Source organism: Hypanus sabinus, chromosome 14, assembly GCF_030144855.1.
Source record: "Hypanus sabinus isolate sHypSab1 chromosome 14, sHypSab1.hap1, whole genome shotgun sequence".
Taxonomy (NCBI): domain Eukaryota; kingdom Metazoa; phylum Chordata; class Chondrichthyes; order Myliobatiformes; family Dasyatidae; genus Hypanus; species Hypanus sabinus.
The window spans coordinates 86,267,550-86,339,638 of NC_082719.1; the positions used below are offsets into that span (position 1 = coordinate 86,267,550).

A 72,089-nucleotide genomic window follows, 5' to 3' on the forward strand; every position below is an offset into this window, starting at 1 on the left:
TCTGAGTGCGTCCCTTCTCTATCACCTGCCTATCCTCCCTTTCACACTGTCTCCAAGCTTTCTCTATTTGTGAGCCAACATCCCTTTCCTCAGTTACTTCAGTTCAGTTCCCACCCCCCCAACAACTTTAGTTTAAATTCTCCCCAAGAGCCTTTGCAAACCTCCCCGTCAGGATATTGGTTCAAGTGCAACCTGTCCTTTTTGTGTAGGACACTCCTGCCTCAAAAGAGGTCTCAATGATCCAGAAATCTCAAACCCTGCACCCTGCTCCAATCCCTCAGCCAAGCATTCATCCTCCACCTCACTCGATTCCTATACTCACTGTTGCGTGGCACAGGCAGTAATCCTGAGATTACTTTTGAGGTCCTGCTTCTCAACTTCCTTCCTAACTCCCTGTAGTCTGATTTCAGGACCTCCTCCCTTTTACTATCTATGTCATTAGTAACAATACAGTATGTGCCATAACCTCTGGCTGTTCTTCTTCCCACTTCAAGATATCGTGAACAGTTATTTCCTTTATGATCCTTCAGCTCCTCCCCATTTTGTAAAGAAACTCGGCTTTTCTAGTTGGCTATGGAATCTTCCATGCTGTCGTCCATCCAAGACTACACAGTTGTTTGTTCGTCTAGGTACCACATCTGATGTGGACATTGGTGATCATGGTTTTCCATGCAGATCTATTCTTTGTTCTTTAGATGACTTCCATTTCTTCGATGTGAAGCCATCTGGCTAGGCTTTTGACTTAGATAAGCTGAAGTCTTCCTGTAGGTTTGCTCCCCTTGATCTTTCCAGAGAGTATGTGTTTTTCTAGTTGATCTTTCCATGTGATGTGTCCTAGGAATCTGAGTTGTCTTTCTCTTATTGTTGGTGTGAGTGATCTAACTGCTTGGGATCTTGTGAGAACTTCTTCATTTGATGTCTGTGTGGTCCATGATATTTTTAATATTCTTCTGTAGAACCATAATTCAGCTGCTTCTAGTCTCTTTTCCATTGCAGGGGAAATGATCCAGTATTCACTTCCATAAGTCAGGATAGAATAAATGTAGCACTGCAGTATTCTCTTTTTAATGTACATGCTCATCTTTCTGTCTGGTCTTCATTTTCTGGAAAGCTTCTTTCGTCATTGCTATTCTGAATTTGATATCTGTGTTGCACCTGTCATCACTTGTTATTTGGCTGCCAAGATATCTGAATTTGTTGACTTGTTTGATGTTTGTATTTCTGATCTTGATCACATATTGTGGGATGTTTCTTTTTCTGGAGAAGATCATGCTTTCTGTCTTCTTGGTGTTGATAGAGTGGCCCTTTCGATTACTTTCTGCTGCCGCTATAGTGAGTTATAGTTCTTGAAATTTTGTTTCTGAGTCAGCTATTAGTACAATGTCATCAGCATATCTGATGTTATTTATATTATGGCCTCCAATTGTGAGTCCTTTAATGTCTTTGATACTTCTCAAGATATTTTCACTATACAGGTTGAATAATTCGGGTGAAAAGACACAGCCCTGCCTGACTCCTCTCATGATATTCACATACTCACTCACTTCTCCTTCTATTCTGATGGATGCTGTCTGGTCCCTGTATACATTTCTTAAGAAACATACATCTTTCCCATCTATGTCAAGATCTTGAAGTATTTCCAGGAGATCTTGGTGTCTGACAGTGTCAAAAGCTTTTGTGCAGTCGATGAAACATAGGTATACAGTTAGACAGTCTATATAATCTGCATCCTGCATCCTTCACAATCTCACACCGGCACCTGACTTTGGCCTATTTAGAGGAAATCCCATTATAAGCAATAAACATTGTAAATTAAAGGAAATACATCAAATTATTAAGATGAGAAATTCAACACACACAAAGCAACTTACACAAAATGCTGGAGAAGCTGTTGATGTTTTGACCCAAAACTTTTCTTTAGGACTGCAAAGGAGGGGGGGGGGGAGATGCTAGAATAAAAAGGTGGTGGGGGAAGGGGAAGAGACTAGTTGGAAGGTGATAGGTGAAGCCAGGTGGATGGGAAGGGTAAAGGGTTAGAGTAGAAGGAATCTGATAGGAGAAGAGACTGGACCATAGGAGAACAAGAAGGAGGAGAGAATGCAGGGGGAAGTTATCGGTGGGTGAGAGGAGGTAAAAGTTAGAGAGTGGAATAATGGGGGGGGGGATATTTGTTTACTGGTAGGAGAAATCGATATTCATGTCATCAGTTACCCAGACAGAATATAAGGTTTTGCTTCTTCATCCTGATAGTGGGCACATCTTGGCACAAGAGGAGACTATAGATTGACATGTCATAATGGTAATGGGAATTGGAGATAAAATGTTTGGTCACTGGGAAGTCCTGCTTTAGATGAATGGTGCAGAGGTGCTCAGTGAAGAGGTCTCTCTGTTTCATCTGGAGAGACTGCTTAAGGTCTTGAATAGCGGGAGGGGAGGACTTCAAAGTTAAGATACATCTAATTTCACTTAATCTCCCCTAACTTTTGTCTTGTCATGGACATCAAATTTTCTACTCTCCTCCTCTTCCCACTTTCTTTCTGATCAATTAATTTTTTCCAACTTATTTCATTTCAGCAAAATGTTCTTGGGATTGGATTGAATGGGTAGAAAGACACAAACTCTGATTATCTACTTAGAACTACAAAACTTTATTTATCGGGACAGAACAGAGTAAGCATTTAAATACTTATCTAGGTCCGTGTGGGGCCATCTCACTGCAGCTCTCTGTTCATTCATGACCAGGCCATCAGTGAGGCCCCAAAGAATTAACCCCAATACTCTTATGAAACCTTCCACTGATGCTGCAGAAAGTGGATCAATACAATACCACCAGCTCAAACTACCAAACCAGAACCAACACTGGTTACCACTCTTCATGAGTTCCAGACCAAGCATTCACCGAACTTTCATGTTGCCGCGGTTATTCCCACAGCATTACATCCTCATGGCTGTATTCCCATAAGAGACATCAAATCTCCTGCAGCCATTTAACCATATAACAATCACAACACAGAAACAGGCCATCTTGGCCCTCCTAGTCCGTGAACATCCAAGGCCACAAAGGTGTTGATACATTCGACAAGCATGAAGGTGAATGGCTAACAATACATAACTCTAATAAAAATGATGAACTTTGAAAGTTTAGTGTTTCCCTTTGTACTGTTGTGATATTTTACCTTGCCCTTTATTTCCACTATTTTCCATTTGATATACCTATGTAATTTCCTTTGTCTGACGAATCATTGCTGGTGCAGATTTAGGACAACAAAGACAAATGAGCACCCAAAAATTCTGGTCCAAGAATGGAGAATATTCAAAATCAGAATCAAATTTATTACTACTGACATGCATATGTCATGAAATGGTGTTGTTTTAATGCAGCAGGAGGTGTGGAGACAGGCTAACCCCTGTGGACATCAATGGATCAGCGGCTGAGAGGGTGAGCAGCTTCAAGTTCCTTGGCATAAACATCACCGATGATCACACATGGTCTGTACATACTGCCTGTGTGGAGAAAAAGGCACAACAGTGCCCCCTTTCACCTCAGATGATTGAAGAAGTTTGGTCCACCAAATTCTAAGAACTTTCTAGAGGGGCATGATTGAGAGCATCCTGACTGGCTGCGTCACTGCACAGTAAGGGAAACATACTTCCTTCAATCACAGGATTCTGCAGAGTTGTGTGGATAGCCCTGCACATCTGTAGATGTGAACTTCCCACTATTCAGGACATTTACAGAGGCAGGTGTGTAAAAAGGGCCCGAAGTATCACTGGAGTCCCGAGTCATCCCAACTACAAACTGTTCCAGCTGCTGTCATCTGGGAAACGGTACTGCAGCATAAAAGCCAGGACCAACAGGTTCTGGGACAACTTCTTCCACCAGGCCATCAGACTGCTTAATTCATACCGTCATAACTGTATTTCTATGTGATATTGACTGTCCTGTTGTACATAACATTTATTATAAATAACTATAAATTGCACATTGCACATTTGAATGGATTCATAATGTAAAGATTTTTACTCTTGTATATGAAGGATGTAAGTAATAAAGTCAATTCAATTCAATAGACAAAAAACTAGCATAAATATAAAATATAACTAAGTGGTGCAAAGAGCCAAATCATGAGGCAGTCTTCATGAGTTCATGGATCTTTTAGAAGTATAGTGGTGGAGCGGAAGAAGCAGTTTATAAAATTTTAAGTGTCTGTCTCATACAGACAGACAGACATACTTTATTGATCCCGAGGGAAACTGGGTTTTGCTACAGTTGCACCAACCAAGAATAGTGTAGACAATATAGCAATATAAAACCATAAATAATTAAATAATAGTAGGTAAATTATGCCAAGTGGAAATAAGTCCAGGACCAGTCTATTGGCTCAGGGTGTCTGACACTCCGAGGGAGGAGTTGTAAAGTTTGATGGCCACAGGCAGGAATGACTTCCTATGACGCTCAGCATTGCAATGACTTCCTATGATGCTCCAGACTCCTTTCCCTCTTACATGATGGCAGTAATGAGAAGAAGGCATGTATCCAGGATAGCTCTTCAGGGAACTTGACACCCAGGAGCTCAAAGTTATTTACCCTCTCCACTGTTGATCCCTTAACGAGGACTGTTATGTATCCCCCTGACTTTCCCTTCTTGAAGTTTACAGTCAATTCCTTGACCTTGCTGACATTGAGTGCAAAGTTACTGTTGAGATACCAGTCAACCAGCCAATCTATTTCACCCATGTACACCTCCTCACCACCATTTGAGATTCTGCCCTCAGCAGTTATGTCATTGGCAAGTTTATAGGTGGTGATTGAGCTGTGCCTAGCCACACAGTCATGAAGGTGGAGAGTAGAGCATTGGCTAAGCATGGATCCTTGAGTTGGTTGTCAATGAGGAGCAGATGTAATTTCTGACCCAGCCTGACTGTGATCTCCCAATGAGGAAGTCAAGGACCCAGTTGCAGAGGGATGTACAGAGGAAAAGGATTTGTAGCTTATTGATTTGTACTTATGGGATGATAATGTTGAACACTGGGTTGTAATCAATAAGCAGCAGCCTGACATAGGTATTGCTGATGCTCAGGTGGTCCAAGGTTGAGTACAGATCTAATGAAATTGTACCCAGTTTAGACTTATTGTGGTGGTTGACAAAATGCAGAGGTTCCAGGTTTTTATTATTTGCAGAATCTGTTTATGTAATTTTTTGTAATTTGTTTTTTTTATTGAAGTTCATCAAACAAACATTTCCAAAAGATGTATTTCAGACATTGTACATATATATCACAAAATCTCCACAAAGTATTTATCTGAGGTATACACTTACAGAAAAGAGTGGAAAAGAAAAACAAGCAAAAGGAAAGAACTATGTACAAGTAGGGAGTGATTTTTTTTTATAATAGGTTCATTGATTTGTGAGAATAAAATCAGGCCTATGAGGCATTATGTTGTTAAACCATTTTTCCCAGTATGAATCAAATTGTTCCAGCTTATGATTAACAGATGCTGTTAGCTTCTCCATTTTGTAAATGCCCATTGTAATTTCCATCCATGTATTTAAAGTTGGGCTCTCCTGTGATAACCATTTCCTAGTAAGAGTCTTTTTACCAGCCACCAACAGTATATTCATTAAATATTTATCTCTTTTCAACTATTCTTGAGGTATATATCCAAAATATATGGTCCTACTCTCCAAGGGTATTTCACATTTAAAGAAATCTTGTAGGACATTGTATATCCCCCTCCAATAGTTTATAGTTTATATTCTTATTTGTATAATCTTGAATGCACGTGGGTCAAGATTGTTAGATGGGAGCAGTCATGGCTTACAGAATGCAATTGTTGCTGTAATTGGGTCAGCCTCCTTGCCTTTTGTCCCTGGACTATTTCATGCAGTGAACCCCCATGCACGTTTCCTCAAGGAGACAATGAACTTGTCCAGACATCCACTGAAGATAATAAATTTCCACCAAAGGAGATGCAAATGCAATAGGATCATAGAGCATCTTTATATTACTGGCTTCTGAACTATCAATGCAGTTATCTGCCATAAATATTCCTTTAACTAGGAGAGAATGTAATTAAGTGTACATATCATCTAAGAAGAGGTTCATGGGGTGAACACAGAACTGTGATAAAAGAATTCTGATTAGTATCCATTATCATTGAAACATAAAAGGTGATACAGAATTGTTATTGACCTTCACAAAATAGATGCAAGGACAATATTTCCTCTGGCTCAATTGTTCAGAACTAATGATGACCATCTTAAAATAAGGAGTTGGCAATTCAAAGCTGCAACCAAAAGGAGTTTCTTTTAAATTTTGTCCAGAGTGTCTCTTTGAAGCTTTCTATCCCCATGTTGTATAAAGACTTATACATATAAAATGCTGGAGGAACTCAACTTGCCAGGCAGCATCGATGGAGAGGAATGAAGAGTCAACCTTTCAGGCCAAGCCCCTTTCTGATGAAGGATCTCGACCTGAAACTTTGACTGTTTGTTCCTCTCCATAGATGCTGTCTGACCTGTTGAGTTCCTCCAGCATATTGTGTGTGTTACTCTGGATTTTCAGCATCTGCAGAATCTCTTGTATGTATGACGACTTAGTTGCTCAGTATATTGAAGACAGAGATCAAAAGGTTTTTGGATACTGAAAGAGTGACTGGCTATAGGGCTAGTGCAGGGGAAGTCAGCGATGATCGTATAAAGGCTGGACCAGGTAAAAAGCTCAAAAGTGCAATGCTTTTTCTGATTCTTCAGTTCTGTCATCCCTTTGCAAATGATTTTTGTAATTTTGCATTTCCTTAGCTTGTTTACATCCGGTCTGACGTGGATGATGCTATTATTTTATGCAAAACTTTAAAAATCATTCCCTTTGATGGGGTTGTCATGGAGATGGGGTTGCCTGTGGGCAAGATGCGACTGGTGTACGTATGTGTGGAGCATGGTTGGGATTGGTGGAGAGGAACCTAGAACAAATGATATCAAAATTAGAGCTATACCATTCAATAGCAATTCTTGAAGATAAATAAGATCGACTGGAAGTCAGAAATTTGAAGCCCATTGGCTGAAACCTGGAGACTGGAGGCCCGGATGCCTGTCCATGGAGGGGGGACTGTCTGTGTGTGTTGGTGGGAGGGAGAAAGGAATGTAGTTTTCTTTGCTGTTCTTGTTGCTTGTTGTGTCGTGTAATCATCTGCCGAGCATTGTGCACATACTATGTTGGCACAGGAATGTGTGGTGACACTTGCAGACCCCAAAGTCCACAGCACATCTTCTGTGTGTTGGTTGTTAACACAAATGATGCATTTCACTGTATGTTTTTATGCATATTTGATAAATTATTCCAAATTTGAATATGGAGAAAACTTCAGAAATGGGTTGGATTGACGTTGGGATTGATAAGTTAAAGCGGTTGTGATCAAACTGAATGATTGAACTGAATTGCCTTCTCTTGATCCTCTGTTAAATAGAATTGTTGAATTAATAAGTACAAGTCTGCTATTTATCCATATTTATAGAATTTACTGCCCGTATATTTTTGGCACTTTCGAAAAGCATTTGCTCCAAACGTCATTTGGGACTGTTCATATTACATATATCACAATTCTCCTGCTAACATTTCACTAAAAGTTGGGAAACATATCTCCAAGATATGAGAATTTTGGGGCCCTGTGAAATAATGTGAACAATGTCTGCATTAAGTAAGATGCTGAGCTTGCCAAGACAAACTGACTTTTCGTTATTGCTGAAATTGCATTAGTGGGAAAAATATTAACTTTAGAAAGGTTAATGGCTTTCAGACATTAAAGCCTGAGAGTTACAGTAATGTAGCAGAGCTGGGAATAGGCCTTTTGCTAGACACTACCACTGACTCGAACTTCCCAATCAAACCAAACCAGTGGTCGGCAGGAAGTGTCTGCTCTTCACATCAGGCGTCAGGAGATCATTACAGGAACCTCATAATTACTGGTCCAAGGTAAATGCTGACAGAAAGGAGTTATTTTGAAGGGAACTGAGGCACATGCATTGAAACTCAATTAGAGTATATCTGTTTGTAAACATCATTCTAGCTGCTCATAGTGTGCTGTATGTGATTTTAGGCAGGTATCCCAGTATTTGAATACATTTCCTGGGGTAAAACCATCCATTAGGAAATTAGTTTGGGCACATGCTAGCGAAACTTTCTCTCTTGGCAATGCATTTTCCTGTTGTATTTTGCATATGTAATTATCTTATTGATATGGGCAGTGCATTTTATTTGTTGGATAGAGAACTTGGGCTAAAAAATAGAGCTAACAGAATCAGATTAAATATCATCGGCATATGTCATGAAATGTGTTAATTTAGCAGCAACGGTACAATGCAGTACATGATAATATACCGAAATTAAAAAGTAAGTAAATCATTTACTGTTAGTATATATAAATGTAAATTAAATAGTTAAATTAAAAATAGTGCAAAAACAGAAATAATAAAAAAAGTGAGGTAATGTTCTTAGGTTCAATGTCCCATGAATCGGATGGCAGAGGGGAAGAACTGTTCCTGCTGAATGAGTGCCTTTAGGCTTCTGTACCTCCTTCCTGATGGTAGCAATGAGAAAAGGGCATGTTCTGGGTGGTGGGGGTCCTTAATGATGGATGCCACTTTTCTGAGGCACTGCTCCTGAAGATCTTTGGATACTACAGAGGCCTGCACCCAATGATGGGGCTGATTAGTTTTACAACTTTGTGCTATATCCTGTGTTGTTATTACATACTTATTTCAGCGAGAAGCTTCTGGAAGCATTGTTGTTAGTCAAGAGGGTAATAAGGGTGGTGATCTTCAGCTATAAGACATTATAAATAATTTGATAGTGGACAAAGCAATAGCCAATAGGATTTAATAATAAAAGTGTGAGATAATGTCTTTTGGGAGTACTAATAAGGATAGGACATGTAAAATGCTGAGGAAGTGCTGAGGAATATAGCAACCTTGATGCACTGGTTCAAGGATGCTTTGAGGCAGCACTATGGATACATAAAGTATTAGGGTTACTTGCCTTCATTAACTAGAACATAAGAATGGAGAGCTTACGGGACAACTAAAATTTAGGTTGGGCCACATCTGGAGAACATGATAAGAATGACGTAATTACACTGGACCATGATGTGACGGAATATTTCACAATATGGGTTGGGTTTGTTTCACTTCTGAAACAAAATTAATTATTAGGGCCATTGACAAGCTAAATGGTAAGAAAAATGTTCCCTTTGCAGAGCTCAAATGAAAAAGTAGAAGAGTTGCTGGGAGTTTGAGGAAGAATGCTTTCATTCAGTGGGTGAAAATCAGGAAGGCATTGCCTAGAGACGTGGAGGCAAGTACTTTCACTACATTTAAGAAATACTTAAATAAGATTATTCACTGTTACTGTTCACTGCAAAATCACTTCCATTGCTCTACTTTTGAGTCAAGCCTCCTCTACTTTTCCTGATACCATGGCTCTCTGACCTTGCTAAAACCTTCATGATTTCAAGCAATATTGATGGGGCATTGTTAATACATTTGCCATAGCAGTCACTGTTTCAATTAAGCTTTATTGTCATATAATAGATTCAAATCCATTTACTTATCACAAGTACGTTGAAACACACAGTGAAATGTGTAAACTATGTTAACAACCAACACAACTTAAGGATGCACTAGGGGCAGCCCACAAGTGTCACCACACATTCCACCATCTCTGGCACAGAACAGATTCTTGTGACCAAAATCCAACCAATGTCAGACTACCCCAGTCTCTCAGTATGTTTCCCACTCATTCCCATATTGGCTGATTATTGCACCTTGTTCCCTTTTCCTATTTGCAACTTTTCCATAACAGAGCTGTGTGCACAGCTGAAATCCCACGTCATTCATATATTTGTTGTCAGGGTGAAGTTCAGCACTGATTAAACATGTCAAAAATCCCGTTTCTAGGCAATGGTGTTTTACTTTTGGATTTAGAGTAGCCTAAAATATCAAGACCTTGATACTTCGTGAAATGCATCATTTATGCCAAATCAAATTAGCAAGGATTGTGCAGGGGGCAGTCCTCAACTGTCGCCATGTTTCTGGTGCAAAAATAGCACCCCACAACTTACTCTCTCTCTTTACTGCCCTTTATGATGCTGGGGTTTAGGGCAGCAATGAAAATCCTCCATCTCTGGTGGTGTTCAGAACTTCCTTCATCACGGCAGTGGCTTGGTTTTCACTATTGTCAGTCATGCAAGTCCCGGGTGGAGACTCAGGAGTAGTGTTGCACTCAGATGTAGAATGATTCTTCTTTGCTCTTTCCGCAAGTTTTGTTTTACAAGTCAGGGTTGGGTTATTAGCACTGAGCTGAACCCCAAAACCTGGAGGACCAGTAGAGCACTCTTAGCCTGGCCTCTACCCTTTGACCTGTTCAGCATGGGTGACCCTACCAAGAGCCAAAGCATAAAGCCCTGATTTTAGCCAACATAGTTCTCCAGGTCATTGAAATAATTAAGCCTCTAAACTTTACAACAAGGTTGTGGTTCTCTTGGAGGCCACAGCCTACTATCCTGAACCATATGTCCATGGAATGTGAAAGGAAACCGAAGCATCTAGGAAAAATGTATAAACTCCTCACAGACAACAACGGGAATCAAAGCAAGGTCGCTGATCGCTGGCACAATTAGGCAAAAGTTCATCCTATTGAACTTCTTCAGGCACTGTTTCTAGAGTGTTAGGTATGGCATGGGAAGGAAATCTCTCTTCCTGTGCTTGGGCCTTGAGTTCAAACAGTGATGCACCTCTCAAAGCCCCAAAAGCGAATGGAGTCAGATAACAGGGGCAAGGATGTGGAGCTGCAGGGGAAACAAAAAATGATGACATGTTTGTTGCAATTCCTTTCTCAAGGTATTAACACTACCTGTAGATTGAAAATGTGTCTTGCTGACATGGTTAAATTCCATTATCTTGTATGTTTAATTACTCATAAAAATTCTGCAGACTGGGAATAGACTGAGAGAGATAAAGGAAATAAACATGATAATCCTTATATTTTTGGGAACATTTAAAAGGAATTGATTATTAGCAATACTAGTCTTTTGGCAAGTCTGATTATTTGAAGATTTTAAAAAGCAGATTTATCTATCTAATTTGAGAAAAGGCTTAATAGACTCCTCAATGATCCTGTGGAGTTTTATAATTTAATGGGATAATTTCTGACATTAATATCATTGCACAATTATTTTTTCTTAATTTAATTTATTATTAATCATTTTGTCAATTAAAGGACTTGTATTTAGCCTACAGATTTTATGGACTTGCTTTTATGCAAATGCAAATTCCAAGGGACGATTGCAAAATTGTTAACACAATAAGTAGCTATTGGCTTATATGTGGTTTTCAGGGAAGATGTATAGATGTTCCTTCCAGATTGTGCAATGAAGATTCACAAGGTTGAGGACTTCTGAGGTGAAGGAGTTCTAAGAGGGAAGATTGAATACATTGAGGATATACAGTCAGGAATTTGGAAAGAATCCAATATGATCTCATTGAAGGTTAAAACATTCTGATGTGTCTTGACAGAATAGATGTTGTGTAGATGTTTCCTGCAATAGGAATAAGCCAGGAAAACGAAAATGAAGAGCACTTGCCCCATCACTCAGTTGTTCCTATAGCTATGGGCCCACTCATATTCTTGATATTCATTGCTTATTTATTTATTATTATTATTATTATTATTATTATTTTAGTATTTTGCACAGTTTGTTTGCTTTTATACATTAGTTGTTCATCCGCTCTGTTGGATCTAGTCTTTCATTGATTGGTTTTATTATGGTTCTTGGATTGACTGAGAATGTACTTTGATAATAAATTTACTTTGAACTTTGGACTTTCAACTTTGAAATGAGGCCAATAGCCAGGTCAGACAGTCAAAATAGTATCCAATAGTGAAGTAGCTTTGGGATTTGAATGGCCTACCTTGGCTTCTGTTCTTGGCCTACATTATCCATCTCTTTTGAGTTTAGTTGCCAAGTTTTCATTTAGAACACAGTGCTGACTTTTGCCTCCTCTCTTCCATCAGGCAGCAGATAAAAAAAGATTGAAAATGTGCATCACCAGGCTCAAGGACAGTTTTAATGCAACCTCCCCTCTATGAACTCTGTCTATACTCCTCAGTGATTCAGTGATCAGCCAGCATAATCAAAGACCACACCCATCCCAAACATCCTCTCTCCTGCCTTTCCCCTTTTGTATAAGATACAAAAGGCAGAAAGCACGTACCACCAAGCTTAAGCACAGCTTCTATCCCTTGGTTATCAGACTTTTGAATGGATGTTTTGTGCAACAAGATGTAATTCTGACTTCTCAAACTACTTTGTTATGATCTTCAACTTAATTATTTATCTGCACTGCATGTTCTCTCTAGATTTTAAACTTCATTCGGCATTGTTCTACCTCAATGCACTGTGTAATGATTTAATTCAATTAATGCATTTGTAATTATTGGTTGCCAGTATTTTTGCACGATCTCTGTTTACTATTTGAATTTTGTATTTAAATTCATTCCTGTTATTTTTGGATTTTCTGTGGTGGTGTTCTTTCTGTATTTGTAATAAGCTTCCCTTTTTGACCTATCTTCTCTAAAATGGTACTCGATGGTCATAGGATCTTGATTTGGTATTCGCTCAATCTTTTTTTCCAGTGTGCAGACATTTTGCTCTGGATCTTCTTAATGCCCCAAGTCCTGATTTGTTTGTGAACCCTCTAAGTGACTCAGACCCAGAAATCAGAAAAGGAGATCACCTTCAGCATAGAAGGTTGTACAAAACGTAAATAAATCTCCCATTAAATTAATTTGTCAGTGCTAATAAACGGGAACTTGCCATGGATGACCCCAAGCCCAGATGCAAAAAGAGTTGGGCATAGGTCTAGCAACCCATCCCATTATAACCCAGTGCTACAGAAATACTAGTAGAAACTCCAAAGTCTGTGTGGAATGAGCTTCCTGTAGAAGTAGTAGAGGTCAGTTCAGTTGAGTCATTTAAGGTAAAATTGGATAGGTATATGGACAGGAAAGGAGTGGAGGGTTATGGGCTGAGTGCGGGTAGGTGGGACTAGGTGAGATTAAGAGTTCGGCACGGACTAGGAGGGCCGAGATGGCCTGTTTCCGTGTTGTGATTGTTATATGGCTATATGGTTATATGGTTAATGTCTGTGGGAGGAAAGATTTTTGAGGATGGCCTACAATTAGGAACAACTTGAAAGACTGGCCCAGGATAGAGCACTCTGGTGGGCTGCTGTCTGTGACCTTTATCTGTATTGTAAAAGGTAATTTTCACGCTTGTGCTTGTCAAATGTCTTCATCACAATTGAGGTCTTGGACATATGTGAACTGGGTGCCAGAAGTTTGATACAATACAACTATGACAAAGCAAGACTATGGAAATACAGCCATGGGAACATGAAAGTCAGGTGAACACAAGGGCTGGACTCGTGAATAGTGGTGACAAGTGAAGATTGCTTCTGGTTTGAGGTGGAGCTCATATAATTGAGTCAATTACTGCAGCATTTTATATCGGTGGAAGCAGGATTAAAATAGAATGATTGGGGGGGGGGGCTTGAGGGCATTCTTTGAGGCCTCATTGTTGGGCTGGTTGTGAAATGCAACGTGGATTGGGCAGAATGGGATGTGTGCTGCAGTGAGAGGGGCCTGTGCATACTTAGATATGTATTTAAATGCTTGCTGCTCTGTCGTAATAAGCAACGTTTTTTTTAGTTCTAAGTAAATAATTGACATCTGTGCTTCTGCCTAACTGAGCTGGAAGTGTGAACATTTTGTTGTAATGTAACAATGGCCCAGTCGAGGTCAAGGCTTAAGTTAATAAATAGTGATGTCAGTAACTTACTTTTAACAAGCCAAAGTTAGTTTGTAAATGTCTGTATCAAAGGACACTCAGGGACCACTTTATTAGGTACACCAGTGCACTGCTCATTAATGCAAATATCTCATTAGCTAATCATATGCAGCAACTCAATGCATAAAAGCATGCAGCAATGGTCAAGAGGTTCAGTTGTTGTTCAAACCAAACATCAGAATGAGGAAGAAAGGTAATCTATGTGAAATGATTGTTGGTGCCAGTCGGGTTTGAGTATATCAGAAAGTGCCGATCTCCTGAGATTTTCACACACAACAGTCTCTGGAGTTCACAGGGAATGGTGCACCTTCTGGACTGTGCTACCGAAGTACGAGTTGTGAAATACAGTCTCCTTTTGGTGGAAAATGAAAACACATCTTTTTCTTTCATGGCATTCTGACAAGTTGCTTCCAATTTATTATTTAAACTGCTGTGCATAGCAATCTGCTCCCGAGTACATGCATGGTGAAGTTATTCTGCATTAACAAGTAAAGTTCTGAGACAATGGATATATTTTTTTGTTTTCCAATTCCTTCTATTTTTTCCAGTGAGAACTTTGTTCAATATAACTATCCAAGGCTTTCCCTAAGTCTGCAGCAGATCAGTCCGATGTTTCACTTAATTTGAAAGTTTGAACAGACCTAGTCCCCAAAGAGAAATGCCCGAGCCACTCATCTCATAACCTCCTCCAGCTGAAGTAATACTCAAGAGAATTGGAACTGAAAGGGGACACAGCTCTGGACATTAACTAACCAAGGAACAAGAAAACAGATTGTTCACTTTGATACATATAAATGCGCAACTTTTTTGACTTATAACAAAGAATATCAGAATCAGAATCATCTTTATAATCACTACAGTATGTCATGAAATATGTTGTTGTAGAGCTGTACAGTGCAATGTATTAAAATACAAGGAAAACAAGAAGAATATGTTAAAAATGAATAAATAGTGCAAAGAGAGAGCAAGATAGTGAGATAGCTTTCATGGGTCATGGACCATTCAGAAATCTGTTGGCAAAGGGGAAGAAACTGTTCTTAGAACATTGAGTGAGCATCTTCAGGCTCCTATATTCCTTATTGATGGTAGTAATGAGAAAAGGGCATGTCCCGAGTGGTGAGGATCCCCAAAGATGGATATCATCTTCTGGAGACATTGGCTTGGAGAGTAGTTTAGTATTAAGTGATAAATCCTTGTCTGAGTGATTTTAAGAAATCTTATGCTCTTGCATAACAGGAGCAAAGAGTCTGATAATAGGTCTACTTGTAGGCGAATCAGCAGCTGGGAAATTGCCCTGCTCCTCTTCCTTAGCCTGGAACAAGTGCTTGGTTGCCTACTCCCTATGCTGGCCTAGTGTCATGTCTACTTCTTTCAACTACATTGCTCTTCAAGTATAAAATCATATTGCAGGTGACCCACTGAGAAAATAATGTGAAACTGATCGCCACTGATACATAGTTCAACACTGTGTATTATGTTCTTGTAAAATATTACATACCTTCTCTATTGTGATTCAGGCCATAGTTTTAAAGATTAGCTTAATTTGTCACATGGTCATCGAAACATACAATGAATTGCATTATTTGCTTCAAATCAAATCAGTGAGGATTGTGCTGTGTAGACCACAAGTAGAATCAGAATCAGAATATGTTGTGAAATTTGTTTAACTTTGCAGTACAATGCAATGCATGATAATATAGGAAAAAAACTAAGTAAATCAATCACAGTAAATGTACAAAAAAACATTTTGTACTTTGTTTTTACAGTAAATGTATATATGTGTATTAAATTGTTAAGTTAAAAGTAATGGAAAATCAGAAATAATAAATGTGAAGTAGTGTTCATGGGTTCAGTGTCCACTTAGGAATTGAATGGCAGAGGGGAAGAACCTGTTCCTGAATCCTGAAGCTGGAAAAATGGGCTGAAAAATGGCAGATGGAGTCTAATACAGACAAGCGTGAGGTATTGCACTTTGGAAGGACAAACCAAGGTAGAACATACAAGGTAAATGGTAGGGCACGGAGGAGTGCAGTAGAACAGAGGGATGTGGGAATACAGATACAAAATTCCCTAAAAATGGTGTCACAGGTAGATAGAGTCGTAAAAAGAGTTTTTGGTACATTGGCCTTTATAAATCAAAGTATTGAGTATAAGAGTTGGAATGTTATAGTGAGGTTGTGTAAGGCATTGGTGAGGCCGAATTTGGAGTATTATGTGCAGTTTTGGTCACCAAATTACAGGAAAGATATTAATAAGTTTGAAAGACGAAGGGTCTCAGCTCGAAACGTCGACAGTGCTTCTCCTTATAGATGTTGCCTGGCCTGCTGTGTTCCACCAGCATTTTGTGTGTGTTGCTTGAATTTCCAGCATCTGCAGATTACCTCATGTTTGCACAGAGAAAGTTTTGAATAGGTTAGGACTTTATTTGCTGGAGTGTAGAATAATGAGGGGAGATTTGATAGAGGTATATAAAATTATGACGGGTATAGATAGAGTGAATGCAAGCAGGCTTTTTCCACTGAGGCTAGGGGAGAAAAAAACCATAGGACATGGGTTAAGGGTGAAGGGGGAAAAGTTTAAAGGGAATATTGCGGGGGTTTCCTCACAGAGAGTGGTGGAGTGTGGAATGAGCTGCCAGATGAAGTGGTAAACGTGGGCTCACTTTTAAGATTGAAGAAAAACTTGGACAGGTACATGGATGAGAGGTGTATGGAGGGATATGGTCCAGGTGCAGGTCAGTGGGACTAGGCAGAAAAATGGTTTGGCACAGCCAAGAAGGGCCAAAAGGCCTATTTCTGTGCTGTAATGTTCTATGGTTCTATGGTTTTATGGAATCACATTGTTATCCTGATGATAGCAATGATAGAGGACATGTCCTGGGTGCTGGAGTCTTTACTGATGGACACCACCTTTCTGAGACACTGCTCCTTGAAGATGCCTTGGATACTGAGGAGGCTAGTACCCAAGATGGAACTATCTTTTCAAATTTCTGTAGCTTCTTTTGTTCCTGTGCAGTAGCACCCCACCCTCCCAATACCAGACAGTGATGCAACTTGTTAGAATGCTCTCCTTTCTATATTTGTAGAGGTTTTCGAGTGTCTTAGGTGACAATCCAAATCTCCTCAAACTTCTAATGAAATATATCTGCATTGATATGTTGGGACCACTTTAGATCCTCAGAGATCTTGACACCCAGGAACTTGAAATTGCACACTCTCTCCACTTCTGATCCCTCTATGAGATTTTGTTCGTGGTCCCTCGACTTATCCTTTCTGAATTCATCAATCAGCTCTTTTGTCTTACTGACATTGAGTACAAGGTTGTTGCTGCTACACCACTCAACTAGCTGGTATATCTCGCTCCTGTATGCCCTCTCATCTCCATCTGAGACTCCGCCAACAATGGTTGTATCATCAGTAAATTTATAGATGGCATTTGAACTATACCTAGCCACACAGTCATGGCATAGAGAGAGTAGAGCAGTGGGCTGAGCACATATCCCCGTGGTGCACTAGTGTTGATCATCAGCACAGATTGTGGTCTTCTGGCTAGGAATTCAAGGATCCAATTGCAGAAGAAAGTACAGAGACCCAGGTTCCATAGCTTACCTATCAGGACTGTAGGAATGATGGTGTTAATCACTGAGCTATAGTCAATGACAGCAACCTGACATTGGTGTTTGCATTGTTCAGGTGATCTAAGGCTGAGTGAAGAGCCATTGAGATTGCATCTGCTGTAGACCTATTTTGGCGATAGGCAAACTGCAATGAGTCCAGGTCCGTGCTGAGGCAGGAACTGATTCTGGCCATGATCAACCTCTCAATGGATTTCATCACTGTAGATCTGAGTGCTACTTGACGATAGTCATTAAGGCAGCTCACACTCCTCTTCTAGGGTACTAGTATAATTGCTGCCTTTTTGAAGCCGGTGGGATCTTCTGACTGTAGCAATGAGCGATTGAGAATGCCCTTGGATATATCTGCCAGTCGGTTGGCACAAGGTTTAGGAGCATTACCAGGTTCTCTGTTGGGGCCTGCTGCCTTACGAAGGTTCACCCTCCTGAAAGACAGCCTGACATTGGCTTCCAAGGCAGAGGTCACATGGTCACCAGGCGCAGCAGGGGTCTGCTGTATACTCCCTTTCAAAGTGAGCATAAAAAGCATTGAGCTCATCTGGTAGTGAAACATCGCTGCCATTTATGCTATTGGGTTCCGCATTGTAGGACACAATGTTCTGCAAACCCTGCCAGTGTTGATGTGCATCCAATGTCACCTCCTACCTCACCCAGAATTGTTTCTTCACTCTTGAAATAGTCCTCCACAAATTATTACTGGTTTTCTTGTAAAGGCACAGGTCGCCAGACTTAAATGCCACGGATCTAGCACTCTGCAGAAGATGAACCTCCTGGTTCATCTATGGCTTTTGATTTGGGAAAGCTCAGCAAGCTTTCATAGGCACACATTCATTCACACAGGTTTTAATGAAGTCAGTAACAACTGCAGCATACTCAATCAGATTTGATGATGAAACCCTGAATACAGTCCAGTCCCCCAATTCAAAGTTATCCTGTAAGTACATCTGCGTCTCTCTTGTCCATACCTTCTTAGTCTTGACTACCGGTGCTGCAGGTTTCAGTCTCTGCCTATCATTATCGTCAGGTGTCATGCCCAGTTTGAGCTTTGACTGCCATGGCCCACTGTTACATGGCCACAGTTTGATCACGCGACAGTGGGATGATGTAATGGTCTTGTGAGTGGGATGATGTAATTGTCTCCTGACCGTGGGGTGATGTAATGTCACGTGATGGCATGTTCCAAACGGTATTTTAACAAAGCCCGCAATCTGTGACGCAGTTCTCATTTTTATTTTTGTGCAACGTTGTTGTTCCTGGTCAGAGGTGTGGAGACTCCACCGGTTTTGTTTGTTGCATGTTTATTTTTCCCTCATGGTCCAGTATCGGAGAGTGAAGGCATCACCAGCGTTATCTGAATTCAAAGGATTGGGTAAAATTAATGTCGTTCAGCTTCTTGGGAATGATCGACCTTTTTGAATCTTTGCTCGGGAATTGTGGCATGCACTTTGACTTAAACCCCTGTAAGGTCAGTAAGGTTTGTGCAGTGACCACCCTCCAGTCAAAAGGTCAGTTCCTTTATTTCTTCATGATTTCTTTGGACAAGGCATCTCTTGGCTGTGATTGTCAGATTTGACATTACTTTGAGGGAATTGTTGATTCAGGGAAGTCTCTCCTTAATGACTGTATAAATCACATGGATTTTTGAATTTACCACTTTAAGTCTGTGCTTGGAAGAGATCTCGTTAAGAACAGTTTCCAAGTTTGACTGTTCGTTAGATATTGCCGTCTAACTGTTAACTTCCAGTTAAGTTAGTTGTTTGTTTACTTTTCGATGTTTTTGAGCAGAGTTTCATAACTCTGGTGGTTTGTCTCAGTTTCATACCTATTGCTGCTGGTTCACAACACCCACACTCTCCTGTTTCAGGTCAAGTGGATCAATTCATCAGTATTCATTTCCAGTTCTCTGGCTGCTGTCTCCATCATCATTTGCCTTTGCCTTCCTCTTGCTTTCTTCCCTTCAGTCTTTCCTATAATTACCGTGCATTCAAACTCCTCTTTCCTAATCACATGTCCAATGAAATTACAATGCCTTTTCACAATCTCATATATATGTTCGAAGACATATGCGTTCAAATGCCATTCAAAGACCTCAGTTCAGCATTCAACACAATCATCCCTCAGAAATTGATTGGAAAGCTGAGCCTACTGGGCCTGAACACCTCCCTCTGCAACTGGATCCTAGACTTCCTGACTGGGAGACCTCAGTCAGTCCGGATCTGGAGCAGCATCTCCAACACCATCACACTGAGCATGGGGCCCCCCAGGGTTGCGTGCTCAGTCCAGTGCTGTTCACTCTGCTGACCCACGACTGTGCTGCAACTCACAGCTTGTACCATATCATCAAGTTCACCGATTACGTGGTGTGTCTCATCAGCAAGAATGATGAGTCAGCTTACAGAGCGGAGGTGCAGCGGCTAATGGACTGGTGCAGAGCCAACAACCTGTCTCTTAATGTGAACAAGACAAAAGAGGTGATTGTTGACTTCAGGAGGGCATGGAGCGACAATTCTCCGATGAACATCGATGGCTCCTCGTTAGAGATCGTTAAGAGCACCAAATTTCTTGGTGTTCACCTGGTGGAGAATCTCACCTGGTCCCTCAAAACCAGCCCCATAGCAAAGAAAGCCCAGCAGTATCTCTACTTTCCGCGAAGGCTGAGGAAAGTCCATCTCCCACCAACCCCCCTGATGCACCATCAATAATTCACTCTGAGACGTGAAGGCAAGATATTGGCTTTTATCGACTGGAAGAAGGAACAAGCAGTGAGTGACCACCATGCTACATCCTGGAGACTGAGAGGCCAGGCTCAGGCCTTGATCGGCTTTATACAGGGGTCTATGGGAGGAGCCACAGGAGCAGTCAGCAGGTGGCGTATCCAGACAGGTATATGTAGTTCATCACATTCACCCCCCCTTTGTTTTAAAAAGAGTCCCCATGTGGCAAAGTTTCTTACAGGTTAAGTCTATCAGGTGGTCGAATCTGTCGTAGTGATCTACGTAGCACCAGCTGTGATTGCACAGATGCCGGTGGAGGTGATTCCACAGGTGCCGGTGGTGCTTGCACAGGAGACAGAGGTTGTGCTGGTTCCAGCCTAACTGGAGGTGTCAGCCCACGAGGCATCATTGATCCCTCACGCATGTGCGAGGCACCTGGTATATACGTGTACGAAACGCCTGGTATATGAGTGTCGTGAGGAGTCTGTGTAGGGCCTGGTGTGCGCAGTGTCACCTCGGGTACAGGGTTCATAGTTACTGGAGAGCCTTCAGGGTAGTGGTCTGCTGCTCCTGCGGATGCCAGGTCGCGGATGGAGGCCGTGTCCTCCCACCCATCAGGTAAGACCACGTAAGCATACTGGGGGTTCGCATGTAGAAGGTGAACCCTCTCGACCAGCGGGGAGTATTTAGTACTCCTCACATGTCTCCGGAGCAGCACTGGCCCTGGGGACGTCAACCAAACTGGTAGGGTGGTCCCAGTGACAGACGTCCTGGGAACAGAGAATAGGCGTTTGTGAGGGGTGGCATTGATGGACGTACATAACAGGGAGTGGATAGAGTGGAGTGCCTCAGGGAGGACCTCCTGCCATCGAGGGACCAGCAACCCTTTTGACTTAAGGGTTAAAAGTGTGGCCTTTCACACTGTGGCATTCTCCCTCTCCACCTGTCCATTACCCCGGGGATTATAACTCGTGGTCCAACTAGTAGCAATGCCCCTAGCTAGCAGGTACTGGCGCAGCTCGTCACTCATAAAGGAGGACCCTCTATCACTGTGGATATAGCAGGGATATGCGAACAGAGTGAAGAGCTGGCGCAGGGCTTTTATGATGGTCATGGTAGTGGTGTCGGGGCAGGGAATGGCAAAGGGGAACCGCGAGTACTCGTCGATAATGTTGAGAAAATAGACATTGCAGTCGGTGGAGGGAAGGGGGTCCTTAAAGTCAAAACTCAGTCGCTCAAAAGGGCGGGTGGCCTTGACAAGTTGCACCGTTTCAGGACTGTAGAAGTGCGGTTTGTATTCAGCGCAGACTTGGCAGTCCCTGGTCATCGTCCTGATGTCCTCCAGGGAGTACGGTAGGTTCCGGGCTTTCACGAAATGGTAAAATCGGGTGAACCCCGGATGGCAAAGTTGTGCATGAAGGGTGTATAGCTGGTCGAGCTGTGCACTAGCACACGTTCCCCAGGATAGGGCATCAGGGGGCTCATTGAGTCTGCCAGGCCGGTACAGGATATCATAGTTGTAGGTGGAGAGTTCTATTCTAATCTTATCATTTTTGATTTTGCCTCGCTGTTGGTTGCTGAACATGAACACAACTGAGCGCTGGTCGGTCAGCAAGGTGAACCTTTTGCCGGCGAGATAGTGCCTCCAGTGCCTCATAGCTTCCACTATGGCCTGGTCTTCTTTCTCCACCACGGAGTGCCGAAGTTCAGAGCCTTGAAGGGTACGAGAAAAGAATGCTCCTGGCCTGCCTGCCTGATTGAGGGTAGCAGTCAGTGCGAAATCGGAGGTGTCACTCTCTACTTGGAAGGGAATGGTTTCGTCCACCGCATGCATCGTTGCTTTGGCAATGTCCCCTTTAATGCAGCTGAAGGCCGCACAGGCCTCAGCAGAGAGGGGAAAAGTGGTAGACTTGACCAGGGGGCGGGCCTTGTCTGCGTAATGGGGGACCCATTGGGCATAATAGGAAAAAAAACCCAGGCACCGTCTGAGGGCTTTGAAAGTGGTGGGAAGAGGGAGTTCTAACAGGGGGCGCAGACGGTCGGGACCCCGGGGTCAGGGCCAATGACCCCGTTTTCCATGACATACCCAAGGATAGCGAGTCGGGTGGTTCCGAACACACACTTGTCCCTGTTATAAATAAGGTTCAGAGTTTTGGCCACTTGGAAAAATCATTGGAGGTTGGCGTTGTGATCCGGCCAGTCGTGACCGCAGATGGTGATGTTATCCAGATAGGGAAATGTGGCCGTCAGTTGGCACTGGTCCACCATCCGGTCCATTTCCCTCTGAAAGACAGACACCATTTGTGACACCAAAGGGGACACGCAGGAAGTGATAGAGCCTGCCGCCCGCCTCGAAGGCGGTGTAGGGGCGGTCCTCTGGGCGGATGGGGAGCTGGTGATAAGTGGATTTCAGATCTATTGTCGAGTACACCTTGTACTGAGCTATCTGGTTGACCATATCCGCAATGCAGGGTAGGGGGTACGCGTCAAGCTGTGTGAACCTATTGATGGGTTGGCTATAGTCCACCACCATCCTATCTTTCTGCCCAGTCCGAACAACAACCACCTGGGCCCTCCAAGGACTTGTGCTTGGCTCAATGATCCCCTCCCTGAGCAGCCGCTGCACCTCAAACTGAATGAAGGCCCTGTCTCCCACGCTGTACCTCCTGCTTTTGGTTGCCACAGGTTTACAGTCGGGGGTCAGGTTGGAGAACAGCGATGGGGGAGGGACCTTGAGGGTGGAGAGACTGCAAGTGGTGTCGGTAGCGCAGCTGTTGGCATGGTGCTGGGTGGGACGTGTGGTTCGGTGTGTGTGCGCTGTCAGTAACAGGGTATATGGCGAAGTCCCAGCAAACTGAGGATTCCTGACAGTGAGTGGTGGGAGGGGACTATCATATGCCATAGTCACACTTTTGAGGTGGCTCTGGAAGTCCAGCCCCAATAGCACAGGCGCGCACAGTTGAGTCATGACCAGTAGCGCAAAGTTCCGATATTCTGTGCCCTGTACCACCAATGTCGCTACACAACCCACCCGGATGTCTGTGGAATGCGACCCAGAAGCCAAAGTGATCCGCTGACTTACCGGCCGTGTCACGAGTCCGCAGCGTTGCACTGTGTCCGGGTCAATAAAACTCTCAGTGCTGCCTGTGTCAAACAGGCAGCTAGTCCTGTGCCCCTCCACCAGGATGTCCATCATCGACCTTGCAAGCTGGCGTGGGATGCTTTGGTCGAGGGTTACAGTTGCCAGAGTTGAGCCGTCTTGGTGCCCGGTAAACACCGGCAGGTCGGGGGCAGGGCATGCTGACGCCGACAAAGATGGCCGCCCACATTTGGGTATGCAAGATGGCGGCCCCCATGTCTCACCCGCAGCACTGCATGCCGCTCGTAGTTTAGACTTACATACCTTGGCGAAATGGCCCCGCTTTCCGAAGCTGGAGCAGGTCACTTCTCACGCCGGGCAGCTTTTTCGGGGGTGCTTTACGACTCTGCAGAAACAACACAGTTCGGGATTTTGACAGACCGCTGCCGTGGTCGGGTTCGGGGAGTTTGTGGCATCGCGACTGGCAGCGGCGTTGGCGAATTCCCTCGCGGGAACCGGCGGGGAATTGCGCGACTGGACAGTGTCAGCGTTGTGCAGCGCAGCTTCCAGTGTGTCTGCTGTCTCGATCACCAAGCGTAAGGTAAGATCAGCTTTTCCCAGCAACCTCTGACGCACATACACTGACCTCAGTCCTGTAACAAAGGCATCTCTTACCAGGAGCTCCACATGCTGTTCCACCATGAGCGTTTTGCAGTCACAAGTTCGGACGAGCGTCTGTAGGGCTCAGAGAAACTCGGCGCTTGACTCTGCAGGCCGCTGTCGTCGCATAGCTAAGTGATGTCTTGCATAGACGGTGTTCACCGGCCGTAGGTACTGTCTTTTGAGGGCGTCCAGTGCCCCTTCATAGGTCAACAGGTCCCTGATAAATGAATACATTTTTGGGTTGACCCTCGAGAGGAGAATTCTGTGCATAACGGCGGGGTCAGTCGCTCGAACCTCCTCCAAGTATGATTGGAAGCATGCAAGCCAGAGTTCAAAGGCAAGAGCTGCTTCAGGGTCTTGGGGGTCCAAATCCAATCTTTCCGGATGTAAAATGCTTTCCATGTTTTAAAACTTCCAGTCAATAAAATTGATGCACCATCAATAACTCACTCTGAGATGTAAAGGCGAAATATCGGCTTTTATTGACTGGAAGAAGGAACAAGCAGTGAGTGACCACCATACTACATCCTGGAGACTGAGAGGCCGGGCTCAGGCCTTGATCGCCTTTATACAGGGGTCTGTGGGAGAAGCCACAGGAGCAGTCAGCAGGGGGCGTGTCCAGACTGGTGTATGTAGTTCACCACACCCCCATCCTCAACACATTCTACAGGGGTTGTATTAAGAGCATCCTGGGCAGCTGCATCACTGCCTGATTCGGGAACTGCACCATCTCAGATCGCAAGACCCTGCAGCGGATAGTGAAGTCAGCTGAGAAGATCATTGGGGTCTCTTCCGGCCATTACAGACAATTACACCACATGCTACATCCGCAAAGCAAACAGCATTATGAAGGACCCCACTTACTCCTCATACAAACTCTTCTCCCTCCTGCTGTCTGGGAAAAGGCACCAAAGCATTTGGGCTCTCACGAGCAGACTTGGTAACAGTTTCTTCCCCCAAGTCATCAGACTCCTCAATACTCAGTCTGGACTGAAACCAACTTACTGCCCTCTACTGTGCCTATTGTCTTGTTTATTATTTATTGTAATGCCTGCACTGTTTTGTGCACTTTATGCAGTCCTGGGTAGGTCTGTAGTCTAGTGTAGTTTTTTGTGTTGTTTTATGTAGTTCAGTGTAGTTTTTGTATTGTTTCATGCAGTACCATGGTCCTGAAAAATGTTGTGTTGTTTTTACTGTGTACTGTACTAGCAGTTATGGTCAAAATGACAATAAAAAGTGACTTGACATTACTTATTTCTCTTTTTGTACTTGCTCTGTTCATGACATCCTCATTAGATATTCATTTCCTCCATGATATTCTTTGCATCCTCCTCAAAATCCACATCTCTGCTGCTTCAATTCATTTCCTCAGGTTACTAGATATTGTCCAATATACTGAGCCATATAACATAACTGGATAAACGTAACATTTCAGTACTCTGAGGCGGGTTGTCATGCCTAGTTTAGTGTTGGTCAGTATATTCTTTATTCTCATAAAGGTGTCTTTTGCCATTCCTATTCTTCTTTTAATGTCCATGACGCACCTGCCATCTGATGTCACCCAGCTTCCTAAGTAGCAAAAGTTCTGTACTTGTTTTATGTCTTCCCCGTTTACTCTCAGCCTGCAGATAGGATTCTCCTTTCTTTTGGATATCACCATACATTCTGTCTTTTTGTAATTGATAGATAGACCCATGTTTGAGTTTTCTTCAACAACTGTATCAATTAAGTTTTGTAGTTCTTCCTCCATACTTGCAATTAACACAGTGTCATCCACATATTTGAAATTATTGATATCTTCACCGCCAACTTTGATTCCCAAGATGTCTCTTATTTTTTGTAATATTGTTTCACTGTATACATTAAACAAGTCAGGGAGAAAACACACCCTTGTCTAATGCCTCTCTTGATTTTTGTAAATCGACTCACTTCTCCATCTATTCTTACGGCGGCAGTTTCTTCCCAGTACATATTTCTGATTAGGTGGAGGTCTTTCGAATCTAGATCTAGAGTTTCCTGTAATATTTCAAATAACTTATTGTGCTTCACTTTATCAAATGCTTTTGTGTAGTCGATAAAACAAACAACCAAATCTTTTAGCGCTTGAATAACTCTTTCTAATAGTATCTTTAACATCAATATTGTATTTCTTGTACCTTTGTCTTTCACAAAACCACATTGTTCTTTATCTATTTCAACTTGTATCTTACTTTTACCTCTTGTCATCAAAATTCTTAGAAGTATCTTGGTGATATGATTCATTAAACTCATGGTCCTATGTAATTCAAATTCTATTGTTCCAGGTTTCTTAGGAAGAATGATAAATACTGATATTTTCATCTCTTCTGGTATTATTCCAGTCTCATAAATGTCATTGATTAAATCAGTAAGTTTCTCAATTCCATAATCTTCAAGGGTGATAATTTGTTCTATTACTAATTCACCAGGATCTGCTGCCTTTCCTTTCTTCATCTTATTTATTGCATTACGGACTTCAGATTTTAAAATACTTGGACCTTCAATGTTTTTCTTAATTACTGTTTTTTTTTGCCTCGATTATCTTCAAACAATTCCTGAATATACTCAGCCCATCTGTTCATAATCTCATCTTTTTCCATGATAGTGGTACCGTCCTTTGCTTTCAAACATCCACCTGAAGAACAGAGGAGCTTTTTACCAGTGATATTCTTGATTTGTTGATGTAACTTTTTTGGATCAGTAATAGGGATTCTTTCTAGTTGCTCACATTCCTGGTTTAACCACTCTTCTTTGGCTTTTTGACATACGCTTTTAACATTTTTATCTAAGGACTTACATTCTTTAGGATTTGCTTTCTTCAATCTCCTTTCTTCCATTAGATTTTTGATTTCATCTGTCATCCATTTATTCTTTGTGCTCTTTTCTTTTTTAGGAATCACTGACTTTGCTGATTCTACCAAGGCATCCTTCAGAGAGATAAACTTCATTTCAACGTGATTGCTATCATTTTCAACAAATTCTGTTTCTAGACTTTGAAATCTATTCCTTACTTCAATTGTAAATTTTTGTCTTAAGTTTTCTTCTTTAATTAATTGCGAGTAGTCAAGGGATTGTTCAGGTTTTTGCTTCTTTAGTTTTTTAAGTTTTACATGACATATTACTGGGTTATGGTCACTATTACAGTCTGCACCTGGATATGTTTTGCATTGAGTCACTGAGCTTTCTAAATCTTTGGTTTACAGTAATAAAGTCAATTTGACTTCTGGTGTTATCACCTGGACTTTTCCAGGTCCATAAGCATCTTGAATGGTTTTTAAACTAGGTATTCATAATGACCTGATTATTCATCTTGCACCATTCTACCCATTTCTCGCCTCTTTAATTTCTTTCCACTAGTCCAAATTTTCCTACGGTATTTACATCAGCACCTTGTCCTACTTTAGAATTTAGATCTCCCATGACAATAACAGTATATTGAGATTTGCATTTGCTCTTTGCTTGTTCAAGCTCTTCATAGGATTTATCTATATCCTCATTTGTTCCATCTGTTGTTGATGCATGTACCTGTATAATTGCTAAATCAAATGGTTGTCCTCCGAATCTAACAAGGAGCACTCTTTCTGATATTCCCCAATGTCCTAAAACATTTTTTGCCATGTTTTCATCCATAAGAATTCCTACCCCATTAGTAGAGAGGAAAAAAAAACCTTTGATCATCCCGTCCGAGGTAAAGATGCCGCCAATTGTCTACTCATTCTCCACCAGGGCTCCCGCAGTGTTTCTGAATGGACTCAGTGACCTGGTGAAGGACGAGTTGGTGGCAATAGATGACACCGACAGCCTGGATTCCCTGATCTCCCTGGCCACCAGGTGGACAATCATCTCCGAGAACGCCATAGAGAAAGAACTGGTCGTCCATCACCTTTGGCCACTTCTCGGCACTCTTTACCGCCTCCTGCCAGAACAAGCCTCTCTCCTTCTGCACCTGGAGTAGCTCCCAGACCTGCTGCTTCTACCGCCATGGGGGGAGGAACCCATGTTGCTGGGATGGAACTGCCTGTCTCCCACTGAGCGATTCCGGAGAATGAGAGCGGGTGTGTGTCTACATTGTGGTCAGTCCAGCCACTTCCTTGATACCTATCCCCTTCGGCCAAAAAGGGAGGGCTCACCAGTAGCTGTGGGGAGCCTGGAGAGCCAGACCACCTTCCCTTTTGATTTCCAACCCTGGATGCAGCTTCAAGCCTCTCTGTGTTACAACCAACAGTCCCTACCTCTGCTAGCGCTAGTGGACTCCAGTGTTGATGGGAAACTTCATGGACGAAAACTTAGCCTTCCAAGCCAGTATTTCTCCCCCGACTTGTCCACGGTTCCCATAGAATATCATGATCTTGGAGAGGTGTTTAGTAAACAACGGGCCCTATCTCTGCCCCCACATCGCCCTTACGATTGTGCGGTTGACCTTCTCCCCGGAGCCTCATTACCCACCAGTTGGCTGTGTAACCTGTCCCGTCCAGAAAGAGAAGCTATGGAGATGTACATAAATGATTCCCTCTTGGCTGGCATCACCTGACCCTTATCTTCCCCTGTAGGCATTAGTTTTATCTTTGTGGGGAAGAAAAAATGGCTCGCGACGCCCCTGCATCAACTACTGTGACTTGAACAACATTACCATAAAGAATAAGTATTCCCTGCCCCAATCAGCTCGGCATCTGAGCCCCTTCACGAAGCCACAGTATTTTCTAATTTGGACTTGCGGAATGCCTATTACCTGGTCAGGATACAGGAGGGAGATGAATGGAGGACAGCCTTTAACACCTCCTCGGTCACTTTGAAAACCTGGTGATGACTTTCGGCCTGACCAACGTTTCTGAGGTATTCCAGGCTCTGGTCAATGACGTCCTTAGGGACTTTATTAACCAATCTGTTTTCATTTATCTGGACAATATCCTAATCCCCAGGAGCACTCCCACCATGTCTGCCAGATTCTTCAGAGGCTTTTGGAGAACAAGTTGTTTGTTAAGGCTGAGAAGTGCGAGTTCCATGCCCGTTCCGTCAGTTTCCTGGGGTATGTCATTGAGAGTGGGCAGGTGAGGGTGGATCCTGAAAAGATCCAGGAGGTGGCAGAGTGGCCCAAACCCACAACGTTTAAACAACTCCAGCGATTTCTGGGATTCGCCAATTTCTACTGTTGCTTTAATAGGGACTACAACCGGGTGGCAGCAGCGCCCAGCTCACCTCTCCCTGTGACCCCCTTCCAGTGGACTCCCAAAGCGGACTCAGCCTTCTCGGAACTGAAGAGGCATTTCACCTCCGCTCCCATCCTGGTCCAACCTGACCCATCCCGCCAGTTCATTGTGCAAGTAGACACCTCCGACACTGGGGTGGGAGCGGTCCTCTCTCAACGCTCTGTCCCAGACCAAAAGCTTCATCCCTGCGCCTTCTTCTCTCGCTGTCTATCCCCCGCTGAACGGAACTACAACATTGGGAACTGGGAGTTGCTGGCCGTCAAGCTCGCCTTGGAGGAGTGGAGGCACTGGCTGGAGGGAGCAGGACACCCAGTCATCGTCTGGACAGACCATAAGAGCCTAGCATACATCCAGACAGCAAAATGCGTTAACTCCCGCCAAGCTCGTTGGGCACTGTCTTTTGGCCGTTTCAATTTCACCCTCACCTACCATCCTGGTTCCAAGAATGTGAAGCCAGAGGCTCTCTCTCGTCAGTACGTCTCTGAGGAGGACCTTTCCAATCCTGATAGCATCCTTCCACCACCCTGTGTTGTGGCTGCCCTTACCTGGAAGATCGAGTCTGTGGTTAAAGAGGCCCAACGGACTCAACCTGACCCAGGCAATGGACCTCCCCCCCCACCCCCCCGCCCCAATCGCATCTTCGTGCCTGACTCTGTCCGTTCTCAGATTCTCCAGTGGGGTCATGCTTCCTAGTTCACCTGCCATCCTGGAAATGGTCGAACTTTGCCCCTTTTGAAGCAGCACTGCTGGTGGCCCACTATGGATGCTGACACTCGCTACTTCGTCTCCGCCTGTACTGTGTGTGCCCGTGGAAAAGGCACCTGCTGGGCTGCTTCATCCCCTACCTATCCCTGGCTGCCCTTGGTCCCACATTGTTCTGGATTTTGTGACTGGACTACCCCCTTCACATGGTAACATAGCTATACTCACTGTGGTGGACTGTTTTTCCAAAGCCGCGCATTCATAATCAGTCCCAAACTCCCTACAGCCCGTGAGACTGCCGACCTCCTTGTGCAACACGTCTTCTGCCTTCATCGAATTCCCCCTGACATTGTTTCTGATTGTTTCAATCAGAAACAATCAGAAATTGTTTCCCCAATTCATCTCCCAAGTCTGGAAATCTTTCCGTCAAGCCCTTGGAGCTTCAGTAAGTCTGTCTTCTGGTTTCCATCCACAGACAGAGCGAGCCAATCAGGATTTGGAAGCAGCACTGCGCTGCATTTCCACCAGTGACCCATCATCTTGGAGCACACATCTCACTTGGGTTGAGTATGCCCACAACTCCCAGGTCAGTGCTGCTACCAGTATGTCTCCTTTTGAATGCTCCCTAGGCTATCAACCCCCTCTGTTTCCTGCCCAGGAAGACCACGTCACTGTGCCTTCAGTTCAGGCCCATCTCCACTGGTGCCGCAAGGTCTGGAAGGATGCATGCTTGACCCCGCTCCGCTCTGCTGACAGCAACTGGAGTATCGCCGATCGCCACCGGATTCCAGCACCCAACTATCAGCCTGGTAAGAAGTTTTGGCTCTCTTCTAGAGACATCCCCCTCAAAACTGAATCCAAGAAACTGACTTCTTGTTACATTGGACCATTCGAGATTGAGAGCATCATCAACCCCTCGGTGGTCAAACTCAAGCTACCCAGATCCATGCGCACTCATCCCACGTTCCACGTCTCCCAGCTGAAACCTGCGTCTGTCAGCCCTTTGTGCCCTCCTGCTGAACCCCCTCCACCTGCCCAGGTTTGCCTGGAGGCTCCCGTTGGTGGGGGGGGGGTGGGTATTGTCATGGTCCTGACTGTTAATTCACCATATTCTCCTAATTCCCCTTTTCCCGTGTTCTCCCAGGCTCCTTGACTGTGACACCTGATTCTCATCTAAACCTGCAGCATAAGTACGCTGGCTTTGCATCCACTCATCGCCAGATCGTTGTTTCAGCAGTGTGGTAATTCATATTCCCGGCTGCTTAGGATTGTGTATTCTAAGTTTTACTTCAGTACCGAGGTTTGCCTGTGGAACTCTGTCTCTCCATGTCAAGATAAGTATTGCCGGTCGCCTGTTTTTCCGTTTGCCGTTCAGCTCAGCGACGCTCCATGTCAAGATAAGTATTGCCTGCTGCCTGCCTGTCCGTTTGTTCTCCTGTTTGCTGTTCATCTCCAGCCACGCTCACGCCCTTGTCTGCATTCCAACTCCGTCTCTGTGCCAGCGTCCTGCATTTGCGTTCATCTGCTCTTTGCAACATAAACAGAAGAAGGAAAGTGGAAATGGTCTTTCTAGTGTTCTAGAAAAACCATTTAATGGGTACTCTGCAGGGATAGTTAGGGGATTGCACCTGAGTGAGTTTTGTTGAGAAGCTGGATAGCTATAGGAAAGAAGCTTTGGAGATGACAAGTAGTGATGGACTTGCAGTGTCTCTTTGATGGCAATTTTGCTAGGGTTGGTGGAGTCAGCAGTAATTTTATCAGCTCTTTTCTTAGCTCTGGCAATGAACAGGTCTTTTAATGTTGGTAGCTGATAGCCAATGATCTTCTCTGATGAGTGGACCAGTCGCACCTACCTGGGCTTGGCCCTATCATGTACTTAGCCAAATTTCAAAACTCAAAGTTCAAAGTAAATTTATTTGGATAGAGCTTTTCTTGTGAGGTGGAAGTTTTCAACCATGCCAATAATATGTTGTTGGTGAGTTCAAGCAAACATTTCACTAAAGCCATACTTAAAGTATAGATATATAGACAATGGGTGATACCTTCCTCAGAAGCATTCAAAATTATCCTGAGGGACAGAAGTACAAGGTGTATTTCAGAGACACTGGAAAAATAGATTGCAGAGTTGACCAGCCAGTAGTTCTGTCTTCATTTGCTGCAGTGTTCATCTATATATCTATACCCTCTGATTTGTAATGACCAGTGTGCGCTAAAATCTTGCGCTGTGCAATTTTTGACCCAGTGTGCACTGAATAATTTATTCAATAAAAACAGCATAAATAAGTCAGTTCTAAAATCTGCAGCAAAATCATCACCAACTCCATGTTGTCCACACCGTCCTCATCAGAAACCAGAAAAAGAAATGTGATTGTGTACGATCGTGAAATATACCTAACATGCCACAAGGTAGAGGGTTACAACCTTTTGTGTGCAGTTTAAATTCACGTGGTCCATCTCTGACTCTTCCCTTCCCTTTCTTGTTTTCTCCAGCTCCATTTTCCATTACAAGTAACCAGATTCACATGGCTTTTTCCTGCCACTGTGCTTTTCATAAGGACCCTATTCCATTCTCCCAGGTTCTCCATCCCCACTGTATCTGTGCTGATGATGATATGGCTCTGCTGAGATGCTTTTCTAACATCAACTAAGAATTTGCTTTCAATATAATTGACAGGTCCCTTTACCTGATATAGAGTCATAGAATACTACAGCATAGAAGCAGGCCATTTGGCCTATCTACCATGTGCCAAACTATTAATCTACCGAGTCCCATTGACCTGCACCCGACCATAGCCCTCCATACCCCGCCCACCAACGTACCTATCCACACTTCTCTTAACCTTTACATACTGTTCACGTCAAATTTGACCCGTTTTGACATTTGACAGCAGTAAAAACACCCTAAAGGCCATTTTTTAAGCTGAAATTTGATGACTTTTCCTAAAGTGACCCAAAACGTGCAAAAATGAAAATATTTAAAGATTTTATACTTTCGTACAGGTGCTACAAATTTTTGTACATTGAGGCTGTTCTGGGTCAAATTTGTATCTATTGCAATGGTTTTAGATCTCTGAAACATTAATTAAGGATTAATCACCCATTTATTAATGTCAGATAGGCTATTTATACATTCTAAATAGATCCGTGGTTCAAAATTTGGTATAGACACTTGTCATGAGGGGATTCTTGGCCTGGGTCAAAATTGACCCAGATCATACTGTGAAGATATAGAATATGAACAGTATGTAAGGGTTAAATGTTGAAATCAAACCCACATCCATCACTTCTGGGGGCAGCTCATTCCACAGTCTCAGATCCTGAATGAAAAAGATCCCCCTCTTGTTCCCATTAAACACGTCACTTTTCACCCTTAACCCATCACCTCCAGCTCTAGTGTCACCCAGCCTCAGTGGAAAAAGCCAGCTTGCACTTTCTCTATCGATACCCCTCATCAGTTTGTATACCTCTATCATATCTCCCCGCATTCTGCTATGCTCTAGGGAATGAAGTCCTGACCTAATCAACCTTTCCTGATAACTCTGATCCTCAAATCCTGGCAAAATCCTTGCAGATCTTCTCTACACTCTTTCCTGTAGGTAGCTGACCAAAGCTGCATACAATAATCCAAATTAGGACTCAGTTATGTCTTATACAACTTAAACAAAACATCCCAACTCCTGTACTCAATACTTGAATCTATGAAGGTCAATGTGCTAAAAGCTTTCTTCATGATGCTATCTACCTTTAACATCACATTCAAGGAATTAGGAATCTGTATTTCCAGAACTAGTCCATTCTCCACTAGGCTCCAAGTTCAGTGGATCATTCTCTAAAATTTATTCACTTGGAATGGTAGCACCAGGCACAATTTCTACTCCCCATTATTTCCTGAACTGCAAACTGATTCTGTGTTTGAATCCATGGTTCATTCTCCCTCCAACATTACCTTATGTTCCCCTCTCTCTGACATCTTTCCATGTCATAGCACCTGCCCTTTTATCTTTTTCCATTCTTGCTATTCCCCATTGCAAAATCTCCTCACAGGTGAAGCAGTGATCCATTTGTACTTCTTTCAATTCAATATATTCCGTCTGGTGTCTACAGTTTGGCTTCTTCTACACTGGAACAACAAAATAATGATTGGGTGATGCTTTACTGACTCTCAGTCTGCAAGAGCAACTTTCACTTCCCAGTTACCTCTTATTCACCACCCTATACTCCCACTCTGAGCTCTCTGTCTCTGGGTTTTACACTTCCACCAACGTCCATTGTAAGTTCTAGGAACTGCCTCTGATTTTTCAGCTGGAATGTTAAAATTACCTGATTTAATAATTTATGAACTGCATCATTATTTAAACACATATAGTCATGGCAAAACTAAGAGGATTTTTAAAATCCTAACCAGTTATTGATTGTGGAAATTCTCTGGAGAATTTTCTCATCCTCTGATCAAAAAAGATGACCTATGTTCGAGGACACGGATGCCTATTTAATTTTCATGAAGTTTTGTTGCCTCAGATATTTCTCCCCTTTATCTTAAAAATAATTATCATACGTATTATGACCGTGAGAGTACTTGAACAGAAGTCGTGTAGCATACTTGACAATTTAAAGCACGGTACCTGAGATTTCAGCCATGTATTTGACAATTTTCATGTTCTCAAATGTTGTAAAACCCATTTCAACAACTTCTTAGCCAGGATGTTATCAAGCTTCACCTTTAATGCTGTTTTTCAGAGGATGAAAATTAAATTCTTCCAATAGCTTAGTATCAGCCAAACAGTTAGAAATTCTTGGTAGAATTCTTAATACCATGCATGCTTTGTTTTCCTTTGTTTGAACACAGTGCCTGAGGGTCAGCTTTAAATCAACCATACGTTTCCATCCCTTAAACTAACATCTAAATCTGACACTATCCAGCTGCTTCTGTTTTCTAGCTTTGAAGATTTGCGTACATTATCTCGAACCATCAAAAGAACTTCTTTGCATTTTTCTAACATGGATTCCCACATCTAAATAATACATGGCCACATTTTGACTTTGTTCTACTAATTCCCAATTTCTTTTTCTTTTCACTTCATACCCGCCAGCTTGCCACTTCCCTTACTGAAGCTTGTTTTAACTCTTGTTGTGAATTCGTTTAACTGTGCTCATTTGGACACTTCATTCAAGTGACCATTCTTTACATGTTTGAGATGTGAGTGTCAGCAGGCTATTCAATTATACTGGTATCACTGCCAAGCATAAAGAAACGATGATAGAAAAAATGTCAGACTTGCATAATTCCAAATCATCCATTATAGGTAATGGTGTCCCTACTGTGTTAGTAGAGGTGAACTATATTGACTGTCAACAGGTTCAGTAAAATAATTAATCTCTGCAGAATCTTTTAATCTCTAAAATTTTTCATTCCCTGAGTCAAACTAAGTAAGCATGAGAAAATTGCATTTTCCTGCTTTTTTGTAATGCTAATATTGGAGTATAAATCCAGAACTTAATTCTTCACTTGGTGGTTGGGAATGTTAATAGAGCTCCTAGTCTATTGGTTCCCTGGTCATCCAATAGCACTCCAGGCAGGCTGAGGTAACATGAAAGCGCTTTGTTGTAAGACATTGATAATTTTGCTGAAATCGTTGATGTTCTGAAAATAAAACACAAAAGCATATAAATAAAGAGACTGAAGATACTGGAATCTGGTGCAACCGTAAGACCTTAAGGTATTGGAGCAGACTTAGCCTATTGGACCCCATCGCGTCTGTTCCACCATTCCATCATGGCTGATTTATTATCCCTCTCAACAAACCTGTCCTGCCTTTTCCCTGTAACCTCTGGCAACCTTACAAGATAAGAAACTATCTATCTCTGCTAAAAATATACCCACAGTCTTGACCCACAGAGCCATCTGTGGTAAAGAATTCCACAGATTCACCAGCCACTGGCTAAATAAATTTCTCCTCATCTCTGTTCTGAAGGGACATCCTTGTATTCAGAGGATGTGCTCTTTACTTTTAGATTCTCCTAGTATAGGAAACATCCTTTTCACTTCCAAGCAAATAATCTGCTGGAGGAACTCATTGGGCCAAGCAGCCACTGTAGAAGGAACTGAGTTACTGGTATATTGGATTGAAACCTTGTATCAGGATTCTGACGCAGGATTCTGACTCAAAAAGATAAACAGCATGTTATGCTTTAAAGTGCCAGTGACAGAGGTTGAAATCTTGCTGCTGTCTCTAAGGAATTTGTACGTTCTCCCTGTGACTGAATGAGCTTTCTCCAGGTGCTCTGGTTTCCTCTTGCTTTCTAAAAGATGTACAGGTTAGGGTTAGTAAGTTATGGGCATGTTATCTCTGGGGATGGAAGCATGGCCATGTATGTGGACTGTTCCTGACTCATCTTTGGAAATGACACATTTCACTGTATATTTCAATGTTTTGATGTGCATATGATGAAAAAAGATGATCTTTCATAATAAAGCAAAACTTATTTTTCCTCCAGCAAACAGCAGGAAATCTGCAGACGCTGGAAATTCAAGCAACACACACAAAATGCTGGTGGAACGCAGTAGGCCAGGCAGCATCTGTAGGAAGAAGCACAGTCGACGTTTCAGGCTGATACCCTTCATTTTTTCTTTCTTTTCTTTCAGTTCGTCCTGATGAAGGGTCTCGGCCCGAAATGTCGACTGTGCTTCTCCCTATAGGTGCTGCCTGGCCTGCTGCTTTCCACCAGCATTTTGTGTGTTTTCCTCCAGCAGATTGTTTGTTGTTGAACGTTGAAATAATTAATGGCCATTCGGCCCCTCAATTACTTTCTGCCATTTAATGTTATAGCTACAGTGCATCTTCACTTGCCTTGTTTCTTACATATTAAAAAAATCTACTAATCTCAGTTTATAAATTTTCATTTCTATGTTCTATAGCATAAAAACATTTTGCAGGGAAGGTTTGCAAACCTCTACTATGTTATTTTCTCAATGTACACAGTATAGATGGAGTGAAACATAGAAACATAGAAAATAGTTGCAGGAGTAGGCCGTTCGGTCCTTCGAGTCTGCACTGTCATTCAGTATGATCATGGCTGATCATCCAACTCAGAACCCTCTACCTGCTTTCTCTCCATACACCCTGATCCCTTTAGCCACAAGGGCCATATCTAACTTCCTCTTAAATATAGCCAATGAACCGGCCTCAACTGTTTCCTGTGGCAGAGAATTCCACAGATTCACCACTCTCTGTGTGAAGAAGCTTTTCCTCATCTTGGTCCTAAAAGGCTTCCCCTTTATCCTTAAACTGTGACCCCTCATTCTGGACTTTTCCAACATCGGAAACAATCTTCCTGCATCTAGCCTGTCCAATCCCTTTAGAATTTTATATGTTTCAATAAGATCCCCTCTCAATCTTCTAAATTCCAGTGAGTATAAGCCTAGTCGATCCAGTCTTTCTTCATATGAAAGTCCTGCCATCCCAGGAATCAACCTGGTGAACCTTCTCTGTACTCCCTCTATGGCAAGAATGTCTTTCCTCAGATTAGGGGACCAAAACTGCACACAATATTCTAGGGGCGGTCTCACCAAAGCCTTGTACAACTGCAGTAGAACCTCCCTGCTCCTGTACTCAAATCCTTTTGCTATTTATGCCAACATACCATTTGCCTTTTTCACCACTTGTTGTACCTGCATGCCCACCTTCAATGACTGGTGTACAATGACACCCAGGTCTCGTTGCATCTCCCCTTTTCCTAATCGGCCACCGTTCAGATAATAACCTCTTTTCCTGTTCTTGCAACCAAAGTGGATAACCTCACATTTATCCACATTAAATTGCATCTGCCATGAATTTGCCCACTCACCTAACCTACCCAAGTCACCCTGCATCCTCTTAGCATCCTCCTCACAGTTAACACCGCCGCCCAGCTTCGTGTCATCTGCAAACTTGGAGATGCCGCATTTAATTCCCTCGTCTAAATCATTAATATATATTGTAAACAACTGGGGTCCCAGCACTGAGCCTTGCGGCACCCCACTAGTCACTGCCTGCCATTCCGAAAAAGGTCCCGTTTACTCCCACTCTTTGCTTCCTGTCTGCCAACCAATTCTCTATCCACATCAATACCATACCCTCAATACCATGTGCTTTAAGTTTGCACACTAATTTCCTGTGTGGGACCTTGTCAAAAGCCTTTTGAAAATTTAAATATACCACATCCATTGGCTCTCCCCTATCCACTCTACTAGTTACATCTTCAAAAAATTCTATAAGATTCGTCAGACATGATTTTCCTTTCACAAATCCATGCTGAATTTGTCCGATGATTGATAACCCTTTTATATTTAAAGTATAAATATGTTTAAAGCGGAGACTGATAGATTCTTGATTAGCGAGGGCATCAAAAGTTACACAGAGAAAGCTGGAGAATGGGGTGGAGAGGGATAATATGTCAGCCATAATGGAATATCAGTACAGACTCATTTGGCGAACGGCCTAATTCTGTTCTTAATATTTATGCTTTTATGGTCTTATGATCTTACCTGTATGAACAGCATCCCAGGCAGTTTCTCACTATTTGAATACATGTGACAATAATAAAACAATACGAATTCCACTTCCATCATAATGAGTTACTAACATCTGAGTGTACTACCTAAGGGAGAAGAGATAGTAGATTCAATAACGGCTTTCACAGGTAAACTTGTTGAAAGATGTTACTGCACCTAGCATCTGCAAAGTAAAGAAATGCTTTGCTAGTGAGGATGAAGAGGGAAATGCCACTTATTAGATAACTTTTTCAGTCATTATCACAAATGGAACTTTTCTATTATATTATTCTATGATGTAAAGATCAGCATGCATATAAATGAGTCCCAGGAGGACTTAGCATGTTGGGACCAATGAAGTCAAAGTAGCAGAGCCTCAGTTTTAATTGACCAAAAGATTTTGTTAGCATAAGACACTTCCAACCTGAAAAGCTTTCATCTGAAGATTCTCGATTAGTTTTGACTGTAAGTCTTAGAGATGAAAGTAACCCGTCCAACTACCCCGTGTTTAAATTATACAGAAAATAGAGACTTAAAAGTAAGATTCTGGGCACTTTAACAAATTCATTCCCTCTCCAACTAGAGGTATAATGGATGTCTCTTTGTTATGTATTTCAGTCCTGAAGAGGAATGATCGCCAAGCTGTATCAAAACATCTGCAAACTGTATTTATGAATCCCTGAAGCATTGGTATCTTAATCTCACATCCAGCATGACAATTAAAAATTTCTGCAGGAAATACCAAAGCTGTGATATCAGGTAATTTCAAGTCAGAAAGGGCAAGCTGCCTTAAATGGATTTTGGACATGTGATTTTGGGCCTTTTGCCCAAGCATTATTAATAGAGGAGACCCAATTAAACTATGCAAATCTGAGTATACTTTTGACCCTTACCAGTTGTGAAATCCATCCTTATAATGTCAATTGAGTGGAGTCAGACTTGCCTGTACAAAGCATGCTCTCTACGACGGCCCTATTAATACTCACTGGCTAGACTTACTGGCAGTGTATTGCCATTTCAGTGTCTAAATCTTCCTGCCTTTTTTGGTTAATGTTTATTTCTAATATTTTCCAGTCTAGTAGGATCAATCTGTTTGTTTAATAACATTACATTTAGTGGCTTATTTGGTGAAGTGTCTTCCTCAAGTTCACAAAAATAAAATGGACGGCTGTTACTCATCACACATGCATTCCCATCACCCGTGGCTTCATGTACCTATCCTTTTATTCATGGGAACACAAGGGATTCTGCAGATGCTGGAAACTCAGAACAACAAAACACAAAATGCTGGAGGAACTCAGCAGGTCAGGCAACATCTACAGTCCTGATGAAGGGTTCTTGGCCCAAAACTTTTCCCTCTATAGGTGCTGCCTAGTCTTTTGAGTACCTCCATCATTTTGGGTTTGTTTTTTTTTATTAATGGAGTTGGCTGTTTGACTCAATAATCTGGTCCTGCAGATGATTCCATGTTCAAGATCTGAATGCTGAGTGCATTTTGCTCTACTTCCTTTGCAACTTTGAACACACAGTAATTCCTCTTCTTTTAACTTTGAGGTCACAATACTTCTTGCCAAAGCAGACTCTTACTTGTTGAAGATTTTGGCAGGCACTCAGCTGTCTGCTTGCTAGCTGCTGCATTAAAACTAATGAAATACCGTCCTTGAAAGAGACCGTGTCTTCCACAAGCCCCACCGGACAAGGCAGCCAGATATTTTCACTTGGCCATCCGACAGTTAAAATCTACACCAAAGCAGCCTTTCAGTGTATCACTAAAATAGTAATTTGTTGTGTGTAAGTCTGGACAGAGTATTGACAGGGTCCTCAATCATTGAGTGTGTGTCCCATACAGCCAAGCCTGACCCTGTCTCAGCTGACATCCGTGCATGAGTACCTCTAGCAGAAATCACTGGTTAGCAATCAGGATTCGGAAACCAGGGTCATTTTTCACATTCGTAACCCATAGCATCTAGCACAAATTGAATTATCTCTCACTGCCCAGCTGGCGATTACAAATGCACAGATAGTAAGCTATTCCTTAGCATAAATATAAAGTATTTTTTTATTTGAACTATTAGAGTTAAAATACAAAATATATTTTCAACCAACATTTGCAGTTTAAACCAGAAGTACCTCCACACTTCTCTTTTTTCGATTGAAATGCACTTGTTGGGGTAAAATACTGCAGGCACCACTACAGTCTGAACATATCATCCTTCTGCACGTCTGTACCCATGCAATAGGGACATCTTTCATTTTACAGAGTCTGCACTCTGAGAATGTAAATCTAAAGTTCGGGGATTCAACAAACTGACAGGATGGGATTTATTTTTCCTGCGCTTCTTATGGAAAAATCACAGTTTCAAAGATGGAATCCATTCTTGAATTGTTAACAGACTGTCTCAGCTTTCCTGAGCACCCAAAGACAAGGCTGTACCAGTTTATTGCCAAGCCATTTACATGGGAGAGGTTGCAATTAATCTCTGCTATGGCCTTTCATTTTCCAACAATGTATATTGTCGTAAGAAATCTCTGAATTTGAGAAGTATCTCTGCTGAGGTTCACCGATGAACCCTGAAGTGACTCAGATTCAGATGCTAGAGCCATGGGTCTAGAAGAAGAATAATCAAGTTTATTTTCACTAACCGATGCTGTTATTCTGCAGCTGCAGTACATTGCAATACATAAAGTACACTATAGTCTACAATAAAAAAATGAGTAGTGCAAAAAGATAGCAAAATTGTAAAGTAGTGCTCATGGGCTTATTGACAGTTCAAAAATCAGATGATGGAAGAGTAGAAGCTGTTCCTAAAACATTAAGCAACACACACCAAACGCTGGAGGAACTGAGCAGGTCAGGCAGCATCTATTGAAAAGAGCACAGTCGACAATTCAGGCCAAGACCTTTCAGCAGGATGTTTAGTACACTTTTCCACAGATGCTGCCTGTCCTGCTCAGTTCCTCCAGCATTTTCAGTGTGTTGCTTTGGAGCTCCAGCATCTGCAGACTTTCTCTTGCTTGCGATTGGCCTAAAACATTAAGCATCGGTCTTCAGGCTCAGGCCCTGATGGTAGTAATGAGATGTTGAACCACAGAAGCTGATGATATGTGTGAACCATGTGCTGACAAAGATATCTTTACTGTCCCCTTTTACACTCTTTTTTGTTTAGTGCAAGGAACGTCTTCTCAAATCAGAGGTAGTTTTGAACATGGAACAGTGCACAGCACAGAAACAGGCCCTTTTGGCTGATCATGTTTGCAGCAACCATGCTGCCATCTGAATTAATCCCATCTACCTGCACATTGATTGCATCCCTCTACTCCCTGTCCATTCATGTCATTTCTCTAAATGCATTTTTAAGCATTGCCATTTCATCTGCTCCAAACACTTTCCTTGGGGGCGTGTTTCAGGCACTTAATGTAAAATACCTGCCTTGCAAACCTCCTTTAAACTTTTACCCTTCCATCTTAAACCTGTGTTGGCTGGTAGTTAACACATTCATCATTTGGGAGAAAGGAAGACTCTGCTCTCTACCTTATTCATGATACTCGTGATGTTAAATACTTCTTTCAGGTCACCCCTCAGACTCCGATGTTCCAGGGAAAATAATTCACATTAGTCTAAGCCCTCCTTTTAAACACTATTCTCTGACCCAGTCAACATCCTAGTGATAAACACAAGAACATCTGCAGATGCTGGAATTCCAAAGCAACACACACAAAATGCTGGAGGAACTCGGCAGGTCACAGAAATACTCAAACAGTCGCTGTTTCCAACCAAGATCCATCTTCAGGGATAGAAAGAAGGGGGAAGATACCAGAATAAATAGGTGGGAGAAGGAGAAGGATGATAGTTAGAATTTGATAGGTGGGTAGAAAAGATAAAGGGGTGGAGAGGAAGGAATCTGATAGGAGAGGAAAGTTCATAGGAGAAAGTGAAGGAGGCTGAGGCTGAGGTGACAGGCAGGTGAGAAGAGGTAAGAGACTAGATTGAAGAATAGAAGAAGAGGGGACAGGGAGGGAATTTTTTTTTACCTGAAGGAGGAATTGATATTCATGTCATTAAGTTGGAGGCTACTAGGACAGAATATAAGGTGCTGCTTCTCCACCCTGAAGGTGGCCTTACCAGGCACAAGAGGAGACCATGGACCGGCATGTCAGAATGGGAATCAAAATCAGAGTTAGTATGTTTGCCCACCGGAACCTCTTCTGCGCCCTTTCCAAACTTCCACATCCTTCCTGTAAAGGGGTGACCAGAAATGCAAGCAATATTCCAAATGTAGCCTAATCAGAGCTTTATATATCCACAATGTGACTTGCCAATGTTTTCTCAATACCAATGAAGGCAAACTTTTTGCATGAAAGTGATTTTGACTCTGGTGATGAGCCATCTTTTTCCCTATCCTGTTCATGTCTGTTTTCCTGAGATATGCCTTCAGTGTGTCTTTCCAGAGTCTCTTCTGATTACAGAGTCGCAGGATTTGGCAAGAGAACAGATATTCATGTATTGGTCTTCTTACATAATACAGTGCATTTTCCAGATGCATCAATGGTGATATCTCTCCAGACACATGAAATGAGAGAACACTGTTTCAGAAAAGAAAGCAAGAACTTGTCCTGACATTCTATTCCCTAGTTCTTTGGTAATGCACAAATTGTGAATATCAGCTTATATTGTAAATGAGCCCATTGCATCCCATTTTTAACGTGCTGTTCACAGAGGTAGCTTTAAACATGGCAAGCAAGATAATGAGCTGAATATGATTAGAAACATCATATTAATGTAAAATCTCTTGAAAATCTGATCTGATAAGTACATTTATTGGCATTTCGAGGGTTTTGTTTAATACTGCACATGTCCATCAATGTGGAGCACACTATAAGCTAGAGAGAAAATATCCCTCTCCAGTTGTGATGAATGCTGACCTTTCAGATACTGCTTTATTCCAATTATTGTCCTTTCCTTGGCTATAATCTAATGATTCTAATCTATCTTTCACTTTTTCTTCTTATTACTGCTATTCATTCATGCCTTACACTTCAAATTTCTCATCTATCTTATATTATTATTTTGCACAGATCAAGTCATCTTAGAACATAGGACAATACAGTATTGGAACAGCCCTTCAGCCCACAATGTTGTGTCAAACCAATTAAGTTTCTAATCAAATAGCTAACCAAAATAATCTTTTCTGCTTGCACAATGTATGTATCTTTCCATTTTCCTTGCATTCATATGCCTGACTAAGTATCTTTTATCTGCCTCTACCACCACCCCAGGCAGTGCAGTGCAGGCACACACCACTCTGTGTAAAAACCTTGCCCCTCTCATCTTCTTTGAAATTACCTTTCTTACCTTAAATGCATGGTGATAGATATTTCAACCCTGGGAAAATATACTGTCTGTCTACTCCATCTATACCTTTCATAATCTTATACATCTCTATCAGATCTCTCCTCAGCCTCCGCAGAAAATTACCTTAGTTTGTCCAGCCTCCCATTATACAGGCAACATCGTGGTGTCTATCTTCTTCCCCCTTTTCAAAGCCTCAACATTCACTTCCTCTAATGGGGTGACCAGAACTGTATTCAATACTCCAGATGAGGCCGAGCTGGAGTTTTATAAAGCTGCAACTTCTCATCCTGACTTTGACTAATTCCATATCACTTCTTAACCACCTAATCAACCTGTGTAGCCCCTTTCAGGGAACTATGAACTTAAACCCCCAAATTCCTCTATTTGTCTACACTGTTAAGGGTCTTACCTTAAAAATGCACTGTCTCTTTTCATTCGACCTACCTAGGTGCAGCACTTCACACCTGACCGGGATTAGCTCCATCTACCATTTCTCTGCCCATATCTGCAACTGATCTCTATCTTGCTGTGCTCTTTGCCAGCTTAAAGCTTTTCTTAATCTGCCTGCAGATCTGTTTCTCTATGTCCCAGTGGCTATTGGGGAGTAGGGAAAGGTCAGAGTGATTGCACCCTTCCTATTTTTGAGTTCTACACACTGTAGACAAGCCCCCCATAATGTCCCCTTCCAGAGCAACTATGATATTGTCCCTGATTAGTTGTGGAAATCCACCTTCCCCTTTTACTTCTCTCTCTATCTGTTTTAAAACTTCAAAACCCTGAGACAACAACCACCCATACCTATCCCTCCCTCAACCAAGTCTCTGTAATGTTCACAACATCATAGTTCCATGGTCTGATCCAGGATCTAAGTTCGTCCCTTTACCCATAATACTCCTAGCATTAAGATATATGAATTTCAAACTATCTATCTCATTGTATCTAATACTTTATGCCTGCCTGTTTTAACTGGCCCTGACATCAACCTTCTTTTCCATCCCTCCACTTTCTGACCTGGTGGTCTGATTCCCATCCCACTCCCAAACTAGATTAAACCCTCTTGAGTAGCACAAGTGAACCTCCTGGCCAGCATATTGGCTTCCATCCAATTTAGTTGCAACCCATCCTTGTGTAGGTCACCATTGCCCCAGGAGAGATTCCAATGATCCAAGAACCTGAAATCTTGCTCCCTGCACCAGTTCCTCAGGCACTCATTCACCTATACTATCATTCCATTCTTGTCTAGACTAGCACATGGCACAGAATTATCGCCAAAACCTGTTGATCCAAAGCCTTCTACTCTAACTGTGGCTCACTCCAAAAATGGCGACTTAAATATCTTGTACACACTCTCAGTGTCACTTTATTGGTACACCTATACCTCTACTTGTTAATGCAATGATCTCATCAGCCAATCATGTGGCAGCAATTCAATGCACAAAAGCACACAGACATGGTCAAGATGTTCAAAACAAGTATCAGAAGAGGAAAGAAATGTGGTGTAAGTGACTTCGACCATCGAATGATTGTTAGTTGCAGACGGAGTGGTTTTGAGTATTTCAGAAACTGCTGATCTTCTGGGACTTACACAACAATCTCTAGAATTTACAGAGAATGGTGTGAAAACAAAAGTATGAAAAACATCAGTGAGAGGCAGTTGTGTGAGGGAAAACACCTTGTTAATGACAGAGGTCAGGGGAGAATGGCCAGACTGGTTCAAGGTGACAGGAGGGTGTCTGTAACTTAAAAAAAACATGCATTACAACAGTGGAGTGCAATAGAGCATCTCTGAATGCACTTCACATCAAACCTTGAAGTGGATGGGCTACAGCAGCAAAAGACCATGAACACACACTTTATTAGGTACAAGAGGTACCTAATAAAGTGACCACTGAGATCATTGTTTGGACCTTCCGGGGCCTGTCTATTTGAAACCATTTTTACACCACGTTAATTGTCAAAGATATTCTGAAGACACATTCAGCTAAAGCTAATTGAGGTACGGTACATATTACTGTTGGCTGAGGCATTACCTACTTGCTTCCATTAATATTTGCATTAACCCATTTGCGAATTGCAGCGGGGGAAGCCATGAATGTATCATTAATAGCTTCAATGACACAAACGGTTTTAATTAATGATAGATTCATTTATTTGTTCCTGCTTTCTCAGCTTGAGTCAAACGGTAAAGCATTTCTAAATTAAATGCAATAAGAACTATCTCTCCGGGGCAGCAAGGTAGTGTAGTGGTTAGTGCAACGTTATTACATCTTGGGGTATTGGCGTTTGGAGTTCAATTCTGTAAGGAAGTTTGTACGGTACTTCCCATATGTGCATGGGTTTCCTCCCACAGTCTAAAGGTATACTGATTAGTACTGTACGTTAGTTGGTCATTGGAAATTGTACTGTGATTTGGCTAGGGTTAAGATCGGTAGGCTGCTGGGTGGCTTGGCTCAGTTGGCCAGAAGTTCCTGTTCCGTGCTGTATCTCTAAGTAAATAAACAGGTAAGTAAGCAAAGAAGTCCATGAACTGGCACTCCAAACCAGTAATAAATACAGTGTTGCCACAGATACTGGGATGCAGATGGGACTGTAAACCAAGTCCTGAAAGAATGGCTCTGGGTTTCTACATTTTCTCATTTTTTTACAATGTAGGAGTTGGCTATGTTAGCCATCCAGTCAATGGATGTTTTACAGAGTATTCCTATTCTGCCACATTAATTTCCCTGTAAACTTTTCTCCATATTTGATATTAATGAGTCACAAGGCTTTCGGGAATGAAAAGACCATAAGATAAAGGAGCAGAAATAGGCCATTTGGACCATTGAGTCTACTTTGTCATTTCATCATGGCTGATCCAATTTTCCTCTCAGCCCCAGTCTTCTGCCTTCTCCCCAAAAATATATGGATTTTCTTCATCCTTCTGACCTGAAGCAAAAAAGGATTAATTGACCAGGATCAATTAACTAAGATAGCTTCAGAATATTCTCCCTGTTGGACAATACATGGGGGTAGTTTGATTCATAGTGTATCTAGCTTCTGAAAACGTAGAACATAGAATATTACAGCACTGTATAGGCCCTTTGGCCCATTGCAGGGGTCAGCAACCTTCACCACTGAAAGAGCCATATGGACCTATTTCCCACAGAAAAGAAAACACTGGGAGCCACAAAACCCGTTTGACATTTAAAATGAAATAACACTGCATACAACGGTTTTTTTTGCCTTTATGCTATGTATAAACAAACTATAATGTGTTGCATTTATGAAATTGATGAACTCCTGCAGAGAAAACGAAATTACATTTCTGCATGCAACAAAAACATTTTGAACTCCGAAAAAAAGACTTTGGGTTGAAGGTTACTCCATAGTTAGCCTACCTTGGATCGAAAAATTAAAAGAAATCACGCACTGGCGGGTGTCAGGCATTGGCAGTGGTGACATATATTAATAGCGATAAAAAAACATGTTGTAGTGGTGTGCTACACGCAGCGCTAAAATAACGACACTGCAGTCAAAGATAACTTTATTCAAACTAAACAGCCTTGCTTTAAAGCCTCCCTCAACCTGGCCCCATGGGCGCAGATGCTCCAAAAGACACGTACTCACAAACCCCCGTAGGCTATCTCCCTTAGCCAGAACAGTGGCTAATTGTGAGCTGGTTCGGATGTGCCAGGAAATGGGGTCGCCACAACGTTTTATTTAGATTGTACAAGATCACCATAATCTTCAAATTTCAAATTACATTTCAAAAACTAACAAACCACGGGGAGCCGCAGCACAGATATGAAAGAGCCGTGGGTTGCCGACCCCTGGCCCATTGTGATATGCCAACTTTTCAATCTACTCTAAGATCCAGAAAACCCTTTCTTCCCACACATCCATCCATTTTTCTATCATCCGTGTACCTATAAAAGAATTTCTTAGAAGTCCCTAATGTACCTACCTCTACCTCCACCCCTTGGCTAGGAAATACATGCACATACCACCCCCTGTGTAAAAAAAACCATCAACTCCTCTGACATCTTCCCTATACTTTCCTCTAAACATTTTAAAATTATACCCTGTCATATTAGCCATTTCCACCCTGGGAAAAAGCCTCTGGCTTTCCATTCAATCTATGTCTCTTATCAACTTACAGACTGTGGTGAACTACATATACCTGTCTGGACACGCCCCTTGCTGATTGCTCCTGTGGCTCCTCCCACATACCCCAGTATAAAGGCGATTGAGGCCTGAGCCCAGCCTCATTCTCTAGGATGTAGCATGGTGGTCAACTACTGCTTGTTCTTTCTTCCAGTCAATAAAAGCCGATATCTCGACTTCACGTCTCAGAGAGTTATTGATGGGGCATCAATTTTATTGACTGGAAGTTTTAAAACATGGAAAGCGTTTTACGTCCGGAAAGATTGGATTTGGACCCCCAAGACCCTGAAGCAGCTCTTGCCTTTGAACTCTGGCTTGCATGCTTCCAATCATACTTGGAGAAGGTTAGTGCAACTGAACCCGCTGTTATGCACCGAATTCTCCTCTCGAGGGTCACCCCGAAAGTTTACTAACTTATCAGAGGCCTGCTGACCTACGAAGGGGCACTGGACGCCCTCAAAAGACAGTACCTGCAGCCGGTGAGCACGGTCTATGCAAGACATCGCTTAGCTACGCGACGACAGCGGCCTGCAGAGTCGTGTGCCGAGTTTCTCCGAGCCCTACAGACGCTCGTGCGGACTTGCGATTGCAAAACACTCACGGCGGAACAGCATGCGGAGCTGCTAGTATGAGACGCCTTTGTTACAGGAATCAGGTCAGTGTATGTGCGCCAGCGGCTGCTGGAAAATGCCGATCTTACCTTACGCTTGGCGATCGAGACGGCCGACACGCTGGAGGCTGTTCTGCACAATGCTGATGCAGTCCAGCCGCGCGATCCCCCGCCGGTACCGTGGACATCTCAGACCCTGCCGCCTCCGGTTCCTGTGAGCGAATTCGCCAACGCCACTGCCAGTCGCGATTCCACGAACTCCCCGAACCCAACCACAGCTGCTGCCAGTCGCAAGCCCGCGCAGCGTTACTTCTGCAGACTTGAAAAGCACACGCATGAGGGATCACTGACACCTAGTGGGCTGACACCTCCAGTTAGGCCGGAACCAGCACAACCACCGTCTCCGGTGCAATCACCACCGGCACCTGTGCAATCACAGCCGGTGCTACATAGATTGCAGTGACAGATTCGACCACCTGATAGACTTAACCTGTAAATATACTTGTAAGAAACTTCACTCCATGGGGACTGTCTTTTAAAACAAAGCGGGGGTGAATGTGGTGAACTACATATACCTGTCTGGACACACCTCCTGCTGACTGCTCCTGTGGCTCCTCCCACAAACCCCGGTATAAAAGCGATTGAGGCCTGAGCCTGGCCTCATTCTCCAGGATGTAGTATGGTGTTCAACTACTGCTTGTTCTTTCGTCCAGTCAATAAAAGCCGATATCTCGACTTCACGTCTCAGAGAGAGTTATTGATGGTGCATCACAGACATCTGTCAAGTCATGCCTCATCCTCCTTCACTCCAAGCCCTAGCTCTATCAACCTATCCTCATACTGTAAGACATGCTCTCCAGTCCAAGCAGCATTCTGGCAACACACACAAAATTTTGGAGAAACTCAGCAGGTCAGGTAGCATCTATGAAAAAGAATGAGCAGTCGACGTTTCGGACCAAGACCCTTCTGCAGGACTTTTGGCAAATCTCCGCATCACCTCCAAAGCTTTCACATCCTTCCTGTAATGAGGCAACCAGAAATGAACACAATATTCCAAGTATGGCTTAACCAGTGTTTTATAGATCTGCAACAGTACTCCACAGCTCTTGAATTCAATCTGAAGTTAAAGTCAGAGTCAAAGTAAATTTGTTATCAAAGTATGTATATGTATGTCACTGTGAAATTCATTTTCTTGCAGGCATTCACAGTAGAACAAAGGAACATAACAAAATCAATGAAAAACTGCACATAAACAACCAATGTGCAAAAGAAAATAGTCTGTACAGACACAAAAAATAATTGTAACTAAGTAATATTGAGAATCCCCACTTTCCCTCCTAACTAATGAAGGTCAACACAACCTACACATCCCTATCAATGAGTGGCAACTTTGAGGGATCTCTGGACTTGTATCCCAAGATCCTTCTGTTCCTCCAGAAGCCAGGATTTTTGAAAGATATAATGAGATAACGCATAAATGACCATCTAAAGTTCTCAGAATTTCTTTTTTTCCCTTTTCCCCATACCCTATTACTGTTAGTATGCTTTTCTGCTCCACACTCTACCTCCAAACTAACACTGGTTCCTGCTTCAAGAAAAAATTCAAGTTGTGAAGTTTTAATCTATTCAAGGCCAGATGGGATAGATGGAATAGTCCATCTATTCAAGGCCAGTAACTCCCTCCACTCTTTCTTCCCGCTGAGAACTAAGACTAATTTGCTATATCCACCTGCCCTCACCCTGCTACTGGTAATGACTCAGGTTGTCTGAATAATTTCTGTAAAAGCCTATATAAATATGACAGTTATTAAATATTTCTATGTTTTATTTTTCTCTCAGCAAGTCAGGCAGCATCTAGGGAGGAGAATACACATAAAATGCTAGAGGGACTCAACCGATCCCTTCCTCAGGACTAGAAAGAAAGGGGGCAGAAATCGGAATAAGAAGCTGAAGGTACAGGGAATGAGAAAGGAGTGAGGGCGTATGGGGATTTATCTAGCATGATTTAACTATCAATGCAGGAAATTCTGCAGATATTGGAAATCTCAATTTATGCACACAAAGTGCTGGAGAACTCAGCAAGTCAGGCACTATCTATGGAGAGGAATAAACAGTCAATGTATCAAGCCGAGATACTTCTTTGGGACTGGAAAGGCAGGGGACAAAAGCCAAACTAAAATGCTCAGGGCCAGGTAAGAAGTAAGGAGGGTGGACAGAGGGAACTGCAAATGGGGAGCAACGAGAGAGGGTCTCACTGAACTCCATCAATTTAATTATTTTTAATTGTGATCTGTACTCTACCATAAGCAATAATCCTCATTGTACTTGGGAATTAAACTGTAACAATAATTCCCCAATATCTAGATTGCCAGTTCAATATCTAGATTGTTTTTAATGGCACAATGGTAACAATGAAGTACTTTTGGTTTATATAGCAAGGATTTAGTTAATATTTCATCTGCTGCACTTAAGGGTTGGAGACCAATTTTCCAAGGGAAGACTTCAGGTATGACATATTAAAAATATGACCTTTAAGCATAATATAACTCTCAAAGGGTTTGAATTACCATAGCAACTGGAGGACAAAGAAGGCACGTTCGAAGTGGGGGATGGATAGTGTGAGGTTTATGGATGTGCATTAAAAAAAATGAATTAGTTTGCGAAATACATTTTGTAAGCCATTTTGATCTGCAAAGTTAAGAGTCAGTTGGCATTTCCTAGCCACAGTTTTTCCCCTCAGGTGTCCGATGACTCAATAGTTACGTTACTTTATACAGAGCCTCGGACTATTGACTGAGACATGTTTTTCAATCTTACCAGAGTAGCTGGAGAATTCAATTTTAGATACTTCTAAATCAATATTTGGAGTGGGAAGACACAATACCTATGGAGCAATTCGATTGTCATAAATCACATTTAATTGACTGATGTTCTTTACATGGTGGTCCCTGCCCCTCTGTAATGGTCTACAAATACTGTCAATTCAGGGGCAATTAAGGATGAATAATAAATAACGGCATTGTCTACAAAGTCCATTTCCCTTGATTAACTAAATGAAAATAAAAATCTACCAAGAATATTTTGATAGAGTAGATGGTAAATCATTTCTTGTGTTGTTAGAAGGGGACACAATCCATTTTAATACTGGGCCACATTTAAATTGGCAATGTGCCCGCATATCGAAAGAATGGACAGGAAACTTTATACTTTAGAAATGACGGTGCAAGGAAATTTGCTGGTAAAGGAGAGGCAGCTGTGCCAGCGGGATAGGTGGGATGATTTGGAGCAGGAGGGAGGAATGAAATGAAAACCTGCCAAACAAACACATTTGTATTCTTGCAGTTCTGCCTTTCTGTGATCTGCTTGACTGAAACTGATTCTAGCTGTTTTCTGCTCAGCTACGGACAAGAAAATCGAAACACCTGGGGTGAGGGAGGATGAAAATGAAGGACCTCTAAACATGATTAAAAACTTGAGTTTTTTTCTTGGTCTTTCTTATTCCCAGTTATTAATCCAACTGGAGGTGTCAAAACTCTTTCGGATGGACTGTGAAAGATCAGATGCAAATTATGATAGAAGATGAAATTCACCAGCACGGGAATTTTGCCTAACTCTATCTTGTCTAAGTATTAGCTTTATTTGTCACATGTACATCAAAGCGTTGAAATATACAGTGAAATGCTTTGTTTCATTAATAACGAACACAGTCTGAGGATGTGCCGGGGGCTGCTTGCAAATCACAGAATTTTAGAGACATAGTCATGTGTGTCATCATGCTTCCAGAGGTAAATACAAGTATCATGCCCACAAGCTACCACCCCTACATCTTTGTGGGAGAAACCACTGCACCCAGAGGAAATCCATGCACTCACGGGGAGAATTTACAATCTCCCTGCAGACAGCAGCAGGAATTGAAGCCTAGTTGCTGGTGATATAACATGTTATGCTAATCACTATGCTACCTTCTAAGCAGAAAATTTTCAGTCCCATAATTATGGGAAACCCTCAGTTATTACTATTCACTTTTCAAATTTAACTTTTAATTGTTATTTGATAACTTATTGATTAAAGCATTGTGTATTAAAATTATTACTCATTTTTGTCAGGAAAGATCATAAAGGGACATGTGATATAATCAATAATCTGGTCTACTAATGTGAGATTTTTATCTTTGTCTCTTAATCATGTTTTTAGTTACCTCAATATTGGACAATTAAAGCTACACCTAAATTAGAAAGAACAATGTATGTAATACCTTTTATTTCAAAGATCGGCATTATTTATCAGAGAACTATTGTGCTTTAAGTTAGAAGCTAGATTATATGGTCAAACCAAAATAGATAAATTGTCTGTATGTTCAATATCATAAAGAGATAGATAAAAATTAAGTAAAACATTTAATGAAATACTAGAGCAATACACACAAAATGATAGAAGAACAGCAAGTCAGGCAGCATCTATGGAGGGAAATAAACAGTTGGCATTTCTGGCTGAGACCCTTCTTTAGGACTGGAAGGATCTCTCTTGCAGAGGTAAGAGCTGCTACAGCTGCTTGCATTATTCAGGGCCCCAAGCAGTTTATCCAGATCAGGCGACACTTCACCTTGGCCGACAACCTGATGGCATGAACATTGATTTCTCGAACATTCGGTAATGCCTCCTCCTTCACCATTCCCACCCCCTTTTCCCTCTCTCACTTTAATTCCTTGCCTGCCCATTGCCTCCCTCTGGTGCTCCTCCATCCTTTTCTTTCTTCCCTGGCCTTCTGTCCTTTCCTATCAGACTCCCCCTTCTCGAGCCCTGTATCTCTTTCACCAATCAACTTCCACACTCCTTACTTCACACCTCCCCCTCCTGGTTTCACCTATCACCTTGTGGTTCTCCCTCCTCTCCCCCACCTTTTATCTCTATCCCTCATCTTTTTTTCTCCAGTCCTGTTGACGGGTCTTGACCCAAAATATCGAATGTACTCTTTTCCATAGACGCTGCCTGGCCTACTGAGTTCCTCCAACATTTTGTGTGTGTTTCTTGGATTTCCAGAATCTGCAGATTTTCTCTTGTTTGTAATTGGACTTCACTTTTGAGTCTGTTCGGATTGTCTACTGTATCCAGTGCTCCTAGTGTGACATCCTATACACTGGTGAGACCTGACATAGTTTGGAGGACCATTTCATTGAGCACCTTCAGTCTGTCCTGCACAAAAGATGGGTTTTCCCAGTGCCCACCCATTTTGATTCTACTTTCCATACCCTTCCCAACATGTCAGTCCATGGCTTCTTGTATTGTCACAAAGAGACCTCTCTCAGGTTGGAGGAACAATACCTATTTTGTCTGAGTACCCTCTAACCTGCTGGCATGAACATCAATTTGTTTAACTCCCAGTAATATCTCCCCTCTCCCCCTTTTCTTTTTTTCATTCCAATTCCAGCTCCCCTCTTACCACTTTCCTTCTCCTCACCTGCCTATCACCAACCTCATTCTCTTCTTCATTCCCTTTCCCCTATGGTCCACTCTCTTCTCCTATCAGATCCCTTCTATTTTACCTTTACCTCTTCAACCTATCATCTCTCCCAGCTTGTTACTTAAATCTCCCCTCCGTCACCCATCCATCTTCCCCCTCACCTGGTATCACCGATCTTGAAGAAGGGAATCAGACTGAAATGCTGACAGTTTATTCATCTCCAAGATGTTGCCTGACTTGTTGAATTCCTTCAGCATTTTGTGTGTGTAGCACCAGATTTCCAGCACCTGCAGAATCTTTTGTGTTTATATTATCTATCTATCTATCTATCTATCTATCTATCTATCTATTTATTTAGAGAAACAGTGCAGAAAAGGCCCTTCCAGCCCATTGAACGATGATGGCCTGCATCCCACCAACTTAATCCTAATCACAAGTTAATTTGCAAAGACAAATTAACCTACCAGCCAGTACATCTTTGGACTACAGGAGAACCCTGGAACACCTGGATGAAACTCACATGCACATGGGAAAAACATACAAACTTTTTTACATAGGACACCATAATTGAAGTCTGAACTCTGAACCCCCCCAAGCTGCAATAGTGTTGTGCTAACTGCTATGCTACTGTGGTGTCCTAATGAAATACTTACCTTTGTAGTGTAAAGAATGGAATATAAGAAGTTCAGTTAATGACATACTTACATAAGCCCTAGTTAGACCACGTGTGTGAGCAGTTCTGGACTCTCTAAGAAGAACATGGTGGTCTTGTAAAAATTTTACAGTACTACCTGGAATATGTATTATATTATGAAAAGTGATTACACAGTACAGAACTTTGTTTATAATATGTATTATAAACTCAACTTCTTCAGAAGGTTGCAAGTTAACTTGTGGGAATTTGCCAGACTGATGTAAAGAAACTATTATCTTCTGTTAGGAGCTTGTGGATTGAGAAATTAGATTAAAATTAGTTTTGAATATTCCAGAGTGAAATTAGGAGTAATTACCTATTCTTCCATCTGAGTCTGTAAATAAAGATATAGAACCAGATCATGTTTGAATTTTTTAAATAACTATATAGCTAAATATTGTGGTTAGTGTATGTACTCCCTGTGATCACATGTGTTTCCTCCAGGTGCTCCAATTTCCTCCCACAGTCCAAAGATGTACTGTTTAATAATAGGTTAATTGGTCTTTGTAAATTGTCCCTTGATTCAATTGGTAAATTGTGGGTGGAATGGTTCTAAGAGCCAGAAGGGCCTATTATGTGTGTATCTTAATAAATAAATAAGTCTTAGGTATAACAATTCAGGGAAGATATATTATTGAGAAATCCATCTCCCATCTGTAGATATAAACAGCAGTAACAGTCTGCTGCTTTCTGTCTCTAACGTTCTTTCCATATATAATGGAGTTTGTTGTTTCCAAGGAGAAATGAATTTTCAAGCAATGAAGCATAAGAAACAGCCCAGAAGATGTTCTTTTGTGCGTTAATACAATAGAAAAGGACAATAAGAGATTACTTGAACAACATGTAAATGTAGTTCATGGGTCTGGTGCTCACAAATTGCCCTTCCATTTACCCAAATAACAACCATGGTCATACTTCAAAAAATAATTAATTGAATTCAGGCAGTTATCATCAAATGTAGCTATCATTTCATTGCACACAAATGCTTAGTGGAAGCCAAAATACTTTAGGGATTAAAATACATTAAATGTGTGTACATCAAATTTCCTGATAATTTCACTTTCCCAACAGATAATAGTTTATTTAACCTTGTTGCTTCAATGCATTATAAAATAAAATTTAACAAACTAATTGACAATGAAAAGGAAGTTGTTCATGCATATGAAAATATATTAACCTTCCCAGAACAGCGCCTTCTTTTTATTCCAGCGATAAACACCCTGAGAGATTGTGGTGGCAAATATAAAACCTGGGCTATTTTAAGTTTGACTTTTATTTAAAACAAACACATGATTTAAATGGTGTTATGGAGGTCGGATGACAGTTGTTTATAAACCTCATGGCTTCAGATATAAATTTTGACTTAGGGGAAGGTTCTGCTGCAATATGTGTTTCATTATTCGTGAATTAGAGAAGGTAACGGTAGGTGTCCTGCCTGGGGTGAAACTCACAATCTGTCTGCTGCTGATTAGATTCAGAGGTCTGGCTTAGCTGGCCATGCCTTCAGTTGGGCACGTCTAAGCTGCAGAGGAATCCTTCAGTTCTGCTTGACTCGCTTTACCAGCTGGAGGCTCACAAAAGCAGAGTGGAAAGAATTGACATTGCAATAAAGCAAATCAATAAAACATGGAATGTTGTTCATCTGCAGTTTCTGTTTCTATCAACTATTACTAAGTTTCACTCTGGACTCACTTTCCCTTTCCTGGTGTGGGACTATTGCTCAGCGTTTGGGTTTCAAGCACAAGAAATGCTGGAAGTCTTGAGCAACACACACAAAATGCTGGTGGAGCTCAGCAAGGCAGACAGCTTCTCCCTGTACCTTGGTACATGTAAGACCATGGGACATACAGTAAGAGCGGAATTAGGTAATTCAGCTCACTGAGTATGCTCTGCCATTCCATCATTGCTGATATATTATCCCTCACTACCCCATTCTTCTGCCTTCTCCCTATATCTTTTGACGCCCTGACTAATAAAGAACCTATTAATCTCCGCTTATATATACCCAATGAGTTGGCCTCCACAGCTGTCTGTGGTAATGAATTCCAAAGACTTACCAACCTCTGGCTAAAGAAATTCCTCCTTATCTCAGTTCTAAAGGAACACCCTTCTATTCTGAGGCTGTGTCCTCTGGTTCTAGATTCCCCTACTATAGGAAATGTACTCTTCATGTCCACTCAAGCTGGACCTTTCCATATTCAATTGGTTTCAATGAAGTCTCCCCTCATTCTTCTAAACTCCAGTGAGTACAGGCCCAGAGCCATCAAACACTTCCCACAAGTTAACCCTTTCATTCCTAGGATCATTCACGGGAACCTCCTCTGGACCCTCTCTAATGCCAGCACATCCTTCCTTAGATAAGAGTCCCTAGACTGCTCATATTACTGCAAGTGCAGTCTGATTCTCACCTTACAAAAGATCGGCACTAATCCTTTTATAATCTAGTCTTTCTGAAATGAATTCCGACGTTGCATTTGCCTGCCTTACAACTGACTCAACCTGCAAGGTAACCTCCATGAAATCCTGCACGAGGACTCCCAAGTCTCTTTGCACAAAATACATGGCAATAATAAAACAATTACAATTACAATTTCAGTTGCAAACATAGAGTGGAATATATGAAAACAATAGCATTGTAACAGTGAGCATTTGTAGTGAGTATCAGCTGAATTGAATATTAGAGGACAGTGTGAAAACATAACACAGAGGAAGATCATTCAATGAAGAATACCTAATCGTCACTGAAGTTAAAGCATGTGAATTCGCCTGTCAGTGAGGAGGGCGAGTGACTTTGCTGATGCAGCAGTGGGCAGCACATTGTGAGACTTTGCAGAGATTTACTGGAAAGGTTCTGAGATAGGGAGTTTAAGATGACCTTCCATAAGAGCGCAGTCTTGACACAAGAGCTTGTCTGAAGGACTTCCTGCAATGTTTTGCAAGACTCTGTGATGACAGCAGAGAAAATCTGTATCTGTAAAACACAATGAAAAGCATGAACAGAATAAGAAATGTAGACATTGGATTTCTGAAAGGAAAGCTGAAAATACAGAGAGAGAAAAAATTAGCATGTTGGGCAGTATCTGCAAAGAGAGAGAAAATTACTGTTCATGGTTCAATTTAATAATCTTTCAGATTCAGATTTGTTTATTTATCACAAGCACCTTGAAACACAGTGAAATGCATCCTTTGAGTTAATAAACAATACACCCAAGGATATATTGGGGGCAGCCAGCCCACATAGGTCATCACACATTCCAGTGCTGATATAAAATGCCCATTATGCTCAGCAGAACAACACAGAACACAAGAAGTGACAAAATAACAGCAAAACAGTCCCTGTTCCTCCCTCCCACCTTGAGTACGTTCTTCATCTGAAAGGTCTGGGTGGAGTGACTCTCTGGGTGTAGTCTCCTTGCATCTTTGCCTCCTGCTCTGTGCTTCCTGACCCATTTTGCCATTGACTGTCATACTGACTCTTCCAATCAAAGACTGTGGTGATTGTTGACACCACTGAGACACCAATGAATTAATAGTTCAGTGATTAATTTTGAGATTTTCAGCATCCTACCCTCTTAAGTTCCACTATGTTCATGAAGTGTTCCTTTAAGTACATACAAATGCTACAAAATAGTATTATTATCTCCAAACTGTAGTTCGAACATTCAAGAAAATTATAGGTTTCAACCAAAAGCTCCAATGTATTTGGGGAAGGAAGAAAATATGTGATGGTGATGAGGAACATCAAGGCTGCATCCAATATCAGAATCAGAATAAGCATTAAAATCAGGTTTATTATAGAACATAAAATATAGAACAGTACAATGTAGTACAGGCCCTTCTGCCCATGATATTGTGTTGACCTTTTAACCTACTCCAGAATCAATTTAACCCTTCCTACCCCCATAGCCCTCCATTGTCATACTACTTATTATAAGTTACTATGAATTGCACATTGCACTTTTAGATGGAGACATAACATAAAGATTTTTACTCCTCATGTATATGAAGGATGCAAGTCAATTCAATTGTTTTTTCTCATCCATGTTCCTATCTATGAGATCCTGTTATTAGCTTGTCATTGTGGTGGAGAGATTTATTACTAAACTCAGCTTTCCGGCACAGAGGCAGAGTTGGAGTTATTGGTGATAAAGTCAAATTTTTAAACAAATATTCTTTGCTTAGCTTTTTGTTGTAAACAAAAACCAGTGCCCCGTTCTTAATATAAATTGCAAGCTGCAATCAGTTTGAAGTTGGAGGCACAAAATTGCAAAGCGATGTGACTCGGAAACATCTTGTCTGCATTAGGCAAACGCAAGACAATAGGGTTATGTCACTTAGCACATCAAACAGGGTTACAATTTAAGATGTTTGTATTCTTAGGGTCAGCCTTCTCAGCACTAGTTCTGGATATTTGGGATTTCTGTCACCAAAAGCGTTTGGACCATCTGTGTGAGTTACTTTGTCCCAGCAAAAGTATCTGGAAAGCATCATATGTAGATTGTAGATGATGTCATCTGGTAGAAAATAAGATAAATATCAGAGAGATTGGGGGATTGTTAGGAATGTCAAGGAGAGCAACGGAAAGATGGGGCTATAGAAAGAAGAACTAGAATTCATTCCTCTACCTTTATTTTCTGAGACAGCAACTTGTTGGTATGTTTTTCTAGTTTGTAAGAATAGTAGATAAGTTTGGAAATCCTTTGTAAATTGCAATTTTTTGGTAATTTTGAAATCTTTTATAAATTATTATCCTCGATGAGTGTTAAATGTATGTTAAAATGTATTTGCATGAAATTTAAATGTGTATCATTAAAAATAAAATTACTTTGCTAGCTGCAAGTATCTCCTCCTTGGAAAAGAGGGGAATCCAACACCTAGTTAGAGGGTGTTGGCAGCTAAACCACATGCAGAGGCTAGACAGAGAAATAAGCTAGTCTTTGAAGATAGATGAATACAGTATAAACTCCCTATTATGAGGATATCTGTAGATACCTGCAGTATATTGGATAGGACTTAAAATCTTTTGAGTTTGAAGCTTTTCAGACAGGGAACCCAATGCCATCACATCATAAGTGTACAGTGAATGACAACACCCGTAGGTGCACTGATGTGTTGAGCGATCATTGGGTGTAAGTTCATATCCCCCTGAATGTGTCGACACCAGTGGACATGGCAATAAAGATTAAGCGTTGTGTAGAAAAAATGTCATTTGCAGCTGGATGAAGCTTTGGTTAGGCCCCTTCACCTATGCTTCTCTGTCAGCCTTTCTCGCAACCAAAACAAACATCTCACTCATTCCAGATAATCCCTCTCCTCCCCCTTTTTATTAGACAGAAGTGTAGGAGAAATCTGAAAGGTCACACAGAGTTGGTGTTTTGAAACAAAGAGTGATCTATTAAAAACTACCCGAGCATGAATTTTGTAGAGCTTTTACATCCTCTGTTGATAAGATTACAAATAACATTACACTTTAGTAACAGAATGGTAGACTTATTTAAGTAACAGTAAAGCTGAAGGACAGGTTCTATCCCACTGTTATAATATTATTGAATTGTTCTCTATACTTACAATAAGATGCATCTTGACCTCACAATTCAAATTTGAATTTATTGAAATCTTACATTCAACATGGAGGAGTAAAAATCTTTGTGTTATAACTCCATCGCAATGTACAGACATGTGAATTTATAAGTCTAATGGCTTTTAGAAAGAAGCTGTCCCTTAGCCTGTTGATCCTGGCTTTAATGCTGTTGTACCATTTGTTATGACCTTGTATCGTATTGTCTGCCCACACTGCACTTTCCTTCTAAGTATTACACTTAATGTGGCATTCTGTTAAGTTTTTATTTTACCTTGTACAACCTCAATGCACTGTTGTAATGAAATGATCTGTATGGATGACAAGGGTTTTCACAGTACCATAGTACATATGACAAAAATAAACAAATTTGCCAATTTGAAATGTTGTGTACAGTTCTGGTCACCACTTCACAGGAAGGATAGAGTGAGGAAAAAAATTGCAAGATGGAGCCTGGATTGGATTATTAGCTGTAAAGAGAGGTTGGACAAACTTGGATTATTTTGTCTGGAGGGTTGGAGGTTGAGGTACAACCTGAAATAAATATTTCCTGAAGAAGGGTCTTGGCCTGAAACATCGACTGTTGATTCATTTCCATAGATGAAGCCTGGCCTGCTGAGTTCCTCCAGCATTTTGTGTGCGTTATTTAAAATTATACAAGGCTTAGATAATGTAAAGAGTCAGGGTGGAAATGACAAAACCTCAAGGCATTGATTTAAAGTGAGAGCAAAATTTCAAAGGAGATGCACAAAGCAAGTTTTTTGTTAAACACAGAAGGGTAGGTGCCTGGACAGTGTGACAGGGGAAGTGGTGGAAACATACTATTGCTGCATTTATGAGGCATTTAGGCAGACGCATAAATAGGCAGGACATGGTGGAATACAGGCCATGTGCAAGCAAATCGACTGGGTTAGATTGGCATTATGGATGGCTGTAGGACCTGTTACTATGCTCTACTATTTAATGTTTTGTCTTCTAAATGAATTCACAAATGAATCCTACTTTAAAACTCAGTTTCTAAAATCCCCCATTTACTTTGATGGGACTTGAAGTCCACTCCATATTACTCTTTGATAATATTATAGGACATAATTTTAAGACTGGAGGAAAATATAGAAGGGACGTCAGAGGCAAGATGTTGGTGCTTTTACATAGAGTGTGGCGGTTGCTTGGAACAACCCTGTCTGGTGGTAGATGCCGATACGTTGAAGAAACACTTAGGTAGGCACATGGATGATAAGAAAATGTAGGAGGGAATTGATAGATTGATCTTGGAAAAGGTTAAAAGGTCAGCACAGCATCATGAACCAAAGAGCCTGTACTGTGCTCTATGTTCTGTGTTCCATGTTCCAATATCACAAACACTTTCTATCCTCAACTACTTTATCAATAACTTGCCTTAAGATCAAGATTACTCAGTGACATTGGTAAAAATTTTATCCTTATTCATAAATACAATGATGAAACACTCCCATGAGCAATACTTTTGTTTGAATTAGTAGTCTTGACTTCGGATTTGCTATTCAAGGGCTGTCCTGACGCATTCTGTATATTTACCAATCATGTACATAATTTCAGTTAGCTTAAAATGTCCTGGGAGACTTCAATAAGATTGCAGAGGGACCAAAGAATAAAGTAACAAAAATATTAATCAAATATTCAGAGTAATTAAATGAAATTAAGTAGAAATTATACAATGGAACTAAGACTTTACCATTGGGGTATAGTGGCCAATTAATACTCTTTTCAAAATAATTAACTTCACTGTGCGTATTAGTTAGAAATAAAATCAATCTCCTTATCTAGTTACTCACATATTCAATTATCATTCTCAACATTGTAGTTTTTCATTTAATCCCCCACTATTTAATTCTGCTGATTTTCACTCGGTTATTCCACTAAATACTGGCTTTTCTCTTTAGCCATTCCATTAAGATATGAAGAATCACCATTGTTACCTATTTATGTTACATTATCTATAAAAAGTAATCCCCCCCCCTTGGAAGTTTACACGTTTTATTGTTTTACAACATTTGAATCACGGTGAATTTAATTTGGTCTTTTTGACGCTGTTCAAAAAAGGCTCTTTCATGCCAAAGTGAAAATAAATTTCTGCAAATTGGTCTGAACTTATTACAGTTATTAAACACAAATTAATTGATAGCAAAATTACTCACCCCCTTCAAGTCATTATTTAGTTGATGCACCTTTGGCAGCAATTACAGCTTTGAGTCTGGGTGGGTAGGCCTCTACCAGCTTTGCATATCTGGACACTGCAATATTTCCCCATTCTTCTTTACCAAACTGCTCAAGCTCTGTCAGATTGCATGGAGGTCATGAGTGAACAGTCCTTTACAAGTCCAGCCACAAACTCTCAATTGGATTAAGGTCTGGATTCTGATATGGCCACTCCAGGACATTAACTTTGTTATTTTTAAGCCATTCCTGTGTAGATTTGGTTTTATCCTTGCAAATGTTGTCTTGCTGGAAAACAAATCTTCTCCCAATTCGTAGTACTCTTGCAGACTGCATCAGGTTATCCTCCAGAAATTCCCTGTATTTTGCTGCATTCATTTTACCCTCTACGTTCACAAGACTTCCAGGGCCTGCTACAGTGAAGCATCCCCATAGCATGATGCAGCCACCACCGTGCTTCACGGTAGGTAGGGATGGTGTGTTTTTGATATTGTACAGTGTTTGGCTTATGCCAAACATAGCATTTAGTCTGATGGCAAAAAAGCTCAATTTTGTTTTCATCATATCATAGAACCTTCTTCCAACTGACTTCAGAATCTTCCACATGCCTCCTGGCAAACTCTATCTGAGATTTCATGTGAGTTTTTTCAACAGAGGCTTTCTCTTTGCCACTCTCCCTTAAAGCTGCGACCAGTGAAGAACCTAGGCAACAGTTGTTGTATGCACAGTCTCTCCCATCTCAGCCACTGAAGCTTGTAACTCCTCCAAAATCGTTATAGATTTTTGGTGTCTTCCCTCGCTAATTCCCTTCTTGCATGGTCATTCCATTTTTGAGGACAGCCTGCTCTAGGCAGATTTACAACTGTGTCATACTCTTTCCATTTTTTGTTATTGACTTTACTGTCCTCAGGGGATATTCAGTGCCTTGGAAATTTTCTTGTATCCATCTCCTGACTTGGGCTTTTCAATAACCTTTTTACAGTGTAGCTTGGAGTGTTCTTTTGTCTTCACGGTGTAGTTTTTGCCAGGATACTGACTCACCAGCAGTTGGACCTTCCAGATACAGTATTTTTACTACAATCAACTGAAACATCTAGACTGCACAAAGGTAGCCTCCATTTATCTAAATATGTGACTTCTAAAACCAGCTAGATGCACCAGTGATGATTTGGTGTGTCATATCAAAGGGGGTGCATACTTGTGCAATCAATTACTTTATGTTTTATATTTGTGATTATCACTTTGTTGTCACTTTGACATGAAACATCCTTTTTCTATTGATCAGTCAAAAAAAGCCAAATTAAATCCATTACGATTCAATGTTGTAAAACAATAAAACATGAAAACTTCCAAGGGGGGATGAATACCTTTTAATAGGCCCTATATTACCAAGATTACATGACCCTTGGTGTTTTAACTCTGAGGCCCAGACATTGCCTTTAGAGGCTTCATTTGACATCTCACCAAAGATCCACTGTCAAAATAGAAATAAATAATACCAATTTAAAAAATAAGAAATAAATGTCAAGAACATGAAATGAAGAGTCACTGACAGAGTCCAGAAATGATCAGGACAATTTCTCCAAAAGTTCTATTTTTGGCATCTTGATGTCATCTTGATGTTTTTCTAGAATTCGATACCTTCAATCACTGCAGCACTGAAAGGTTGATCTTGGTTACATGTTCAACTCTCCGAAGTGAAGCTGACTTGGAAGTTACAGAATTAACATTGAATCAATATAATTCTAACTAACAGATCTATTGAGCTAATTTAGATACACCATACATGTTTACCTTTTGCAGGTTTTACATGGGATTGATCTCCTGCTAATTTCGATATTTCAATTCTTCTATTCAGCTTTCAGGAGAAAAAACCATAACAAGAAAACTCATAAGACAATAAGACCATAAGACATAGGAGCAGAACTAGGTCATTCAGCCCATCAAGTCTGCTCCTCCATTCGGTCGTGACTGATCCCAGATCCCACTCAACCCCATACACCTGCCTTCTCCTTTGGTGCCCTGATCCATCAGGAAACTGTCAACTTCCACTTTAAATATGTCCACAGACTTGGCCTCCATCACAGTCTGTGGCAGAGCATCCCACAAAGTCACTACCCTTTGGTTAAAAAAAAATTCTCTTTACCTTTGTTTTAAAAGGCCATCCCTCAATTCTGAGGCTGTGCCCTCTGGTTCTAGATTTTCCCTCCAGAGGGAACATCCTCTCCATATCCACCTTATCTAGTCTTTTCAACATTCATTAGGCTACAATGAGATTCCCCTGCCATCTCCAGTGACTACAGGCCCAAAGCTGCAAAGTGCACCTCATATGTTAACCCCTTCATTCCTGGAATCATCCTTGTAAACCTCCTTTGGACTCTCACCAATGACAACACATCCTTTCTGCAATATGGGGCTCAAAACTGTTGACAATACTCCAAGTGTGATCTGACTAGTGTCTTATGAAGCCTTAGCATTATCTCCTTGCTTTCATATTCTATTCTCCTTGAAATAAATGCCAATGTTGCATTTGCTTTCCTTATTACAGATTCAACTTGTAAATTAACGTTCTGGGTGTCTTGTATGAGGACTCCTAAGTCCTCTACACCTCTGATGTGTGAATTTTCTCCCCATTTAGTTAATAGTCTGCACTGTTGTTCCTTTTACCAAAACGTATTATCAAACATTTCCCAACACTCTCACTGCCACTTTTTTGTCCATTCTTCCAATTTGTTTAAGTCCTGCTGCAACTGCATTGCTTCCTCAGAAATACTTATCTTCGTATCATCTGTAAACTTTGCCACAAAGTTATCAATTCCATTATCGAAATCACTGGAAAATAATGTGAAGAGTAGTGGTCCCAATACTGACCCCTGGGGAACAACACTAGTCAATGACAGTCAACCAGAAAAGGTCCCTTTTATTCCCACTCGCTGTTTCCTGCCTGTCAGCCATTCCTCTATCCTTGCCAGTATCTTTCGTGTAACACCATAAGATTTTATCTTAGAGGAGGCTCTTGTAACTCACATTGTCTCATTGTTTTGTAGAAATAAATGTGAAAAGCTCTTATGAAAGAGCAATGAATTTAGAATTAAGAGGCCTGATCCCAGATTAGGGTTTACAGGAGCTCTCCCCTGCTTTTTGAGTTACATTCTGTTACCTGTTCACTAATACACACTGAAGCCCACATTCGCTCACTCATTCCACTGGAGATCCATCAAAAGATGCCGAAGGAAGCTGGCTGGGGAGTAACATAACAAAGCAAATCAAAATCACACAGCATGCAGTTTCTTATTCTAAAGCTAGATGCACCAGCTCAGACATTCTGAAATAGCCACTGCAAGACATAAGATAATAGACAGAGCAAAACTGAATGGAACAAGGTAGTAGCTCTAAAGGAAGAGCAGGTGGCCTAAGTTTATTTCAAGAAGACTTGTCTTAAATCTGCACCATGCCACTTTTTTATCAATAGGTATAAGTTGGTATGATAGTATAGCAGTTACCATAGCGCGGGCAATCAGGGTTCAATGCTTGCTGGTGACTGTAAGGAGTTTGTACATTCTCCCCATGACCACATGGGTTTCCTCTGGGTGCTGCAGTTTCCTCCCTCTTTCCAAAGACAAGCGGGTTAGAGTTAGTGAGTTATGGGAATGCTATGTTGATGCTTGAGGGTTTCCCTCAGCATGTATTCAAACTGTATTGGCTTTTGACGCAAATGACACATTTACATAACTGTACAGTATGTTTTCATGTTCGTGTACAGTACATATGACAAATAAAGGTAATCAACTTAACCTGAGAATTTTGAGAAAACATCAATTTGTTTGTTTCCTCTGTACTCCTTGCTGTGCATTTCTGATGTTTTCACTTTGTGTTTTTGTTACTGTGTTAATTTTCTGTAACTTTGCTCCTGTCTGAGCATGACTGTTGTGCTTGGCAGTCTAGATGAAAAGCAGTGAGAATCTGAGAGGATGTTCATGGAAAACAAACCTGAAGCAAGTTATTTTCATTAATGATATGAAACCTTTCTGAAGGATTTGAAAAGGGTGTCTACTTCAATTAAAGCTCCAATTCCCAAAAACAGTAAGTACCATTTAGAAACTATAGGGGTGATTTTGTATCTTAGACTGATTTATTTGTTTATCTATCAGCACCGCCAACAATAAGAATTTTGCTGTATTTATTTTATTGCCAGCATTTATAAGAAAATAAAGAAACACAATAGAATTTACAAAAAATATATATACATAAAAACCCTACAATTTCTTCCTCTTCTTGGACACCCCACTTTGGTTCTCTACCTGTTCTGGATCTTCTCATCTCCAATTGCCAATAAGAAATCATCTAACTCAACTTCAGCACAGCTCTCTCCTCTTTGAACCCTATGCCCTCTGAACCTCCACTCTCTCTGCACCAATCAGAACCTCACCATCAAACCCCGCAAAGAAAGGGGGTGCTGTTGTAATGAGGTGGAATAACCTCTACCTTGTTGAGGCCAGGCGGCATGTGTCAGACACCTCCGTGAAAAGGGCCCCACTTGGGACCATCAGGCCATTGGTTCCTGCATCATCTCTAACCTCATCAACTCTGATGATCTCCCATCCACGGACACCAAACTCATAGTTCCCATACCCAACACTGCTCGTTTCTACCTCCTGCCCAAGTTCGGCATCGCTGACTGTCCAGATAGGTCCAGTAATTTTGCCTACTTCTGCCCCACTGAACTCATGCCCACATACCTTGTCTCCATTTTATCCCCCTTGGTTCAGTCCCTTCCCAGCTACATCCATGATACTTCAAATGCTCTAGATATAGACAATAGACAATAGGTGCAGAAGTAGACCATTCAGCCCCTCGAGTCTGCACCGCCATTCTGAGATCATAGCTATCAATACCCAGTCCCTGCCTTGTCCCCATATCCCTTGATTCCCCTATCCATCAGATATCTATCTAGCTCCTTCTTGAAAGCATCCAGAGAATTGGCCTCCACCGTCTTCCGAGGCAGTGCATTCCACATCTCCACAACTCCCTGGGAGAAGAAGTTCTTCCTCAACTCTGTTTTAAATAACTGACCTCTTATTCTCAATCCATGCCCTCTGGTACTGGACTCTCCCAACATCTGGAACATATTTCCTGCCTCAATCCTATCAAATCCTTTAACTATCTTAAACGTTTCAATCAGATCCCCTCTCAATCTCCTCAATTCCAGTGTGTACAAGCCCAATCTCTCCAATCTCTCTGCGTAAGACAGCCCTGCCATCCCAGGAATCAACCTAGTGAATCTACGCTGCACTTCCTCAATTGCCAGAATGTCCTTCCTCAAACCTGGAGACCAAAACTGTACACAATATTCCAGGTGTGGTCTCACCAGGGCCCTGTACAAATGCAAAAGGACATCCTTGCTCTTGTACTCAATTTCCCTTGTAATAAAGGCCAACATTCCATTTGCCCTCTTCACTGCCTGTTGCACTTGCTCATTCACCTTCATTGACTGATGAACTAGGACATCTTGGTCTCTTTGCATTTCTCCCTTACCTAACTCCACACCATTCAGACAATACTCTGCCCTCTTGTTCCTGCTTCCAAAGTGGATAACTTCACATTTATTCACATTGAATGACATCTGCCAAGTATCTGCCCACTCACCCAGCCTATCCAAGTCTCCCTGTATTCTCCTAACGTCCTCTTCGCATGTCACACTGCCACTCAGTTTAGTATCGTCAGCAAACTTGCTGATATAGTTTTCAATGCCCTCATCTAAATCGTTGACATAAATCGTAAAGAGCTGTGGTCCCAATACAGAGCCCTGTGGTACCCCACTAGTCACCTCCAGCCAGTCCGAGAAACACCTATTCACTGCTACCCTTTGCTTTCTATCTGCCAACCAGTTTTCTATCCATGTTGAAACCCTGCCCCCAATGCCATGAGCTCTGATTTTACTCACCAATCTCCTATGTGGCACCTTATCGAATGCCTTCTGAAAATCTAGGTACACAACATCCACTGGCTTACCCTCATCTAACATCCCTGCTACACCCTCAAAAAACTCCAACAGATTAGTCAAGCATGATTTGCCGTTGGTAAATCCATGCTGGCTCGGCCTAATTCTATTACCGCTATTAAGATGTGCCACTATTTCGTCCTTAATAATGGACTCAAGCATCCTCCCCACGACTGACGTTAGGCTAACAGGGCGATAGTTTTCTGTTTTCTCCTTCCCTCCCTTCTTGAAAAGTGGGATAACATTAGCCACTCTCCAATCTTCAGGAACTGATCCTGAATCTAAGGAACATTGGAAAATGATTACCAATGCATCCGCAATTTCCTGAGCCACCTCTTTTAGAACCCTCGGATGCAGACCATCTGGACCCAGGGATTTATTAGCCTTCAGTCCTACCAGTCTACTCATCACAGTTTCTCTCCTAATGTCAATCTGTCTCAATTCCTCTGATATCTTATGACCCTGTCCCATCCATACATCTGGGAGATTGTTGAGATATCCTCAACAACTTTTGATTTCTGGTCCTAATCGTCTCATTTTTACCATGTCTGTTGTCTCCCTATATATTTCTATCCCCTATCAGCAAGGTCTTAAAGCTCCCTGCATCATCTTCGACAACATACTTGATCTGTTTCCGCGCACCACCACCCTCTTCCATCTGGCAGAACTGGTCCTCACCCTCAACAATTTGTCTTCCAACTCTTTCCACTTTCTACAAGCTCAAGGTGTAGCCATGGGCAATCACACGAACCCCAGCTATGCCTGCCTTTTTGTTGGCTACGTTGGACAGTCCATTTTCTAAGCCTTCCCTGGTCATGCTCCCCAGAACTTTCTGTGCTGCACTCATGCAGCTTGTTACCTCTTCCACCTATCACATCTTAGTTTCTTGCTTCATGCCCCCCCCCCCCTTTACCACTCACCCACCATCTTCATCACCTATTTTCACCTATCACTTATTAGCTTGTACTCCTCCTTGTCTCCCCTCCCTCTTTTTCTGGCTTCTGCCCCATTCCTTTACAGTCCTGATGAAAGATGTTGGCTTAAAACGTCATCTGCCTATTTATTTCCATAGATGCTGACTGACCTGCAGAATTACTCCAGCATTTGTGTGCTTGTTGCTCTGGATTTCCAGCATCTGCGGAATTTCTTGTCTTTATTAAAGCTTAGAGGCATAGAGTTGTAGAAAAGTTGATCACAGAAACAGGCCCTTTGGCTCATCTATTCCATTCCAAACTATTTAATCTGTTGACACCTTTTTCTGATTGCAGCTCAATAAGGTGCTCACTACTCACTTAACTGAGTGAGACAGTGTTGGGAACTGGACTCTGTCTCTGTAGATGACTCTGCTGAACATTCAGCCAGGAATCTACATTTTTTTTCAGTTAGACACAATTGGGTGTAACCTCTTAAGGTAGCCATGCTTTAGAACACTAAAAGTTAGATAAATCAATCATTATTATCCAAAGGATCTATTTTTGACAATTACTTCTTCTTCTATATTTGCATAATGCCCTGTGGGGATGTCTGACATTTTGAGTCTACATAAGCTTTAAAGGATATACATAATTCTTTTGCTGTCAGTGTCCACCGTGTCTAAAGACATTCTTCGGTATCTGCTCAGTATAATTTTCTTCATTGCTTGGAGGGCATCCCTTATAAACCAGCATGTTTCCATTCTTCATGTTCTTCCTCTATGTAATGTACTGGCAAAAACAAACACAAGAGTCATTTGCTTTATGCATCACAGGCAACAAGTCAAAAATAGCCAAGCCAAATTCTATGAAAACAGAATCTAAATCAGATTTAATATTATGAAATATGTTGCTTTGCAGCAGCAGTACAGTGTGTGTGTGTGTGTGTGTGTGTGCGCAAGAGCCCTTAACTCCTGGTGGAGTCATCGGGGCGCCGTCATGACAAGCTCTTTGCACCAATCTTTTTGGTGATTGCTCATCATATGGCGTGACTTGGGCATCTGAAACCTGGTGGAGCCCATCCCTCTTCAGGTTTTTGGAGCTGGCTGGATTCGAACTCGGGAGCCTTTACTCCAAAGTCTGGCACTGATGCCACTACGCCACCAGCTGGCAAAGCAGTACAGTGTAATACATTAAAAAAGTATAAATTGCAATATACAGTAGATTCTGGTTAATTGAGCCATTGGTTAATTGGAGCTGTCTCTTATTTGGGACAACTCTTATAGAATAAAAAGTAATTTGAGAAAATAGCCAGAATTCCCTTCAATTATTTGGGACATTATGTCCTTAATTGGGGCAGGAGACTGTTTTAGAACAGTTTCTAACTAGTTTCAACCGCACGCACTTGTGTGACTGTTTGTCACTACAACGTGCTTACAGTTTTTAAATAGCCTTTGTATTTGTGTTCATGAAACTTAGGCTAATTGGATCAGCTGCTTAATTGGGACAAAATGTACTAGTCCCAACATGTCTCAATTAACTGGAACATATATATAATTAAAGTAACTAACTAATGCAAACAGACAGCAAAAATAGTGAGGTTGTGTTAATGAAATCTGAATGGGATGAGGGAAGAAGCTATTCCTAAAATATGGAGTGTGCGATGATCTATAATGATTCCAAATTCCTACCATCACTAAGACCTCAATTCTATTTTCTGCCTTCTCTGCCTTCATCCTGCTTCAGACATCCACAGCTGAAACCTTTATGCTTGCCTTTGTTAGCTCGCAATACAGTTATCCTGAGGTCTTACTATCCAGACCTTTCCTTGTGTAGGTTGGCATGGAATTTTGTTACATGATTGCTCATGTGAAATGCCTTGAGAATTGTTGTAACATCCAGTCTATTGTAAAAATGAGCTGCAGGCCAAGTGAAGGTGGGAAGCAATATTAGATCCTTTTACTATAGGATTAACTCAGTTATGAAGATGCATCAGAAAAAAAATGCTCAACTATAGTAAGCCAAAGTTGGACAGCATTAAGTCCAGTATAAAAATACAAGCTATAATCATTGCTTACTAATATTTCACTTCAGCTTTCTGTCGCTAGTTATATTTTCCAAAGCACAATGTGGGTTTCCTCCATCATTGGGTGCTGTTGACTATGGTTTGTCCTCCGAAATATCTTGGAAGTCATGGCTTGACTGCTCCAAGAATATAGAATTTCATTCGTGCACAAGCCAACACCAACATGGAGAAGAGCTCTTTGCAGATCAAAAGAATGAACCAAGCTATTATACAAGACAAATGTCATTTCACTCTTCAGGAAAGGAGAGAGGCAGGAGAAAATAAATTATAGACCAGTTAGTCTTAACTCAGTGGTTGGGAAGTTTTTGGAGTTGACTATTAGGGATGAGATCTGGATACTTGGAGGCACATGATAAAAATAGGTCATAGGCAGCATGGCTTCCTCAAAGGAAAATCTTGTTAGAAAAATCTGTTAGAATGCTTTGAAGAAATAACCAGGAGGATAGACAAAGAATCAGTTGATGTTGCCTACTTGGATTTTACGAAGGCCTTTCACAAGGCCTTTGTGAAGGCCTTGTGTAACAGCCGCACATGAGGCTGTTTGCCAAGCTATGAGTCCATGGTATTACAGTGAAGATGCTAGCATGGGTAAAGCAGTGGCTGATT

General features: G+C 41.6%; 1 long non-coding RNA gene across 1 annotated transcript; it reads left to right on the forward strand.

Annotated features, from left to right (window-relative positions):
• The first annotated feature begins 7,808 nt into the window (after positions 1-7,808).
• On the forward strand, positions 7,809-49,291 carry LOC132404966 (uncharacterized). Its single transcript, XR_009515725.1, has 6 exons — positions 7,809-7,974; positions 9,254-9,355; positions 30,400-30,506; positions 30,579-30,729; positions 39,069-39,209; positions 48,101-49,291. It is a non-coding gene; the product is annotated as an uncharacterized LOC132404966 (long non-coding RNA).
• Positions 49,292-72,089: the final 22,798 nt, after the last annotated feature.